The sequence below is a fragment of the Galeopterus variegatus genome, unplaced genomic scaffold (assembly GCF_000696425.1).
Source record: "Galeopterus variegatus unplaced genomic scaffold, G_variegatus-3.0.2 Scaffold107, whole genome shotgun sequence".
NCBI classification, from domain to species: Eukaryota; Metazoa; Chordata; class Mammalia; order Dermoptera; family Cynocephalidae; genus Galeopterus; species Galeopterus variegatus.
The window spans coordinates 1,000,108-1,066,448 of record NW_007726218.1 but is presented as its reverse complement, the minus strand read 5'-3'; the positions used below and the strand labels follow the sequence as shown (position 1 = coordinate 1,066,448).

At 45.9% G+C, this 66,341-nt stretch overlaps 9 protein-coding genes across 12 annotated transcripts in view; 5 read left to right on the top strand and 4 right to left on the bottom strand.

Moving 5' to 3' along the window:
* Window positions 1-8,705: 8,705 nt before the first annotated feature.
* On the bottom strand, window positions 8,706-10,520 carry CD14 (CD14 molecule). Its single transcript, XM_008585864.1, has 2 exons — window positions 10,449-10,520; window positions 8,706-10,361 (listed from the first exon to the last, which is right to left on the bottom strand). The coding sequence occupies exons 1-2, from the start codon at window positions 10,449-10,451 to the stop codon at window positions 9,237-9,239; spliced, it is 1,128 nt and encodes a 375-aa protein (XP_008584086.1). The 5' UTR covers window positions 10,452-10,520; the 3' UTR covers window positions 8,706-9,236.
* A 4,277-nt stretch (window positions 10,521-14,797) lies between these two features.
* On the top strand, window positions 14,798-20,280 carry TMCO6 (transmembrane and coiled-coil domains 6). 3 transcript variants are annotated; one of them, XM_008585828.1, is made up of 11 exons: window positions 14,798-15,043; window positions 16,838-16,953; window positions 17,039-17,222; window positions 17,469-17,573; window positions 17,743-17,828; window positions 17,953-18,168; window positions 18,359-18,470; window positions 18,586-18,772; window positions 18,917-19,011; window positions 19,397-19,564; window positions 19,824-20,280. In XM_008585828.1, exons 1-11 carry the CDS (start codon window positions 14,840-14,842, stop codon window positions 19,932-19,934), a joined length of 1,584 nt encoding a protein of 527 aa, XP_008584050.1. In that variant the 5' UTR covers window positions 14,798-14,839; the 3' UTR covers window positions 19,935-20,280. The 3 variants fall into 3 exon arrangements, with proteins under 3 accessions (XP_008584050.1, XP_008584064.1, XP_008584058.1); XM_008585842.1 differs by having other exon boundaries at window positions 14,799-15,043; window positions 18,052-18,168; XM_008585836.1 differs by having other exon boundaries at window positions 14,799-15,043; window positions 18,052-18,168; window positions 19,397-19,911.
* A 71-nt stretch (window positions 20,281-20,351) lies between these two features.
* Window positions 20,352-22,645, bottom strand: NDUFA2 (NADH dehydrogenase (ubiquinone) 1 alpha subcomplex, 2, 8kDa). Its single transcript, XM_008585851.1, has 3 exons — window positions 22,481-22,645; window positions 22,255-22,361; window positions 20,352-20,553 (listed from the first exon to the last, which is right to left on the bottom strand). The coding sequence occupies exons 1-3, from the start codon at window positions 22,579-22,581 to the stop codon at window positions 20,462-20,464; spliced, it is 300 nt and encodes a 99-aa protein (XP_008584073.1). The 5' UTR covers window positions 22,582-22,645; the 3' UTR covers window positions 20,352-20,461.
* A 167-nt stretch (window positions 22,646-22,812) lies between these two features.
* Window positions 22,813-33,965, top strand: IK (IK cytokine, down-regulator of HLA II). Its single transcript, XM_008585819.1, has 20 exons — window positions 22,813-22,929; window positions 23,343-23,409; window positions 25,154-25,246; window positions 25,761-25,820; window positions 26,750-26,917; window positions 27,083-27,197; window positions 27,655-27,725; window positions 28,000-28,046; window positions 28,880-29,043; window positions 29,940-30,048; window positions 30,391-30,430; window positions 30,574-30,799; window positions 31,036-31,054; window positions 31,533-31,611; window positions 31,899-31,979; window positions 32,222-32,279; window positions 33,083-33,171; window positions 33,371-33,479; window positions 33,661-33,695; window positions 33,784-33,965. Exons 1-20 carry the CDS (start codon window positions 22,914-22,916, stop codon window positions 33,809-33,811), a joined length of 1,674 nt encoding a protein of 557 aa, XP_008584041.1. The 5' UTR covers window positions 22,813-22,913; the 3' UTR covers window positions 33,812-33,965.
* Window positions 33,966-35,955: 1,990 nt separating this feature from the next.
* Window positions 35,956-40,774, top strand: WDR55 (WD repeat domain 55). Its single transcript, XM_008585799.1, has 7 exons — window positions 35,956-36,177; window positions 38,976-39,076; window positions 39,162-39,249; window positions 39,358-39,537; window positions 39,637-39,736; window positions 39,830-39,999; window positions 40,080-40,774. Exons 1-7 carry the CDS (start codon window positions 35,987-35,989, stop codon window positions 40,399-40,401), a joined length of 1,152 nt encoding a protein of 383 aa, XP_008584021.1. The 5' UTR covers window positions 35,956-35,986; the 3' UTR covers window positions 40,402-40,774.
* On the bottom strand, window positions 40,621-43,354 carry DND1 (DND microRNA-mediated repression inhibitor 1). Its single transcript, XM_008585807.1, has 4 exons — window positions 43,286-43,354; window positions 43,044-43,161; window positions 42,201-42,662; window positions 40,621-41,557 (listed from the first exon to the last, which is right to left on the bottom strand). The coding sequence occupies exons 1-4, from the start codon at window positions 43,307-43,309 to the stop codon at window positions 41,100-41,102; spliced, it is 1,062 nt and encodes a 353-aa protein (XP_008584029.1). The 5' UTR covers window positions 43,310-43,354; the 3' UTR covers window positions 40,621-41,099.
* Window positions 43,355-43,683: 329 nt separating this feature from the next.
* HARS (histidyl-tRNA synthetase) lies at window positions 43,684-56,457 on the bottom strand. The gene is made up of 13 exons (XM_008585774.1): window positions 55,945-56,457; window positions 55,618-55,707; window positions 51,632-51,751; window positions 49,499-49,594; window positions 48,476-48,601; window positions 47,713-47,820; window positions 47,464-47,562; window positions 47,136-47,229; window positions 46,867-46,994; window positions 46,531-46,773; window positions 44,819-44,935; window positions 44,478-44,624; window positions 43,684-44,077 (listed from the first exon to the last, which is right to left on the bottom strand). The coding sequence occupies exons 1-13, from the start codon at window positions 56,032-56,034 to the stop codon at window positions 44,006-44,008; spliced, it is 1,530 nt and encodes a 509-aa protein (XP_008583996.1). The 5' UTR covers window positions 56,035-56,457; the 3' UTR covers window positions 43,684-44,005.
* Window positions 56,165-63,084, top strand: HARS2 (histidyl-tRNA synthetase 2, mitochondrial). 2 transcript variants are annotated; one of them, XM_008585783.1, is made up of 13 exons: window positions 56,165-56,486; window positions 57,730-57,804; window positions 58,075-58,194; window positions 58,323-58,418; window positions 59,220-59,345; window positions 59,455-59,562; window positions 59,871-59,969; window positions 60,287-60,380; window positions 60,710-60,837; window positions 60,945-61,190; window positions 61,358-61,474; window positions 61,708-61,854; window positions 62,279-63,084. In XM_008585783.1, the coding sequence occupies exons 1-13, from the start codon at window positions 56,379-56,381 to the stop codon at window positions 62,336-62,338; spliced, it is 1,524 nt and encodes a 507-aa protein (XP_008584005.1). In that variant the 5' UTR covers window positions 56,165-56,378; the 3' UTR covers window positions 62,339-63,084. The 2 variants fall into 2 exon arrangements, with proteins under 2 accessions (XP_008584005.1, XP_008584011.1); XM_008585789.1 differs by lacking the exon at window positions 59,871-59,969 and having other exon boundaries at window positions 56,372-56,486.
* An 808-nt stretch (window positions 63,085-63,892) lies between these two features.
* Window positions 63,893-66,341, top strand: part of ZMAT2 (zinc finger, matrin-type 2) — a 5,684-nt gene continuing 3,235 nt past the window's right edge. Inside the window, exons 1-3 of the mRNA XM_008585764.1 lie at window positions 63,893-63,947; window positions 64,288-64,381; window positions 65,453-65,576. Of these exons, the coding sequence (XP_008583986.1) occupies window positions 63,930-63,947; window positions 64,288-64,381; window positions 65,453-65,576 (236 nt within the window). The 5' untranslated portion in view covers window positions 63,893-63,929. The remainder of the gene's footprint in view (window positions 63,948-64,287; window positions 64,382-65,452; window positions 65,577-66,341) is intronic.

The following is a 66,341-nucleotide window of genomic DNA, read 5'->3' as shown; positions in this document are numbered from 1 at the left end:
TCTGGTGGTGGCGACAGTGACCCAGGGGCCTCACATTGCTAGATGGTGGAAGCAGAGAGAACAGAGAGAGAAAGACAGACTATCCTCTTCTTTTAAAGCCCTTGGAACCACACCCGGACCACCATCTTTAATCCACTCACTATTGCATGGTCCTACAATCCAATCACCTCTTCAAGGCTCCACATTTCAATTACCATAACAGGATTTCCCACCCTCAATGGTCCACTGGCAGCTAAGTTTCTAATGCATAGAACTTGGGGGACACAATTAAAGTTTCAGTGAGTTTTGGGGGGGACATAATTCAATCCACTACACCCAGAAAATAACAAGTGTTTGATATCGGAACCCTTGTGCACTGCTGGTGGGAATGTGAAATGGACAGCTGCTATTAAAAAATTTTATGGACAAAAGATCCAGAAGAGCCAACACAATATTAAAAGAGAAAAAGAAAGTTGGAGGACTGACACTACCTGATTTCGAGATGCTTTAAAGCTACAGTAAACAAGACAGTACAGTATTGCTGAAAAATAGAGAAATAGGTCAATGGAACAGAATAGAGAACCTAGAAATAGACCCACATAAATATAGTCAACTGATCTTTTGCAAAGGATCAAAGGCAATGGACTGGAGAACAGATAGTCTTTTGAACAAACAGTGCTGGAAAAACTCATATCCACATGCAAAAAAATGAATCTAGACACAGACTTTATACTCTTCATAAAAATTAACCCAAAATGGATCATATGCCTAAATGTAAAACTCAAAACTACAAAACTCCTAGAAGACAACATAGGAGAAAATCTGGATGACCTAGGGTTTGGCAATGAATTTTTAGATATGACACCAAAGGCACAATCCATGAAAGAAAGAATCGATAAGCTGAACTTCATAAAAATAAAAAATTTCTGCTCTGTAAAAGACACTGTCAAGAGAACGAAAAAGACAAACCACAGACTGGGAGAAAATTTTGTAAAAGACATATTTGATAAAGGTCCGTTACTCAAAATATACAAAGAACTCTTAAAACTCAACAATAAGGAAAAAAAACTTGATTTGATTAAAAAATAGGCCAAAGACCTTAACAGACACCTTATCAAAGAAGATATACAGATAGTAAATAAGCATATAAAAGATGCTTCACATCATATGTCACCAGGGAAATGCAAATTAAAACAACAATGTAATACTGCTATACACCTATTAGAATGATCAAAATCCAGAGCACTAACACCAAATACTAGTGAGGATGTGGAGCAACAGAGAAGGAAATGTAAGGACCGGCCTGTGGCTCACTTGGGAGAGTGTGGTGCTGACAAGACCAAATCAATTGTAGGACATAACACACGAAAGGTGCATGCAACCCACGTGCACCCACACACACACATAACTAACCCTGATTAAATCCGCAAACTCCCCCTCCACCCTTCCCCAATCTTAATAGATAGACCATAGGTGTTTACTTCCTCCTGCCAAACCCCCCAAACAAGAGATACATCCGTCCATCAGCTGGAGATACCCACAACAGCACCCCACGGCGGAGACCCTACCAAAACTAGAACTTAATAGCCAAAACAGAGCCGTACACAACACCCATACAACACCTCAGCCCAACAGACGTCAACCAAAACAAGCTCCTCAATTTAATTATAAACTCATCTAGAAGCGGGTTTCAGCCCAACCCTCAAGTAAAGCAACTTAATTTTTGCCAAAATTTTGCCAAAATTTAGGCTTAGTGGGCTGAAACCCAACCCTTTTTCTTATCAGTATTTTCAACCCCCCTCCCAATACTCACATAGCACCCAAATTCAAAAATTTAATGCCCAGCCGAAAATTAGTAGAGTTGATATAGCTTAAACTACCAAAGCAACGTACTGAAAATACCAAGATGAGTCCCCAAAACTCCATAAACACCTAGGTTTGGGCCTAGCCTTTTTATTAGGTACTAGCGAAGTTACACATGCAAGCATCTGCACCCCAGTGAAAATACCCTCTAAGTCACCAACAACCAAAAGGACTAGACATCAAGCAGGCCAACCAGGCAGCTCACAATGCCTCACCTAGCCACATCCCCACGGGATACAGCAGTGATAAAAATTTAGCAATGCACAAAAGTTTGACTAAGTTATGCTAATCTAGGATTGGTAAATTTCTTGCCAGCCACCATGGTCATATGATTAATTCAAACAAATAAAGCTTGGTATAAAGTGAGCGTAAGGGTACAAACAACAAATAAAGTTAAACCACATCCAAACTGTAAAAAGCCATAGCCAAGGACAAAATAAACCATGAAAGTAACTTTACAATGGCCTGAACACATGACAGCTTGTACCCAAACTGGGGTTAGACACCCCACTATGCTCAGCCATAAACCCAGGTGGATAGCCAAACAAAGCCGCTTGCCAGAGTACTACCAGCAACAGCCCAAAGTTCAAAGGACTTGGCGGTGCTTCACATCCCTCTAGAGGAGTCTGTTTTATAATCAATAAACCCCGATATGCCTCACCATCTCTTGCCAACTCAGCCTGTATACCGCCATCTTCAGCAAACCCTTCAAGGCACAAAAAGTAAGCACAAGAATCCACATAAAAATGTTAGGTCAAGGTGCAGCCCACGAGATGGGAGAAATGGACTACATTTTCTAACTCAAAACAACCCACCCATGGCAGCCTCCATGAAAACTGGAGACCAAAGGAGGATTTAGCAGTAAACCAAGAATAGAGAGCTTGACTGAAAAAGGCCATGATGCACGCACACACCATCCGTCACCCTCCTCGAATACCACAGCAGGCGAAATCTTTACCAAAGCTGCTACCAACAGACCTAGAGGAGACAAGTCGTAACAAGGTAAGTGTACTAGAAAGTGTACTTGGACACACCAAAGAGTAGCTTAACCCAAAGATTTCACACTACGCCCAGAAGATTTCACACTAACTGACCACTTTGAACCAGCCCTAGCCCAGACAACCCAAACATGAAAAAAGAACTCAAGTCTAAACCAAACCATTTAAACACTTTTAAAAGTATAGGAGATAGAAATTATCCACAGGCACTACAGAGAACAGTACTGTAAGGGAAAGATGAAGGAACAACCTTCAGTACCAAATAGCAAAGCTTCCCCCTTGAACCTTTCGCATAATGGATTAACTAGAATAATCTCGACAAAGAGAACTTTAGACAAAAACCCTGAAACCAGACGAGTTACTCATGGGCAGTAACAAGGACAAACTCATCTATGTAGCAAAATAGTGAGAAGACCTATGAGCAGAGGTGAAAAGCCAACTGAGCCTGGTGATAGCTGGTTGTCCAGTGCAGAATTTCAGTTCAACTTTAAATTTACCCAAAGAACTCACTACTCCAAATGTAAGTTTAAATGCTAGTCTAAAGAGGTACAGCCCTTTAGACATGGGACTCAACCCCCCCGTAGAGAGTAAACTGCCAACCATCCATTCTTGGCCTGAAAGCAGCCACCAATTAAGAAAGCGTTCAAGCTCAACAACCACAGAGACTTAATTCCTACCACCTGCACCAAACTCCTAGCACCCAACTGGACCAATCTACATTTATATAGAAGAAATACTGTTAATATGAGTAACAAGAACTCTGTTCTCCCTGCATAAGCCTATATCAGACCGGATGCCCACTGATAGTTAACAATACAATAAAAACTGTCCAACCAAAATCCACTTATATCTTCAATTGTTAACCCAACACAGGCATGCACAAAGGAAAGATTAAAAGAAGCAAAAGGAACTCGGCAACTATAAGCCCCGCCTGTTTACCAAAAACATTACCTCTAGCATTACAAGTATTAGAGGCACTGCTTGCCCGGTGACACAGTTCAATGGCTATAGTATACTGACTGTGCAAAGGCAGCATAATCATTTGTTCCTTAATTAGGGACTTGTATGAAAGGCCACACGAGGGTTTTACTGTCTCCTGCTTCCAATCAGTGAAATTGACCTCCCTGTGAAGAGGTGAGGATACAAAAATAAGATGAGAAGACCCTATGGAGCTTTAATTAACTAGCTCAAGCAAAACAATATAAACCTAACCCAGGCATTAACAACAAAGCCCTATGAGCCAGAAATTTTGGTTGGGGTGACCTCAGAGTAAAAGAAAACCTTCGAATGACTATGGCCTAGACCAACCAGTCAAAGCCACACAATCACCAATTGACCCAAAACGACTTGATCAACGGAACAAGTTACCCTAGGGATAACAACGCAACTCTATTCTAGAGTCCCTATCGACAATAGAGTTTATGACGTCGATGTTGGATCAGTACATCCCAATGGTGCAGCTGCTATTAAAGATTCGTTTGTTCAACGATTGAAGTCCTATGTGATCTGAGTTCAGACTGGAGCAATCCAGGTCAGTTTCTATCTATTACTGCATTTCTGATTCCACTTATGTGAGGTACCTACAGTAGTCAGATTCACAGAGACACAAAATGAAATGGTAGTTGCCAGGTGCTGGAGACAGAGGGAAAGAGAAATTATTGCTTGAGGGGCCGGCCCAGTGGTGCACTGCTACAGTGCGCCGCTTGGGAGTGCGGTGGCGCTCCCGCCGAGGGTTCGGATCCCACATACAGACCGGCCGCTCACTGGCTGAGCGAGGTGCGGGTGCAACACCGAGGGTTGCGATCCCGTTGCTGGTCCCGGTCCGGTACGGGCGCGACACTGAGGGTTGCGATCCATTGCCAGTTACGAAAAAAGACAAAAAGGAAAAAAAAAAAAAAGAAATTATTGCTTGATGGGTATAGATTACAGTTTTATAAGATGACAAATATTCTGGAGATGGATGGTGGTGATGGTTGCATAACAATACGAATGTGCTTAATATGACTGACCTGTACACTTAAAAATGGTTAAGATAGTAAATTTTATGTTATGTATAATTTACCAAAATTAAAAATTAAAACAAGCAAAAAATGCAAACAAATCTCTTGATCCCACTTATTACCCTATTTTTTGCTCCATTTTAAAGGAAAGCTCCTTTAACGAGGTATCCATACTTGCTTGCTACAATTCCTCTCCTCCCATTCTCTTCAAACACTCCAATTAGACTTTTGTCCTCACCACTTCATCTAAATTGTCCTTCTCATGGGCACTCCTGGCTTTCACATTGTCAATCCCCAGTCCATTCTCATTTTTCCTCTTCACCTATCAGCAGCCTTTTACCAAACACATCACTCCCTCCCTTGGAATCAATTTCTTCACTTGGCTTCCAGACATTTCTGTCTTCTCTCTCTTTCACAGGCCATTCCTTATTAGTCTCCTTTGCTGATTCCTCCCCATTTTTATGACCTCTAATGTACTGTCTCAGAGCTCAGTCCTTGACATTTAAAAAAATATATCTAGAAAATGAAGTAGCCCTACCTACATGCTCACGTTTATTCCTCCTGCCTCTTTTCTGGGTTAGGACAAGTGGGAGTGGAGATCTTAGGGGCTGGAAGTGGAATCCTTCACTGGCTGTGATGTTGATATTTTCAAGCTGCTGCTGTGTCTGCTGCTAAGGGAACTGTCTATGAAAGAATGATGTGCAAGAAATGTGAAAAGAAATTGGTAGTGTTATTCCAGATATATGGAAAACTGGTGCAAGGAATCCCACAGAAAGTGGTGGAAGAAAATTGAATGATAATAAAGCTCTGACTTCCAAAAAAACAAAATTTGGTCCATGTAGAAAGAATAAGTTCTTCACTTGCAGACTTTGTTTAGGTTCTGTGCACCAGGTCTCTGTTTAAATACAGCAGTCTCCCTTTATCCTTGGGGCATATGTTCCAAGATCCCTAGTGGTTGCCTCATACGGAACCCAATTACCATCAATTGGAACATGTTTCCGTTCATGTCTTCCACCCACAAATTTAATGCCTTTACCATCTTAACTTCGCACTTATCACGTACTGTGGCCCAAACTTTTGCAGTTTGAGGTGCAACAGGAAGTAGCATGAGTTTCTTTTTCCTTCTTCACAATTTCATGGATAGAAGATTTGTTCTTACTGTAGATCTTAGCAACTTCAGCATATGATTTTTATTCTTATTAAGTCAAGAACGTTCACCTTTATACTTAAAGGAAGCACTTTATGTCTTTACTGTGGCCTATTCAAATCACCAGCATCACTGCTTTTGCACTTTGGAGCTATTATTAAGTAAAATAAGGGCTACGTGAACACAGCACTGTGATACAATGACAGTTAATCTGACAACAAAGATGGCTAGTGATTAATGGGTGGGTAGCAAACACAGCGTGGATGTGCTGGACAAAGGAATGATTCACATCCTGGGTGGGCCAGAGCCGGATGGCATGAGATTTCATCACAGTGCTCAGGAGGGTGTGCAATTTAAGACTTATGAATTGTTCATTTATGGGATTTTCATTTAATATTTTCAGACTGGGGTCTGAAACTGTGGGTAATTGAAACCACGGAAAGGAAAACTGCGGATAAGGGGGGACTACTGTATTCCTTATCAGAGAAGCCCTCCTTGACAATGCTATATAACATGTGTGAGCTTAGCAATATTCAAGGCATAACATCTGTGACTCCATCTTGGGCTGCTGACTCCATGTTGAACTGCTGAAGAACTTTGATACCCACAGAGTAACTATGAAAACCAAGTTCCTTCCCAAACATCTGCATTCCCAACAATGCACAGTTCAAGAAAACTAATCCTAATATTTAAGGATACTATAGCTTTCCCCTGCATACTGACACAAATGCCCCATTTTACTCATGATTAAAGACATCTTTTTAACCAATGAAATACTCTGACAATTTATGTAATCTAAATAAATTTTCTGTAAATGTAAGCCTCCTTTCCCCTCCTGAGTGGTACAGTCTCTGTTTGCTACATGGGCTACAATTCCTATTCCTGATTCAATGCTTCATTTGCCTCTGACCTGTTAATTTTCTCTTTTTTTGTGTGTTAACATGTACCAATCCTCAACACTATCTGCCCTCTTTCTCTGTTTCATTTGTCTTCATAGCATTTATCACAATCCGAAATATGATATCACCACCACTATCTTAGTCAGCTCAGGCTACCATAACAAAATACCCTAGACTGGGTTGCTTAAACAATAGAAATTTATTTTCTCACAGTTCTGGATGCTAGAAGTCCAAGGTCAAGGTGCTAGCATGGTTGGTTTCTGGTGGGCTCTTTTCCTGGCTGTCTTCTCACTATGTCTTCACATGGCCTTTCCTTCATGCATGTTCAGGGACTGGGAGAGAGCATGTGTGAACTCGCTGGTGTCTCTTCTTATAAGAACATTTGAATCAGGGCCCTGCCCTTATGACCTAATTTAGCTTTAATTATTTCCTTAGTGGGCCCATCTCCAAATACTGCCACACTGGGGGTTGGGACTTCGACATATGATTTTTTTTTCTTTTGTCCTGGCATTTAACATCAGAACAACATATGAATTTTGAGGGGACAAAAACATTCAGTCCATAAAACCCACCATCCAACTGGAATCTGAACTCCATATGAGCAGGAACTTCTGCTTTACTCCTGCTATATTCCCGGGGTTTAGTACAGTGCCTGACACATAATAGGCACTTGAATGAATGAATGTTTCCAGCTTTCATCACCATGATCTCCAGCTCTACCTAGCCACTTACAGTTCCCAGGTCTGGCCATCTGTTTTCAGGTGTCTGAGCTTTTGAACATGCTGACCATTTTTGCTTTGGGATGTTCTTCCTGAGGAAGTGATATTCATATCTCAAGGCCCAGATTAAAAGTTTCATCTTTTGCAAAGCATTCCTAGAACAACCTCTCCTTTTATAAGATGATTCCTCCCTCTCACTGAATCACAACTGTCTTGTATGTGTCTGCCTCCCTTACTGGATTCAGAATTCTCTGAGGGCATGGATGTTTCTGATGTATGTTTGTATGCCAGCCTTTACTATAGGGTCTGAGCTGGAACAGGGGCCCTGCAGCTGTTTGATGAAGTGTGACCAGAGCTATTCAAATGTAAGAAATTGCCTTGATGTGATTAATTCTTTGATACTAGAAATCTTCCAACTGGTTGATGGCAGGCCCCTTGGGGACACTCCAGTGGTTGTCCAGCTAATTTAGCTGTCTTCTGCCATTCTTGAAGTCTGGTTCTGGTGACCTCTGTAACACTCCCATCAATGTTAATCTCCATTCCCCACTCCTATCTGTGTGGCTCTGGACACTGGCCAGAGGCAGGTAGGAGTGCTGGTCTTATATGCCTCCTCCACCCCTCTCCCTGTCCCCTTTTAGGCAGGTGTCTAGCTCTTTGATGGATGTGGCTGCCTTCTCATCGTAATGAAAAAAGGACACAGAAGGAACAGAGGAATACCACTTGATGGCTGATGTCCTGGCCCTCTGAGTTAATGTGGTTTAGACAGCACATCCTGTTCATTCCAAAGTTGTGAAGGGTCTGAGACTTATCCTATTTGCAAATCAAAGAGTCAGCCTGAAACAGTTATCCACATATGGACTAGCAGAACACAAGATCTCTCGTTCAGCGACATACTGTATCTTGCATTAGTTCCCCATGCCCCAATTCCCCATTATGTGGTGGAGTGACACAGTGAAAGTCAATGTACCTGTGGGTGCAAAGTGGTTTTACACCATAGTAGAGGAACCCTGAAATTATGAAACTCAGAGCTTATGTAGGACAGAAGGCACCTCTGCGCCTCCTCCCTCAGGGGTGGGAGAGAGGGAAAGAGAGAGGACAAGCAAATGGCTTTGGGTTTTATTACATTTGAAAGGGAATGGCTGGATCTTGGAAAGTGCATGGAAGAGGAAACATTCTGTATCTTCCAACGTATGTTTACCATTCAAACATCCTTTAACCCAGATGCCATTAATCTGCTCAGAAATCCCTGCCTGCACAGACACTCATTTTTTCTCCCATGACAGCCCTAGCTAGGCGACATTTCCCTGTCCCTTCTGCACCTGCAGTTTTTTTCTTGAGGAGGGCAAGTATAGTTTCTCGGGAGTTAAGATGAAGAAAGTCCAAGTTCGAGTATGATGGATTCCCCATCCAGCACTGTGCCCAGTACATAGCAGATACTCAATAAAGGTCTGTTGAGTGAATGACAAGGACCAGTTGTTAAAAGAAAAACTTTTTTCTTTTTCATTTTCCGTTGTTTAAAATTTTAATAAAAGTGTGGCAGAGAGTTGGTTGGTCAAGAAGTCCTGAATGTCCTGACCTGAGTACCCCGAAGCCGGGGCGATTTGAGCCCATTCGCTCTTCTTCCCTGGGCCTTAGGGAAAGCCTCGGACCCTCTGGAGCAGCGCCAGGGTTCCTGACATCCCCACTGCCAGGGGCGAACGCGCACAGGCTGGGACCACGCCGGAGTTCATGGGGTCCTCTTGGAATCTGGAGGCTCCAGCGACCAAGAAGGGATTCCCGTCCAGTGTCAGGTTACCCACCTTGGGCAGCTCGTCTGGCCGCGGCGCCCTATTCAGCCTGTTGCCACTGAGATCGAGCATTCGGAGCTCCGCCGGTAGTCCTTTAGGCACCTGCTCTAGTCCAGCGAACGACAGACTGAGGGAGTTTAGCGCTCGCGGCCAGACGCACCCGGAAGCGCCGGCGTGTGCAGTGGTGCGCAGCGAGTTGTGGCTGAGGTCTAGGCTCTGGGGCTGCACACCCGCCGCCGCCAGCGCAGCGCACACGCCGTTGGGCGTCTCCATCCCCGCATTGCGTAGCGCTAGATCCTGCAGGGCAGGGAACTTGTGTGGACAGAGAGCCGCGATCAGTCCGCGCTCGCCCAGTCCGGGGTTGTCAGACAGGTCGAGGGTAGTGAGTGCCGGGAAGGCGCGGACCTGTTCGCAGGAAAAGGCAAGCGAATGTGCTTGGGCAATGTTCAGTACCTTGAGGCCCGGCTTGAGCCACTGCTGCAGCTCGGCGAGCCAGGCACCCCCTGTCGCCCACGACACGTTGCGGAGGCGCAAGGTGGATAGCGCAAGCCCCGTGGCTTCCAGAGGCGGCGGTGGAACGGTGCCGGTTATCTCTAGGTCCTCGAGGGTCAGTTCCTTGAGGCGGGAGTACCCCAGCACACGTAGGAGGCCGACCAGGAGCAGAGCGGGAACTTGTGCACCTCCCACCGTGAGCCGCCGCAAGCGCAGAGCCTTGGCCATGTCAGCAAACTGCCTCGGGTCGGCGTTGACATTATCGTGTTTTAGAAATTGCTCTAGTCTGCGGCCGCCGCCGTGGATCTCCACCTCGATGGCAGCCATGCACTGCAAGGCGCTGGACCAGTTGGGCTGCGGACCCGAGAAGTTGCAGACGCAGCGTATATCGTCATCGCCCAGCTCGCAGGGCTCTGGCGTGGCCGCGGAGACAAGCATCAGTGGCAGTAGCAGTAGCAACAAGCAGGGTGCACGCTCCTGCGGAGAGAGCAGAGATCAGGGAGGCCCCAGCCCGTTTCTGGGGTTCCCCAGTGGCTTCCGTTCGCCCCAAGACTGTACACTCACCATGGTCGACAAGTCCTTAGACCTTCTGGAAGGGCTGTGGCTTCTTTTCTGTACAGCAGCACCCGCCGGCTTCCAGACTGCAGGAGCGTTTCTGTCCTAACTCTTGGCGACCTCTAAGAGTTTATGTAACCCTGGGATGTCCCTCTGTTCCCTCCTTTGTGAACGCTGGACACCTCCCCAACTCTTCCTCCTAACCGCCCGCCTTACTTCCTTTCTGGGAAGTGTTGCAACGAAGGGAGAGGGACAGCAACAGGAAGGGTCCTGGAGGGCATCTAGGGCCCTCTGTCCCAGGCAGTGTCCTGATGACTCACCCACCCCAGGGCAGTGCCTGATGACTCAGGTGCCCTAGGCTTGTCTGGTGGGTACGGGGAAAGGACGATCCTCCGTGACTTAGGCCAGTATTGTACCCTGTCCACCCCCCCACCCCCGTCCTATTTATATTCTAGCGACTCAGCTTGATTAGTTTTCTTCAACTTTTCCTTAGTCTTGGTTACTGTTAACATCCTGCCTCCCAAATCCAAGCCCCTGACTATCCTCAGATATTTAACTGGATGTTTTGGGGAATGGATTGCAAACCTCATCTATTGACTCCAAGGGGGGAAAATTAGGTTCAAGAGAAGAAATTTGGTCTGAAGAACAACTCCCCTTCCTTTTATTTTTTTCTTACTTATTCCTTTAAGTAATAACTTTCTTAAACGTAGAGGTGTTTAACAGAGACACATTGGCCAAGTTGCTCGATCACTTACAGTTTCCATTTCCTGTCCTGAAATTGGAAACAAAGATATTCCAACATAATTTTCCCACTTGCACCTTGCTCTCCCCTCAATACAATTCCTGTGTCCTAGGAAGGAAGGGTTGGACTTATGTCGAATGAGAATATATTAATAACTTAGCTGTGTTGCCAAGAAAGAAAGCAAGTGTCCCAGAGGGTGAGGGTAGGGGCTATCCATTTATAACAGCCCTCCGCGATCCGGTCCAGTCTCTGGTTGACAGGGACTTCCTTTTTTCATGCAAACTGGCAGTGACCAACGCAGTGAGGAACCCGACGTCCTGCTGTCTGTTGGGCCTGACACCCCGCCCCCGCCGCCCCTCCCCATGCTACGACAACATTGTTTGCATTAAAATTTTGTACATCTGCCCCTGGAAATATTATGTACAGAGTCCTTAGAAGTACGTGCAATATTGAAACAATCAAAAATAAAAATTAAAAAAAATTAAAAAGAATGTTGGAGGAATCACACTACCTAATTTTGAGACTTATTATACAGCTATGGTAATCATGACAGTGTGACATTGGTGGAATTCCACATGGATCAATGGAAGAGAAGAGAATCCAGAAATGGAGCCGCATAAGTATGTCCAAATGAATTTTTTTTTTCCTTTTTGTCTTTTTTACTGACCGGTAACGGGATCGCAACCCTCAGTGTTGCACCCGCACCGCGCTCAGCTAGTGAGCAGGAACTGGTCTCCACATGGGATCCGAACCCTTGGCGGGAGCGCCGCAGCGCTCCCAAGCGGCGCACTCTCCAGTGCACCACCGGGCCGGCCCATGAAAAACTTTTAAATTCCCACTTCTCCTTTAATTGAAGAGCGACTGTACATATGCCCCCAACCCAAACAAGGAGGCCTCATCAGACCACATTGTCCCTCTGTGTCTCTTGAACTCACTCTAATTTCAGAAGCGATGTCCCACGGCCAGGCAGGTCACTGTGACATCCCTGAGGACCAAGATGTAATTATGTATAGTCTGGTTTTAAATACACTGACCCTGAAGTCAGACAGCCAGGCTTGGAATCCAGCTCTGTCACTGAGGTTGTGAGACTTGGGTAAGTGTCTGGGCTCCCCCTGTTCAAAATGGAGATAGTAGTAGTACCTGTCTGTGAGTAAAGTCCCTAGCACAGAGCCACATCTATTGAGGGTAGCCTTGATTGTTATTCTTCTTCTTCAGAGTCTCTGTATTCAGAGGACTCAGGCCGCTGAAGTCTGGCTCCTCAGCAAACCCTGCCACCTTAGGGGAGCCACTCTGAGTGGGGTGGTCTAAGCTGAAAGGGGCAATTGGTTCTTCAAAGATCCCCAACTCATGCCTTGATTCGACAAATATCTATCATTTGTCTACCAAGTGCCAGGGTTGGTGGGAAGCCCCGGGATGCAGATATGACAAAGACACAGTCCCTTACATACTTCCAGTAGTTACACTCTAGTAGGTGGGGGAAGGAAACACAGACTCAGAACTGCAGTCCACAGCGAAGAAGATGCTTACAGAGGAAAAACTAAGGGCTTGTGGGGGTCTGCAGAAAGGAACAGCCATCTCTGTAGAAGACAGGACATGGGGTTGTTCTTACAGGTTTTAACAGTGTTGTCAGGTAGGTAGGTACAGAAAGTCAGTGTGGGCAGCTGTAACTGTCTGAGCAGACACTCTGGGCAGAACATAGTTTCTATCTATGAACTTGTCTCATCTTCCCACCATAAATAAGATGTAGGTTTCAGAAGCCAATCTGCTGCATAAGGAAGAGGTTAAGACCTAGCCAGAGCACGGTGTACGGCATGTGCTCAGCAAATGGCTGTCCAGGGGCTCGATGGACATTGGGCCTGGAGAGATGTGGAGGACAGGATGATGGTCTGTAGAAATTTAACTGTCTGTTTTGTGGAAGAGAATGCAAACATCATTGATTGACTCAAGGGGTAGAATTAAATTAGAGGGAAGAAAGTTGATTTGAAGAACAATCTCTTTCCTGGATTTGTCCTTACTAGTACCCTTATGTAGGGCTAGGGTCTGGATCTCACAGACCCGTCCTGCCCCTTCACAAACCCTTCACACGCAGGTCTATGAGCTAGGTAACCAGCAAAAAGGTCCTTGGAGCCTTGGTTGAAGAAGGAATAGTCTTCATTCAGCTCACACAACACTATGAGCTAAGCAGTCCACAGAGAAACTCAGAAACTCAACTGCTACTGGCAAAGTCCAAAGAAAAACTGAGTAGCTGCCCACAGAGTAAACATGTTCTATTTTTAGACGTGAGCTCTAAGGCCAGCTCTGCTTCACAAACTGAAGAACACACAAAAGCAATTAACTAAAAAGATACATGGGTGCACATGCGCACTAACTCCACTCACACACAACTTGTTTACTAGCAATATCTATAGAGCCTGACGAAATTATCCTATTTTCCCCACACCTTGCCTAAGTAATAGCTTTGTAAAAATTAGAGCCCTCCCATAAAGATTAAGTGCCATCAGGACTCTACTCTCTTGGAGCTGTGAAGGGGGCATGGGAGGAGACGTCAAACAATTACACTATAACTTAATGGCAGTTGTGAAAAGGTTTATGAAGTACATGGTGCTATGCACTCACATAATAGGGGAACTGGTCCAGTGGTTCTGGGCGGGTGACATTGGAATTGAGATCTTGAGGATGGTGTTAAGGGAAGCGCGCTGGCAGAGGGCAGAGATAGAGCTCCAGGCAGAAGAAACAGCTTGAGCAAAAGCCTGGGGGAGGAAAAGAACAGGGCTGGTTTAGGGAACAAAGATAAGATCCCAGAAGAGATAAGTAAGGGGAGGCGCTATTGCAGCCAAGACTGGAGAGATATACAGGGATAGACCATGTAAGGCTTAGTTTGCCACAAGTCGGATGTTGAGGGTGAGGAGCTCGGTATTTTATTCATCAGTGTTGCCCCAGTAGTGGTAGAGTAGAGGCACTCAACATTTGGTGAAAGAATTATTTTATCCTAAAAATAATGGGAACTCTCTTTTATGAAGAGCAGTGAAATAATATTTTCCTCACTTTCCTCATCAATAAACGTGGTGAACATTCAATGACGCTTCAACCATTTAGGCAATACTCATCAGTGGGAGCCACGTCATTGGTGAAATGGCATGGGGCTCTTCCCAGAGCTCGGGGTTGTTTTGAATGGTTGTCTAGAGTGTGTTGAGGGTGAGGAAGTTACGTTCACTGAGTGGATGGTGTCACTGCTGGCCTGGGGCGGCCAGGGTCGGGGAGGAGTTACTTTCCTAGAATTAGGAAGGAGAGAACCCAATCGGAGGGAAAGTGGGGGCTGCTGAGCCGCTGCTTTACGCCCGGGACTAGTCCCGCTCCGCCTCTAGCTTCCGCTCCGCCCCGCCCCCTCACCTTGGCTCCGCCCCGCCCCTGCCCTTCACCGCGCCCCGCCCCCTCGTGCGTCACACTCCTTTCGGGCCTGCGCACTCCGTGCCACCTTCCAACCGTTGAGCGGCTTCGTGGCGGAGGAGCACCTTGAGCGTTTCCTCCAGCTCTAACATGTGGAGGCTACGGCAGGGCCGCCTTAGGCCGTCCGTCTGTGGGGTGGAGGAGCTACGGCGCCGCCGGCGGGAGCGGGAGGCAGGTGTGGGCGGATGAGGGAGCAAGGGAGAATAGGGTTATGGCGGTCGGAGACAGTATGAAGAGACACGGGCTCGGACCTGCTGGTTCTGGGTGCCCTTGCCACACTCAGCCGGCTCTTCTGCCCCCAGCACTGCGGAAGGCGCGAAGGGAGCAGCAGCTGGTCAGCAAGAGGCTTCTGAGAGACGACGCCCAGGAGGAAGCCAGAGGGGGATGTGTGGCGGAGATCCTCGGGGAAGCCGAGGTGAGGGGGCAGGGCGGGGTGCGCGGTGTAGTCCACGCTTGCCGACGCCACGCTCCCGCGAGTATTCCTGGCCCGCCCCAAGTCTGAACGCGGTCCACTCTACACCTCCATCCATCCAGTGGGTCAAGCCGGAAATAGGGAAATCATCCTCCCCGACTCTGTGCTTCATCCCCACATCAATCCATCAACAAGTCCTTGCTGTTTTTACCTCCTAAAGACTCCCGAGTCTTTACATGCCCCGCCATCTCAACTGCCACCACCAACTCTTCTCTGGATGCTACAGCAGCCTCCTAAAAGTTTGTTCTGTATCTACACTTGCCGTCCTCAGTGCGTCTTTTAAAAACCAGGGACTAAAATTCTTTCTGTGACTTGGAAGGCCCAGCATGGTCTAGCCTCTGCCTACCTCCAACCTCATCAGCTTACTCATCCCAGCCACTGTGCCCTTTTCAGTTCCTGGAACAAGGACTTTGCAGTCGCTACATCTAAAATGGGTCACTTTTGGTGTTCTGTCTTGGCAGCCTGTTAGTTTCTTGCCGAATATTAGTCATTATCTAATTGCTTGTTTATTATCGTTTCTCCAACTAGACTTTAAATCAACAAGAACCTAAACCCTGTCTTATTTGTCATCATTGAAAACCCAGATGCCTGCACAGTAGCTGGCATATAGTAGATGATCAGTATTTATTGACTGAGTGAATGAAAGGATTTGTTCACTCAGCAAGCTTTGGATATCCTGTGTTTGTATTTTCTATGTTTACATGTATAGTTTACAACGCACTTAGGCTTAGGTTATACTATTTGTTCATCTTGTGTTTGCTTCATGACAGGACACTGTGCTAGGCAGTGAGATACACAAAGATGAAAAGATAAGAGTCCCTTTAAGTGCTCACAGCCCAGTGAAGGAAACAGATGTGCCTGTGGCCATCTGACATAACAGAAGGAAAAATGAGGCACAAGAGAAATTCCTAAGTTGGCCAAAGGAAGCCAAAAAGAGCTGACTTCTCAGAGGCAATAAAGAGCAAAAATCTGAGGAGAGTAGGAATCTGGAGAAGGTATTCCAGGCAGAAGGAATAGCATGTGCCAAAGCATGGAAGCATTAAAAAACAACTGTTATGCTAGGTGTTGTTGGAATGTAGGTTGCATGGGGTGAATGGCTGGAAGGGTAGGTTTTGCCAGGCTGAGAGGTTTAAATGCTATCCTTGAGATAAACCTGTAAGAGGGCAGGGTAGATACGGTTATTCTCATTTTTTATGTGAGGAAACTTAGGTTCGGATCCCATGTGAAGTAAGTGGCAGGGCTGGTATTAGGCTGGTATTAGTTTTTTTTTTTTTTAAGTTAAGTAATTATTACTATTTTTACATTCTAAGATGTTGTGGAGCAGTTGGCAGGAAGGGGAAAGGGGTGGGGATAGGGTGGGAGGAAGAGGAAGGGGGGCGTGGTCGAGTCTGGGTCGTTCTAGCAGGAGAGCCCAGGGGGCTTCAGTGGCGGCTGGGTCGTGGCTGGGCTCAATGGAGACTTTGGGGGGGCGTGGCTGAGGCCCTGGGTCGGGGCCCCACCCTGGGAGCTGGAGCGTTTCCGATGGCTCTGTTGTCACTGGGCTGGATGCAGACTAGAACTTAGTTTTGATTTTCTCTGTTAACTCCACTGCAAGGTTGATGCTTATTAGCTGTATTAGTGTGAATGATAATTTTGGGGGATAGGGTGATATTGGAGGGCTCACAGGTGAAGTGGGCAAAGTGGGACTCTGGACTTGCTTCTTGTCAACTATGTGTTCTTCCCCATTCTGGGTCCCAGGTCCAGCAGTTCCTGCAGCTAGCCCAGCGGGGGACAGAGGAAAAGGAGAGAGAGAAGGCTCTGGTTAGCCTTCGTCGAGGCTTGCAGCACCCTGAAACGCAGCAAACTTTCATCCGGTCAGTGTGGGTTGTGTGAGTAGGTGGCTGGGCTTTTGAGGGAGGGACCACAGGCTGAGCAGGCCTTTGGTGCTCATTTGTGTAGGCTGGAGGGCAGCATGCGGACCCTGGTCGGGCTTCTGACCAGCAACCAGGCCCTGCTGCAGCTTGAGGCGGCTCGGTGCCTTCATGAGCTGTCTCATTCTGAGCAGTCTGCGGTGGCTGAGGCCTGCTTGCCAGCCACTTCCTATCTCCTCACCTACCTCTCCGGTCACAGCTCAGACTTCATAGTAAGCCCTGTCCCTTCCTATCTTGTTCTTGGCTTAGATTAAAAAACTCTGCTTTTGGGTCCAGTTTGAGCTGGCAAGTAGGGGGAAGAAGAAAACCTGTTTTCCCGTGATGCCCACAGCTTTGCATACCCCTATCATCTCCCACCCTCTTGTGAGCCTCAAGGACTGGGGCACTCCATCCTCCCCATTCACCCCTGGCCTGGTGTGAGATGGGCCAAGCCCAGTGCTTTTGTTGCCTGCTCTCAGGAGCTGTGTCTATATACATTGGGTAACCTGATCGTGGAGAGTGAGGCTGTGAGAAGGCAGCTCCTGCCACAGGGCATTGTTCCAGCCTTGGCTGCCTGCATCCTGGTGAGTGCCTCCTTTCTCCCTCCCTGGGCAATCTTCCCCTAGTTTCTTTCCACATGTCCCACCTCCTTTGGTTAGGTAGCTACAGCCCTGTGCCAAGGGGCTGAAAGTCTCAGGAAACCTTATGACCCAGCTTCCAGAGTCTGATCATTATTACAATGTTTACTTTTAGTCACCCCATGTGGCTGTGTTGGAAGCCCTTGGATATGCCTTGTCCCAACTTCTGCAGGCTAAAGAGGCTCCAGAGAAGATCGTTCCGTAAGTAAAATTGTGTCTGTAGATGTGCAGACAGAGGTGACGCACTCAGTAGTATAGCCCCTGATACCTGATCAAGTCTGATTTCCAAAGCTGTTGCACATTTTAACTCCATGTGTCTGGCTAGGAAGGGCTTTGGTTTGGATAGAGTCCCACCTATCAGGGTGTGGGAAGAGACACTGGCATCTTTGAAGATTCCTACTCACAGCCCGGCTTCTGCTGGCAGTTCCATCCTGGGCTCCACTCTCCCCCAGCACATGCTGCGATTGTTGCAACCTGGCCCGAAGCTGAACCTTGGGGTTGCTGTGGAGTTTGCCTGGTGTCTTCACTACATCACCTGCAGGTAACACAGGCCAGTTGGGAAAGTGCCCTGGGGCTCCCTTCCATGACACTTAGGTCTTTGAACTTCAGTTTGTGGAATTGTTTTAGAGGTTTCATTTCTCCATGACCCTCTCTTAGAGCCCAGGAGACATAGGCTGCTTTTCAGCTTAAAGGTAGGATTGATTGGATAGTGACTGCATCCTGTTGCCCAGCCAGGTGAACAATGCCCTGCTTATCACCCATGGGGGTCTGTCCACTCTGGGGCTGCTGCTGTTGGACTTGGCTGGGGCTGTCCAGAGAACTGAGGATGCAGGACTGGAGCTGGTGGGTGAAGAGGACAGGTTAAACTCTTGGGAGATTTTTCTTCATACTCTGGCCTTCCTCTGGTGTGTAGGTAACACCTTCCTCCTTACAAGTGACCCCCAATTTGTCTTTGCAGCTGGCATGCCCTGTGCTTCGGTGTCTAAGCAACCTGCTAACGGAGCCAGCAGAAGAGGCTGTGGGAGGGCCATTGCAGCTGGGAGATGAGCGTATTGTGGCAGCCTTATTTATCCTTCTGCAGTTCTTCCTCCAAAAACAGCCTGGCCTGCTTCCTGAGGGCCTCTGGTTCCTCAACAACCTCACTGGTATGCACCATAATCTACCCAGGCCTGGATCTTTAGATACTGGGGATATTTTCTCATGGCCTACACTGAGGTGGATAGGATGAGGGGGAGAGGAGCACAGAGGTTCAGGCCTCAGTTTAAGATACTTCATATTTTCTCTTCCAGCAAACAGTCCTAGTTTCTGTACTTCTTTGCTGTCCCTGGATCTGATTGAGCCTCTCTTGCAGCTGTTGCCAGTATCTAATGTAGTGAGCGTAATGGTATGTATTGGGGTCACTTGAGTCCAAGACCTAGTGGTCTAAGTGTAAACAGGGAAGCCGTCCTGAGCCCTTAGAAAACCCTTAACTGAGAGCGGCAGGTGGTGTGTGGCTTCAGGGCCAGACCAGTCTAGGTGTTGAGTCCCTAAACTGTGGATTACTAGTTACTATTACTATCCTCGGGCAAATCAACAAACCACCTTAGACTTCAGTATCACTTATAATTGGGGATAATCCTACCTCACAGGGCAGTTGTGGGGATTATAGAACATGCATGTAAAGAGCTTAGCGCAGTGTCTGAGCATGTAGTTAGCACTCTGTGTTTTAGTTATCACTATGATTTTTGGCTTTCATCTTTTGTGGAGACCGTATATATGTCTATCTGCAGGTGCTCACGGTTCTATGCAACATTGCAGAGAAGGGTCCTGCTTACTGCCAGCGGATGTGGCCAGGTCACCTGCTCCCCTCCTTGCTGAACACACTGGCTTTCTCTGACACTGAAGTAGTAGGCCAGAGTTTGGAGCTGCTGCAGTTGCTGTTCCTTTATCAGCCAGAGGTAGTGGGTTCCTGGCCTTGGTCCCCAATCCACCCTGTTCTGAAACCTCCAGTCTCATTATGGCCCTCTTCCCTTTCAGTCCTAACTATAGTTGCTTCTCTAGGTTTGGCTAGCCTGTGTAGACTCCAGGTCAGAACCTTTATTGTCTTGTTGGGAATGCACCTCTTCCAAGAAGTGGGCTGACCCATGAGGCTGTGGGAATTGAGTCTTAAGGCCCAGAGGGACCCAGGTGTTAAATCTTTTTCTTCCCTGCCCCCAGGCCACTCAGGCCTTCCTGCAGCAATCAGGGCTGCAGGCCCTGGAAAGGCACCAGAAGGAGGCACAGCTCCAGGATCGTGTGCATGCTCTCCGGCAGACAGCTCTTCAATGACCTGGCTTCTTAACATTATTAATTCCCCTCCTCCCATCACCTTGCCTCCCACCCCCCACAGCCTCTTTGGCCATTTTCTCTTACGAGACGGTGGAGCCTTTGGGGGTTTAGAACCATAATGAAGTCCCATGCTCTCTGCTTCCACACCTAAGCCTAATCCAAGACCTTTGGACCCCAGCTCCTCTTTCACCCAGCACTGTTCAGGCAGGAGGACCAAAGGGAACTCAGTGTTTGGGCTAGCTATTCTGGGGCCCTGGAATCTTCCCCCGTTCCTCCTTTTTTTTTTTTTTGCTTTAGCAGGTGGTAGTTTTCGATGAGACAGAATAAATTTTATTTTTATATTAAACTCCTTTGCCTCAGTGATTGCACACTAAAGGACAGAGGATAGAATGAAGATAAGAATATCCTGAGACAGCATTTGACAGTACAAGCTTTATAAGGAATGGGAGAATACATTTTTCCACATTGTACTCAGTCCAGCAGAGCCCAGGCTCTGGAGCTGTTGTTCTTAATCCTCAGTGGAGGCTTCAGGCTTTGCCACTTAGCACATTCTCCAAGGCTCTGGTTACCTGATCAGTACTGAAGTTGTTCAAAGAGACACTCTTCTCTTGGCCAAATGCTGAGGAGAGAAGGAGGTGACTAAGTATCTGCTCTGCAGTGTGGGAGCTACTAAAATGTAAAAGGTCTTTGTCTTTATCTTACAGTCTTGTTAGGATGGGAAAGGTAGTAAAGAGATATGACCAAGTGGATTTGGTATGCCCCAAATTAATCCAGTGGGTCTCAAACATATCTAAGAAGCACATCTGGAATTCTAGTTGGCTGATTCTGGGTGGCCCCAATGAGAAGGTGTTGTAGGGAGGCTTTACGGGGTACTATAGGCATTTATTATTAACCACCTTGGGCAGTATATTGCATGGACCTAGCCTTGGCTGGGTGCCCATTCTCTGGGCTCCCATAGTCCAACTAACATAATACTTAGCTAGCACAATACACCAAAGTTACTCGTGTCTGTTTCCCACCTCTAGTCTACTGGCTTTTGGAAAGAGAACCTTTTTTCCTCCTGCAAACAATTATTAGTGCATGGCACATTACAGATGTCCACTGTTTGAACAAATCTTTTTTAGGTGTGATTCTTTCCCCCACCTCCAGACATTCCTTGGGCATGGTATAAAAAGTCATGATTAAAATTCCACTATTCAAGGGCTGGCCCCGTGCTCACTCGGGAGAATGCGGTGCTGGTAGCGCCAAGGCCGCGGGTTCGGATCCTATATAGGGATGGTTGGTGCGCTCACGGGCTGAGTGTGGTGCAGACCACACCGTGCTGAGGGGTGCGATCCCCTTACCAGTCAAAAAAAAAAAAAAAAAAATTCCACTATTCAGTATGTATAAATACTTATTGACAAGAAATTTTCAGATTGTGATATGATAAAAATGGGCTAGAGGCAATGTTACTTAACTGGTCTGGGAATGCTTTTTTGAGTCGATAATGTACTGTATAAATTTATTTTACAGGATACTCAAATAATAACCTGAATAATAACAAGAAGTGAGCCATGGGGCCGGCCCGGTGGCGTACTGCTACAGTGCGCCGCTTGGGAGTGCGGTGGCGCTCCCGCCGAGGGTTCGGATCCCACATACAGACCGGTTCCCGCTCACTGGCTGAGCGAGGTGCGGGTGCGACACCGAGGGTTGCGATCCCGTTGCCGGACACGAAAAAAGACAAAAAGAAAAAAAAAAAAAAAAGTGAGCCATGAAAGTCTGGGAGAAGTGCATTCTAGGAAAGGGGAACAGATGTAAAGACTCAATCCTATTATGTCCTAGGTGCATAACTCTAGTTATGCTCCATAAAATTTTGATTGAGTTTTCTAATCTCTACAATGAAAAAAGGATCCTCTCTCATGATTAACGGAGATTAAATGATATTTAGGCAAGAAAGTACTCGGTAAAGAGTCTAGTATTAAGTGCTCAACATTATTGAGATTCTCACATGCTACCTGGAATGGCACTGGCTACACTTAGTTTGACCTACACCGACAGGAATTGACTAGCATCTCTTCTTTCCTATCTGAAACCCATTCTGAACTACAAAAACGACAGCTCCTGGTCCCCACGCAGGACCTGGCCAGCCTCCACGTAGATGTTGCCCGGGATACAGAACATCATATAACCTTGTGAATATAAATTTCTTCATTGGCAATAAGGTCAACAACAAGGCCAAGTTCTAGTCTCTCCACAGGCTTTTGCGTGATTTCGGGCGGCTCCTTCTCTTGAACCCTCGTTCCCCCACAGAGGTCTCAGACCCCTGGCGTCCCGCGCTCACCGTAGCGGGCCCACAATTTGGGCTGCACATCAGAGCATTCGCGGATTAGGATGGGAAGATCGGGGTTCGCCTTCTTCAGCTCCACATAGCGTTTCTCGATGAAGTCCCTGCGGGGTCGGAGAAAGCGCCGCGCGTGCTGTGGGCGCGAGTTTCCCCAAACACCGGGGAGGTCGAGGTCGTGACCCCGGCGTCCCGAAGCCCACCCGTGTCACCACGCCTCGCCTACCTGACGCCCTGGCTGCTGGGAGAGCGCTGGCATAAATGGATGCGAATCTCACGCAGGCCCAGCTTTGCTCCGACCCCTCGACTCGCTGCGGCTACCGCCATCTTCGCTAGCACTGAAGCCCCCAATTCCAAGTATTCGGGCCAAGTTCTCCAGTTGGACCAATAGCGGACACGCCGGCCTCCGCCATGACTGACGTAAGGGGGCGGGGAAAAGTTTAGCCAATGACATTAAAGAATTGTAGGGTAATTGGGCGGTCTTCCTCTAATTTCTCCGCGCACAGGCTAGGACAGACGGGAGAGGTAGGAAGCGGAAAGGCTCGGTACGCAAAGCACTGTGGGTTGATTTCTGAGGTGCACTGTGGGAAAAGGATTGTTTGTCGCCGCAGTGTTGTTGGAGCCTCGGTCCCTGCTGGCGTTCAAAGACAGCGGACAAAATGCCGGAGCGAGATAGTAAGCCTCGGGCCATCTGCGCTTTCTTCTGCGTGGGACTCGGGGCATTTGGCGTGTTACTTTAGCTTTTGAGTTTAAGCGGTGTGTGTGTGAGTGTGAGAGAGAGAGAGACACGACTGGAGCCCGCAGAAGCCGTTCTGCCCCAAATGAGGCCGGACAGCTCCAGACTCTTACCAATCCTCGTTCCTGCCCCAGTGACGTCGTGCGGCTTTTGTCCATGGATTCTCCCGTCCCTTTAGTTAATACTGAATTGCGCTTGTTCATCTTTCACTTAATATTTTAGATGTGATGTTCGGGCAGGTTTAGGGGCCCTCTGTGCACCCACAGCTCCTTGTATTTTCCCGTTTCAGCACTTATCACATTGTACTGTCACTGCCGCTCTTGACTAAATTAATGCCAATTCTTTTTGTTAGGTGAGCCGTTCTCCAACCCTTTGGCCCCAGATGGCCACGATGTGGATGATCCTCACTCCTTCCACCAGTGAGTATTTTATCGTAGGACCATGGAAATGAGCTGGGAATGAGTAGAGTGGTGATGTTGATGGTGAAAAAATTCTGAATGTCGCTGGCCGGTTAGCTCAGTTGGTTAGAGCGTGGTACTGATAACACCAAGTTCTAGGGCTTGATCCCTGTACTGGCCAGCAAAAAAAAAAAATAATAATAATAATCTGAATGTTATGTCAGCAAGGATGGTCAAAAAATCGTACCACTTGGCCCCGTATCTCTGTGAACCTTAATTGGATCAGGCCAATTGCATAACAGTGTTACAGGGGAAATTCTGGCAGGGAAGGTGCTAGTTTTTTTTACTATGTTGTTTAATTACACACTATATAGGAATTAATTCTTCCTGTAGAAAATTAAAACATCAGAAATAAGGGTAAAGCCATCTTTGATAACATTCCCAATTTCAGTCTCTTTCTTAGAGGTAACCACTTTTATCTTTTTTATGTGTATCTTTTTCTCTTTTTTAAGAGAAAAATGTATGTATATGTATTTATATACATACATGCATGTCTGAGGAAAATATTGCTTTGTAAGTTAAAATATTAAGTTAAATGGCGTTATTCTGTATATACCATGTATACCATTTCGTAACTTGCTTTTCTCTTTTTTTTTTAATCCCACTCAATATCTTAGAGATTATTTTCATGGCAGTGATGAGGACACCCTCCTTGACTAAACTTTAGTCAGGTTCATCCAAGAGTTCTGTTTTTGAGTAGGCCTTGTCCTTGGTCTGCTGAGCTCAGTTTTAGCAAAGAATCAAGCCCCCATCCCCCACAAGTTTCTCTTAGTAAGCTTCTCTAAATCTCCACTTGTCTCTGTTGTATTTGGAGTTAAATTCAGTCTCTCTCCCTTGTTACAATGTTTTAGCAAAGAATCAAGCCCCCATCCCCCACAAGTTTCTCTTAGTAAGCTTCTCTAAATCCCCACTTGTCTCTGTTGTATTTGGAGTTAAATTCAGTCTCTCTCCCTTGTTACAATAGTCTTGGCTCCTATTGCAGTACTCTTCAATAAAGTCTTCCTTGGGAGGAAGAGGAACTTAATTAGTTATCATGGGTGGGGGAAGGGGAGCTTGATTGATTATGAAGAGTGGGGGGATTCTTTATAAACTGATTTAGCAGGATTCTTTTTTAAAACTGGGTCAGCAGACCAAGAAAGAGCCCTAGTCAGAAGAGGGCTCAAAAGAGTCTGACTATAGTTTGGTCAAGGAGGGAGTCTTTTGTCAGTGTACCAATTAAAGTTATCTCTTGTACTCTCAGTGCTATCTGTTCCACATTTGGGAAACACTTTATTCTCAGGTTAATGGACATTGAGGTTGTTCAACCTTTTTATAATTTTCAAGGCTATAATTGAACTTCTTTTACAGGCCTTCTTATATGCAAATGCCAGTAATTGGAAAGGCTAAATATAGATAAATGGAGTTGCTGGATCATGGGGTATATGCGCTTCAATTTTAAGAAATACTGCCAAATTGCCCTCCAAAATGTTTATACTCATTTACATTCCCATCAGCAGTATATGAGAGTATTCTCTTTCTGAATTATCACTCATACTCAATTTATCAATTTTTTTGGTAGTTAACACTCTGATGCATTAAAAGTGGCGTGTCTTTGTTTTCATTTGTATTTTTCTGATTTCTAGTAAAGTTAACTGTGTGTTTTTACATGTTCCTTTTCCATTTCTTATTGGGTACTAATTTTTGAAATCTTTACCTTTTCTTCTAGATCAAAACTTACTAATGAAGACTTCAGGAAACTTCTCATGACCCCAAGGGCTGCACCTACTTCTGCTCCACCCTCTAAGTCACGTCACCATGAGTAAGTCTTCTGGTGATCCAACCTGTCTACCATCTTCCTTGCTCCTACTTATCCCTTTTTATCAGATTGTCTTAGGAGCTGGAAGGCTAGTCCTTTATGAATCCTATGGTTCTGATTTTCTCCCTGTTGAGATTGAAGTTCCAGTGTTTACAGGTATGCCCTAATATCTCATTGTTTCTCAGAGTATGTTTCATGGACTATTGCATTAGAGTCCTTGATGGTGCAGATAGACAGATATCTGGGCCTATTCCAGCCCCACCGACTGAGACTCTCTGGGGCAGATACTTGGGGATATATAATTTTAATAGTCCCTCAGGTATTTGTTGTGTTTTCTGAAGTTTGAGAACCACTCACCTACAAATATCGACATGGATTTCTGCTTGATTGAAACTGTTGCTTTGGCCAGTTTTATAGGCCTTTCTTTAGTCCTCAAGGCTACTTTTTGGGGTTTCTGGGGCTGTGTCAATATTTTACTATCAGTGAATTTCTTTCTTTCCTTTTTTTTTTTTTTTAGGATGCCAAGGGAGTACAATGAGGATGAAGACCCAGCTGCACGAAGGAGGAAAAAGAAAAGGTGAAGGAATTGGTGGCAAAACCAAGCCCCCAACAAAAAAAAATAAAAAAAGAAAATGTGAAGGAAGGGTGGAGGGGTGTTAGGTGTTAAGGTGGATAGTGTTTGAGGAGAAAGGAGTAGGGGATAGTTATGAAGCTGGATACTGAGGTTTCTTTTGTTGTTTTGAGGTTCTCTGCTTACTTTTTTTTTCAATTTTATTTATATTTGTTTTTGTTGGGTACATTTTCTGCTTTTCTTAGTGGAGAGGAGTGGTAGAGTGGCAGTACAGGGCTTTGGAGTCAGCCTGTATTTTAATTTTGTCTTCACCAATTGCTACCTGGATAACCTTGGGCATTTTGCTTAACTTCCCTAATCTGTGGACAGAATGAAGGTAGTGATAATAGCTTTTATCAGGTTGTTATGAGGATCTGCTGTCAGAGTGCATTTAAGCACATAGCACTAGTGCCTGGCATTTTGTTACCACCCGATAAATCTTGACTGCCATCAACATCATTATTATTATTTATATGGTACTAAACTTTCTGTACCTGGTACTTTGCTTTCCCTCTTTTCTGGGGTGGACCAGCAAGGAATGAGTTATTTTCAGCTGAAATTAGAAGATAAAAATTCAGAGGATTTTCTGATTGCTGTGTGGAAAAGTCTCCTGTACCTATAAAGAATCATTAGAGTTGGGTGACATTAAATTAGAGTTCTGAAGTGACAGATAGAGTGTCCCAAGGTGGCATTGGAACAGTATGTCTGTGAACTGAAATAAGCTGTAGCTCTGATTTTGAGGACTATCAGGAGGTGGCCGGCAGTTCTATCAGAACATATATGAGCTTTCACCATACAGAACAGGATGAAGATGTAGGGAAACAGGCAGCAATGGTTCTGTTGACCCTAAGGTAGCAGCTGGTGGGCCTTACATGTTTGCCTTTCTGTTGTCCCAGTTATTATGCCAAGCTACGCCAACAAGAAATTGAGAGAGAGAGAGAGCTGGCAGAGAAGTACCGGGACCGTGCCAAGGAACGGAGAGATGGCGTGAACAAAGATTATGAGGAAACTGAGCTGATCAGCACCACAGCTAACTACAGGGCGGTGGGCCCCACTGCTGAGGCGTGAGTACCGAGGGGACCAGGGTGTGGTTCCCTCAGCATCCAGAGACAGTCATGGTATGAACTCTTCCTCATACTTTCCCTGCTCTGGAGCCCACACTAAGCCATTTCAAGAGGCATTTGTCACCCACAAAAGACTGTTCTTATGTGGCATCTTTCATTATATAGGGACAAATCAGCTGCAGAGAAGAGAAGACAGTTGATCCAGGAGTCCAAATTCTTGGGTGGTGACATGGAACACACCCATTTGGTGAAAGGCCTGGATTTTGCTCTCCTTCAAAAGGTGAGTCCTGATGGGCAGGTGGGGAGTACTAGAGTGTTGAATGCATTTGTACAGGCCTTGAAGGGTGAGGAGGGAGACGCCTGATAGTTTAGACCACCTAGAATAAGGGCTGAGGGTGACGCCCCTCTGTAGGAATAATTGCTAGTCATCCTTCAGGTATCAGTCTAAATTTTATTTCCTTGGGGAAGCCATCCCTGATCAGCCAGGTTTGACTAAGTTTCCTACCCTTCATTTCCTATTTCCTGCACCTTTGCATAGGCCTTCTATTTCACTTATAGCAGATATTGCACTTTGTCGAAATTATTTTCTGTCTCTCCTGTTGTAAGCTGTATTAGAGGACAGTATCTGTCTTGTTTAATATCGTGTTCTTAGTTCCTGGCACAGTGTGGTATAGTAGACATTCAGTAAATATATGTAAAGTGAATGAATGTCTAAATCCTACTTGCTTTCCTGTTAGGTACGAGCTGAGATTGCCAGCAAAGAGAAAGAGGAGGAAGAACTGATGGAAAAGCCCCAGAAGGAGACCAAGTAAGTAAATATTAGGGAAGGCTTGAGAGTTCAGAAAGGTTGACTTAAAGTAGAAACATACAGGCCAGCCCGTGGCTCACTTGGGAGAGTGTGGTGCTGATAACACCAAGGCCAAGGGTTTGGATCCCTATATAGGGATGGCCGGTTAGCTCACTTGGGAGAGCGTGGTGCTGACAACACCAAGTCAAGGGTTAAGATCCCCTTATCGGTCATCTTTAAGAAAAAAAGTAGAAACATATATTTAGCAAAAAAAATTGTTATTTTGTCTTTTCAGGAAAGATGAGGATCCGGAAAATAAAATCGAATTTAAAACACGTCTGGGTGAGTACAGAGTTTCTATAATAATGCCTGTCCATTCTAGGTGAATTGTAGGGAATTTAATCCTCTGGGCAGGATATGCTTACCTTTTCCTCCAACCTCCTTTCCTCTTTCTTGCCCAGCTAATTCTCATAAAACCAGCTAATTCTCATAAAATAATCTAATAGAACTCAGACATGGACTTAGTTATTTCATGTGTTATTTATGTCTCCTCAGTTAGATTGGATGCTCTTTCCAGGTTGGGGCTTATGCTTTAGAATGCAGGTAGTATGCTTAGTGATTAAAAGCTCAGAATTTGGAGTCAGATGAAACCACACTGATTTTAGACAACTGGTTTTTCTTCCTTTTGTTTATCTGTAAAAATTGGGTTAATGTTTACCTCATGGGATAATTTAGGTATGAAAAAAATAAAATATACAAAATGCCTATCATATTGAGCATGAAGTACAGCTGTTTTTTCCAGCATCATCAATATTACCTTAAACCTCATCCTTCTTCCTCATAGGGCTTAATACAATATGGGCACATAGTGCCCTTGAGAAGGCAATGTGGAAGAGTGGATAGGAACCAGGCTCTGGAGTTAGACTCCCTGGGTCCCATTCTTTGCTGTGTTACTTGATAGCTGTATAACTTTAGGTAAATCATTTAATTGTCAGCCTTAGTATTTCCATCAGTAAAAAGAGGATAATAATGCGTACCTCATAGGGCTGTCGTGAAGACTGAATGAAGCAAAATATGTATAGCACTGGGCATGATGGCTGGCAAGCACTTCATAAATGGCAGCTGTTACTATAGAAAGTTCTCATTGGCTACTTGTGCTCTTCCACTTTTTGTAGGCCGCAATGTTTACCGTATGCTTTTCAAGAGCAAAGCATATGACCGGAATGAGTTGTTCCTGCCAGGCCGCATGGCCTATGTGGTAGACCTGGATGACGAGTATGCTGACACAGATATCCCCACCACTCTTATCCGCAGCAAGGCTGATTGCCCCACCATGGAGGTTAGTGACTGAGTCCTGAGAGCCCATCACATGGGCCTCGAACCTGGGAATCAGCCTTGCCTCTCTCCTATCCATTGTCTATCATATCACCAAGTCCTATTCACTTTTTACCTCCTAAATCTCAACTGAATCCGTTCTCCATTTCCACCAATAATATTCTTGTCTAAGTCATAATATCTTGCTGGAACTGTTAAAAGAGGCTTCTAACTGGTTTCTCTACTTCCACTCTGGTTTCCTTCTGATATGTTATTTCTTTTTATTGAGATGTTATTCATGTGCCATATAATTCATCCTTCTTTTCTGTTTGTTTTTGTTTTTTTGGTAGCTGGCCAGTATGGGGTAATTCACCCTTTTTAAGTGTACAGTTCAGTGGTTTTTTAGTGTATTCACAGAGTTGTATATAACCTTTACCACAATCAATTTTAGAACATTTTCATCACCCCAAAAGGAAATTAGCCTTCACTGTGCCCCTGCATATCTCTTCATCCCATTATGGTTTTAACACATGGCCAGGTTGATCTTTTTAAAACATAAATTTCTGACTCATTATAGTTCAGAAGCTTTCAGTGGTTTCTTGTTGTTTCTAGGATAGAGAGCAAAATCTTTACCGTGGCCTGTGAGCCCCTGTAATATCTGGCTTTCTAGCCTCTTTTCACCATGCCTCCTTGTTTGTTCTCCAGCCATCCTTGCTTCCTTGAATGTTGTAGATTGTAGATTTGCTTTTCACCCAGGGCCTTTGTGCATGTTGTTTCATCTGTATGGAATGTCCTTCCACAACATCTCTTTCCCTGTCTACTTAGTTAATTGTAACTCCTTCAGTTTGTTAAGTGAATGAATGAATAAATGAAGAGATTTCTGCTTGATGGGATAACATTCTTGCTTCTTGGGGTTTTCAGGCCCAGACTACACTGACCACAAATGACATTGTCATCAGCAAGCTCACCCAGATTCTTTCATACCTAAGGCAGGGTACCCGCAACAAGAAGCTCAAGAAGAAGGATAAAGGTACCTGGGGGGTTAGGGAGAGAAACCTTATTCCTGGAGGGGCATTTGGGGATGGAACCAAGGTCTTCTGGAGCCTTCTGTTTCCAGGACATTGGGAGGCTCCTAGGGAACAGAGAAAAATGGGAGCAATGGAGCATTGGTAAGGAGATGATTATGTCCAGGTTCTATCTGCTTGACCCACCCAGAGCAGTGGTCAGGTTTGAAGCATGAGGAGGGAGAATGGGTAACTTTTGTTCCATGTTTTAAACAGATGTTTAAAAGGTTATTGGGAATTGGAGAGGATAGTGAGGCTGTGTGGGAATTAACAAAGGAGTGTATTCCTTATTCCTCTTTACATTTCAGGAAAGCTGGAAGAGAAGAAACCTCCTGAGGCTGACATGAAGTATGTATTCTAGTCCCTGGCATCTGATTAGAGGGAGGGGGCTCTGCATTTCTTGTCTTTGGCATTTTGGGGAGGCCTTGGTGGAGGAAAGGACAGGAGGAGTGGAGGTGTGTGTAGGCAGCTAGCGATCTCTGTTTTCCTAGCATTTTTGAAGACATTGGGGATTATGTCCCTTCCACCACCAAGACACCCCGGGACAAGGAGCGGGAGAGGTATCGGGAAAGGGAGCGTGACCGAGAGAGAGACAGAGATCGTGACCGAGAGCGGGAGCGAGAACGAGATCGGGAGCGTGAGCGAGAGCGGGACCGAGAGAGAGAGGAGGAAAAGAAGAGGCACAGCTACTTTGAGAAGCCGAAAGTGGATGATGAGGTGAGATGTGGGCCCTTCATACCAAATGGAGGAGCTGCCCCTCTCTGCCTGCCCAGCCAGGTACAGGACCCTCCTATTTTATAGGCGTCTCATGGCTCTGCAGCAGCATCTAACCCAGGATAGGAACCATCCTGGAAATTGGGGCAAGGTGGGGTGAGGAATTGATTCATACTTCTGGGAGGGATGAGTAGGAATTCCTCATGGTGACACTCATCTCAGTTTTTGTTTTCTTTCAGCCCACGGATGTTGACAAAGGTGGGTTGCAGCCACAGCATCTTACATTGGCTCTAGCAGTCCTTCTTTCCCCTGGGTTGAGAGTCTGACCTAGAGTGCAGAGCCAGCCAAGGTGGCATTGGGATGCTTCCTGGTTCTGAGTCTTCATAAGCATCAGGTCTTGCTTTATGGAATAGACAGAGGATGAGTGAGTCTGGAGTTCCCTCCACCTTCCTGGGCAATGGCAAGGCATATTTGCTCTTAGATATAATTCTTCCAGGTCTGGGGTTCTGAGGAGGTGAGGCAGAGGTTGAGAGTGTAATGTTCTGGGTACCTTACTCACATTTCAACCAGAGTAGCTCATGATTAGTTGGAGTTTGGTTAAAATTTTGTTAGGTAAAAGAGCTCTGTTGTCTGAAAAAATGTTTCTGTGAAAGCTACAGGTTGGAAATATGTTGTGGAGAGGAAGTTTTGAGAGCCTCAGTTCAAAAATCTGAGCAGAGTTCTCTTTTTCCCCTAGGACCTGGGTCTGCCAAGGAGTTGATCAAGTCCATCAATGAAAAGTTTGCTGGGTCTGCCAGCTGGGAAGGCACTGAATCATATCCTTTATTTTAATATGTTCCTGGGTTCCAGAGAACTGTTCTCTTTTCATTCCAACTCCACCTGCCTTCCTGCTCCCTCATACCCCTCCATCTGCTCCTTCCCTTTTGTGTTGAGTTTTTTGACAGGTGTGAAATGCTTTGGTCCTTCCCCAGAGGATCCACTGAAGCTCACAGCCCTTTCCTTAAAATTTTCATGTTGGAGCTTCTATTCCTTGGCCCCTCCTGCCTGAAGCTTTTCTGTGATAGGAGAAATTCTATCTAGTGTTTTCTTTAACATAGCATATGCTAAAGAAGCCAGAAGACAAAAAGCAGCTGGGAGATTTCTTTGGCATGTCCAACAGTTATGCAGAGTGCTACCCAGCTACGTAAGTAAGACCCTGTTAAGGGAGGCTGGGATGGTTGGAGAACAATTTAGGGGCTGAGGTGGAAATTTGATTTGCTGGAACCCAGGAGTACGTCTTACTTAAATGAATTATTCTATTGGACTCTGATTTGGGAGGTCTGGGGTGGTCATTCCCAGGCAGATAGTCTCTTAGGTGAGTTGGTTTCCGGATGAAGCATAAGGATCTGGGTCTGCAGCATTTGTTTAACTGTTGCTTCTCTTTAGGATGGATGACATGGCTGTGGATAGTGACGAGGAGGTGGATTATAGCAAAATGGACCAGGTGTGTAGTTAGAAGGATGGTGGGGGCCTTTGGGCTGTTACTCTTTAGCACATATCTTCTTTGCCACTTCCAGAAATTCTGTCTCTCATTTACTGGGCCCTACCCTCCTTCAGCAGCAGCAATAGAAGCAGCAGCATTGTGGGTCACAAGCAGCTTAACTGTTTTGCATAAAATCACATGAAAGAGAGCCAAAAATCTATTTCTTATTTCCTACAACAAAGTGCCAGGCTTTGATTCCCATCCTAGGCAGTAAGCAAGTATTAACGCATAAGCAGAAAGGACAGAAGGAATTGCTAGTCTTTAGAAAATAAATGAATTTTATTCTAGCCGGGATTGAACTTTTTCTCTACATCTTAAAGTTAAAAAACAAAACAAACCACCACTAACACCATTGATGGTGAAGAAATCTCATCTACATTTCCCTTATTGTCTGTGTACTGCAGTGGTTAAGAGCATGGTTTAATCTTGGAGCCTTGTTTAATCCTGCCATGGCCATTTATTAGTTTTATGATCTTGCCAAGTTTTTTTTTTTACTGCTTATGCCTCAGTTTCCTCATCAGGATAATGGAGAGAAATATAGTTCCTCTTCATGGACTTTCTGTAAAAATTAAATAAGATGTGTCTGCTGTTCAGAATAATGCCTGGCACAGTAAGTATGTAGTAAGCATTTATTATTTATTAGGGTAGGATTTATGAATGGTGAAACCTGGGATTGTGGGAGAGTCTGGTTTTACTCAAGGGCTGAAATTCCATTTTCACTGACATCTCTTCCTTCCCCACCCCCCCCTTCTGTCCTGTAATAGGGTAATAAGAAGGGCCCCTTAGGTCGCTGGGACTTTGATACCCAGGAGGAATACAGCGAGTATATGAACAACAAAGAGGCTTTGCCCAAGTGAGTTGGTATTGAATGTGGGCAGGGAGTAAAGAGGGGTATGGAGATTTTGTGGACTAGCTCACACCAGGTTAGAGGGTGTGGTCTGGCTGAGATATTCTTAAAGAGGTCTCTGCCCACAGGGTCTTCTGGGAAAACCCTGCTACTGCTATGCAAGGTTCTGTTGCCATCTTCCCCCAATTGTCTTTTTTGTCCTCAGGGCTGCATTCCAGTATGGTATCAAGATGTCTGAAGGGCGGAAAACTAGGCGCTTCAAGGAAACCAATGACAAGGCAGAGCTTGATCGCCAGTGGAAGAAAATTAGTGCAGTAAGTCGGACTGCCCCTTGGATGGGAGGTTTCAGTTGGGAGTTAGACATGGGCCCACAGATCCAGGAATAGGCATGAAGTTGGAGAGCCACAGAAGTGAGAGAGAGGTCAGCCTTGGGCCTCAGGTGAGCCTAGACTGGCAGTGTGACTGCGGTATAGACAATCACTGTTCTTTTTGCAGATCATTGAGAAGAGGAAGAAGATGGAAGCTGATGGGTGAGCAGCAGCATTCTTCCTCTGCGGGACTGGTGGGAATTGCTTAATGTATTGATCTTATGCTGACCCATTTCTCCTTCCATTGCAGGGTTGAAGTGAAGAGACCAAAGTACTAATCTCTAGTTCCAACTGGAGAATCTCCACAAAGATGTGCTCCCCACTGCTTTCTTTCTACAGTTCCCAAAAAGGTTGCAAGATGGGTTTTTTTTGTGAATGTATATACAATTTTATTGTATAATCATTTGGTTCCATTAAAATTGATTAACCTGCTGTCTTATCTTTTCTACATTGAGCATCCCCCCCTAGGGTCTCAGGAACGCCAAAAAGGCTAATTCCACTGGTTGTATAAAATCACGTGCAGAAAGTCATATTAGTTCTTTCCTGAGCTGTGGTTCTAGATTCTTAGTAAGAATGTTTACTAGCTAGTGTGCCCAGTGGAGAAGGGAATAATGACTGTCACTGATAGGCAGGAAGAATGTAAGGATTATTGGTCTTAAATGTGACTCAGTCAGGCCCATCTGGGGGCCTAGTCCCAGGAAAGAGATTCCCTGAGGATTAAGGTCAGCCTGCTGGGCTGTCAATCTGATCCCAGGGCTGCGCAGGATTGGGCTCTGGGTGAAGGCATCTGATGAAAATCACTTGTGCGAACAAAAACCTTTTATGAGTTTTTTCCCTCCTAGGAGATGTAGTAATGCTGAGTACAGATCACTGCATTGTTGGCTGAAGGGATAACCTTGGGGAAGTGCCTTTGGTACCCCCAACAGGTGCAGCCTGGCCCTGCAGATACAGAAATCACTATCCTAGGCCAGAAGGGTTTGGTATTCTTCAACGCCCTGGAAAGCCAAGGCCAGGGTGAGCCTGTCTCTGACTTTCAAATCACTCCATCCCCCATCCATTTCTGCCTCTCTTCTCATTGTCAGCCCTTTGGTCTGGTGCTCATCATTAGAGATCACTACTTTCTGGCTAGATACAAAGCTGCTATGCCTACCCTAAGTCCATGACTGATCCAAGGACAGCTAGAAAGTCACCTTGGCCATTCCCTTGTATTTGATCATTTCTATCTTGATAGGACAGAGCTTTTTGAGGAAACCAGCTTTGTGCATGGCACTTAAGGGGCTGAAATTGGGCCCTGCCTGCAACAGCAGCTAGGGTGGCTAGTTTCAGACAAATGATGCGCTGGTCCCACGGTTGTAGGCGGCAGTCTCAATTGGGGAAAAGGTCACAGAGATGTCTCAGAGGAAAATACCTGGAGGATCACTAAGAGCAAGACCTGGGCATTGACTACCAGTTTAAAATTGTTTCTGCAAGACCACCAACCCCCATGGAAGTGACCAAGGCCGCCTGGTTGGCCACATAGTGACAAGAACTCAACACCACACAGCAAATTTCCCAGTCACTCAGCAAGCGGGATACAGAGCCTCTCTAACCTCACTTTTTTCACCTCTTTAGGGATGTTGGGCATCAGCATATGAGATATCTTAGAAAGCTTAGTACTACAGAGATGTGAGCAGGTTCTCTTCAGCCACAGGAGCACCTACTCCTCATCTGCTGCGCCATGAAGAGCCCTCCCATCTTTGTGGAGTCTGGTAACAGCGATGTCCAGAACGTCAGCTGTGGTGCCACTTTTCCTGTTTGGCAATTTCTTGGTAGATCTGAGCACAGCCGGTCCAGCCCGCTGAGGGTTTGGAGCCAAACTGTAGGAACGGGCGCAGGGCGCTGTTCGTTTGGCCACGAAGACTTTGGGCGTAGACAGCAGCGGCTTGAGTGTGTGCGCAGGCTGCCCGCTGTCCGTGACGCGTATGTCATCTCGCGGCGTGAGCTTTTGCTGCTTCCCGACTGCTCTGGCTGTCGCTTGCCATAATCTTGGGTTTTACCAAGCCACGAACGACTGGCGTCCCTCTCTCCTATCCCGAGGTCATTAAGTCCTCCTGGTTGTAGGAGGGAACACCAAACTGTCAGTATGGGTCAGGATGAGGGGAAAGGACTTTACACAGTTCCCAACTTCACGTGAAGTGACTACGGAGGGAGGGGATTGACAGTCGCACTGTCAAGCTAGCTCAAGCACTGGGCACAGGTGGACAAGGAAGCGGTGGACCGCGGAGTCGCAACCTCCCGGGTCCTCTCCAGCCGCAACCGCGGTGGCCCGCCCATCTCTTCTGGGAGACGGAGAATGCCGACGACATTTCCGGTCCCGCCCCGCGACGCGGAAGCTGCGTGCTGGGCCACTCCGGCGTGTGACTCGTTCCCGGGCTGCCGGCCCTTCAGCAGCTCGCCTCACAATCCTCCCTGGCATGGACCGCAAGTGTGAGGAGAGGCCCGCAGAGGATGGGAGTGACGAGGAGGACCCTGACCCCATGGCAGCCCCGGCGCGGATCCGGGACACCCCCGAAGACATCTTGCTGGAAGCGCCGGCCTGTGGGCTGGCGCTCCATCCGGCCCGCGACATCCTGGCAGCAGGGGACGTGGACGGGGACGTGTTCGTGTGAGTGCGGGGCAGGGCCGGAGGCGTGGTGAGAGTGGGGGCGTAGGAGCTCCTAGTCTGGAATCTCCCCAGGGATGGAGCTGGGACGAGGAAGGAGGAGAGAAGGTTGCAGGGAGACGAATTTTGCAAGACTCGCTGTTCGTCCAATAACATTAGGCTTTAAACAAGTCACCACACAAATCTGTTGAACAAACTGAAAGAAGTTGAACGAACTGAAAGAAAGGAGGACAAAGTAGCTGGCATTGTCGTGACGGAGCCCAGCGACATTAGAAGACAAGAAGGGGTCTAAGGCCCCGTTATTTCCTACTGAATTATTATATTGAACCTGAAACAGTCTCAACGGGCCTATTGCTTTTGCTTCTTGCCCCTTTAATCGATCTTTCAAAAACACGAATCCAACCAGTCCCTTCATTGATTAAAACCCTCCAATGGCCTACTTTTAGAATTTAGTAAAATCTCCTTAATCCGGCTTTTAAGTCCTTACCATCTGGCCCTTGCCTGTTCTTCCTTTTGCTTTCTGTGCTCACTCATCCTTATCTTTTAAATGTATCTTGAAGCCTCAATTCCTTTGCACACCCTATTCCTTCTTCCTTGAAAACTCTTTCTCCCTCACTTTTACCTACTATCCTGAGTTCTCAGCATCTCTTCCCTCTTCCTCCATGCCCCAGATTAAATTAGGTTACCTGGTGGATACTGCCATGGCTCTAGGAAGCATGGCACTTTTCCTTCATAAACTTCACTGGTATAATGATTTGTAAACACACATCCGTTTGTGTAATTATTCGAATGCTTGCCTCCTCCATTAAAGAAATGTTTTTCAGATTTTTTACCTTGCTCCGCTCCACAGTAAAAATACCTCTTATGTTATTTGTGATGCACTCTGATAATTTCTGGTTTATTTTATTCTATCATTCCCATATGCATATACACAGTGCAGATTGCAACTTTCTAATAGATTATGACTGGAATTTGAAGAACACTGTTCTGGAGTGTAATCTGTAGTCTGTTTTATTCCCTGGTTTATCTCCTTCCTCTAGTCCAGGGTAGGTGCCCAATACATGTTTGATTTTGAAAAAATAATGGAGGCTGGAAGCATTGCAAAGCCACTAAAGGTTTTAACCAGGAGAATTGTGCTATCAGATTTACTTGATAACTTTAAAATTTAATCCCTCATTAACTGTAATGGCCTTAGGCAAGTTAACTTCTGCATTTTCATCTTTTTTTTGGGGGGGGGAGGGCTGCTGGTGGGTAAAGGGATCTGAACCCCTGACTTTGGTGTTATTCATTTTCATCTTTGAAAATGGGAATAATAATACCTACCCTGCAGGGGGGACAGTGTTTAGTACAGTGCCTGAGCAGTTAAACAAATATAGGTTACTTTCTATACTGTCCATATTTACAGTGCCAGACACTTGGGAGTCACCTAGACCTCCACTTTTCTGTACACCTCCAAACCCCCATTGCTTTGGTTTGTTATCAGTTTCTTTTTCAGTCTCAGAAAAGGTTCTGGAGGGCACCCCTGGGGTCTCCCCATTCCCCTTCCACAGCCACTGCCTTCTGGTGGGCCTCTGACTTCTTATTGCTTTGGTTTGTTATCAGTTTCTTTTTCAGTCTCAGAAAAGGTTCTGGAGGGCACCCCTTGGGTCTCCCCATTCCCCTTCCACAGCCACTGCCTTCTGGTGGGCCTCTGACTTCTTCTATGACCATTCCAGAGAGGTTCCTTTTCCCAGAAGATTAAATTGAGACTTGTGCTTGGCCTACATAGTCTCAAGCCCAGTCCAGCCCATCTTTCCAGATTCAGCAATGCCCCTCTCTTGCCACTTGAACCCTCCTCATTCCTTGTCTCTGCTCTAGAAGGGACATCAATGTCTGCCTCCAGTATCTCTACCCCTTGTTCTCCGCCAAGTGAGCTCTTACTTATTCCTTATGATCCAACTCACATGTCATCACTTTAGTTTTCCAGGGCTCTCTTCTTCCTTCCTAAGTATTCAATCTGTGAATATTAAACAACTTTTTCATGCTAGGCACTGAGAAAGCAATGAGTAGACCCAGTTCTGCCCGCCTGCAACTCACTGACAGTTAAGCATTTATTCATTCAGCCCTTTTTGAGGATTTTCTCTGAGGTAGGCATTGGGGATATTCTCCAGACTGGTACTTGCCTCAAAGCTGAGTTTACATGGCTGGTTGGTTAGCTCACTTGGTTAGAGCATGGTGCTGATAACACCAAGGTCCAGGGTTCTATCCCTGTACTGGCTAGCAGCAAAAAAAAAAAGCCGAGTTTACAGGCTGGTCCCTCTGCACCACCTCCATTTTGATCCTACCTCTTTTTCAGCATGTGGTCACAATGTGCTGTAATTAATTGTGGCTTTCTCTAGCTTCTGCAGATCTGGAGGGCAAGAGCCCCTGCCTTGGTGATTTTTTACATTCCCAACTTCTGGGGCTGATCTAATGTCATTGATTTAACAGATATTTCTGTGCCTCTGCAGTGGTCCAGACCCAATTTTTCCCTAGTCTGGGGCTTTCAAGGATGGTGAAGAGGGGCAGGATGGAGTGAGGTCACAAAAGTTCTGAGCAAATGTACCTTGAATTAATGTATATTGAATGAAAATAAGCCGTAACATTTGAAGTACACTGAAAGTGGAGAAATGGGATGGTAAAATCTTTGGGGTTAGAGGTGTGCCAAGTGTAAGCAGGAACTCCTAGGTAGGTGAGAAGTTTGGTCTTATCTAGGTGGTCTCTGCACTCCATGCATCCGAGGTGGTGTCTGGAGTTATTCACTCTCCTCCCTCTCTCCCCAGTTTTTCCTACTCTTGCCAGGAAGGAGAAACCAAGGAGCTCTGGTCCTCAGGTCACCACCTCAAGTCCTGCCGAGCTGTGGTCTTCTCTGAAGATGGGCAGAGTGAGTACTGGGGAAGGCAGCCAGCAATGTGGTGGTGGAAAAGGAGCAGTGAGTAGCACCATGACCTGAGCACCTTTTCCTCCAGAACTTGTTACTGTCTCCAAGGACAAAGCCATCCACTTTCTAGATGTGGAGCAGGGCCGACTGGAAAGACGTATTTCCAAGGCTCATGGGTAAGGGGAGCCAGTTGTGTGTATGTGCACGGAGGTGAGGGGTAAGGACTGGGGCTACTGGGACAACAAAGATACTCCAAAAAGTAATCAATGCGTGTGTGTCTCCAGTGCCCCCATCAACAGTGTGCTGCTGGTGGATGAGAATGTTCTGGCCACTGGGGATGACACAGGTGGTGTCCGGCTCTGGGATCAGCGGAAGGAGGGCCCCTTAATGGATATGCGTCAGCATGAGGAGTACATCGCCGACATGGCTCTGGACCCAGCCAAGAAGCTGCTGCTGACAGCCAGGTAGAATCTCAGAGTTGCCTCCCTTCCCCACCCCTCCCTGTGTGAAATATCTTCCTCTAAGTTAGCTTCCAGCTAAGCCTGCTGTTCTCATTTCTACAGTGGGGATGGCTGCCTTGGCGTCTTCAACATCAAGCGACGCCGGTTTGAGCTACTTTCAGAGCCTCAGTCTGGGGACCTGACCACTGTCACCCTCATGAAAGTACAGCTGAGTATAGTGGCATGGCGGGGTGTGTGTGCTAAAGGCTTGGTCTAGGTGGCCTCAAAGATATGGTTTGCCTTCCCTTCCCGGCAGTGTGGGAAGAAGGTGGCCTGTGGCTCCAGTGAAGCTACCATCTACCTCTTCAACTGGAATGGCTTTGGGGCCACAAGTGACCGCTTTGCCCTGAGAGCTGAATCCATTGACTGCATGGTTCCAGTCACTGAGAGTCTGCTGTGCACTGGCTCCACTGATGGAGTCATCAGGTGAGGGAAGTCAAGACAGCCCTCATAGGAAGGGGAGGCCCAGCTAGCCAGTACTCCAACACTGTTCTTTCACTGTCCAGGGCTGTGAACATCCTGCCAAACCGTGTGGTGGGCAGTGTGGGCCAGCATGCTGGGCAGCCAGTGGAAGAGCTGGCCCTCTCCCACTGTGGCCGCTTCCTGGCCAGTAGTGGCCATGACCAGCGCCTCAAGTTTTGGGAAATGGCCCAGCTGCGAGCTGTGGTGGTGGATGATTACCGACGGCGCAAGAAGAAGGGACGACCACTGCGGGCCCTGAGCAGCAAAGCGTGGAGCAATGATGACTTCTTCTCAGGACTGAGGGAGGAGGGTGAGGACTCCACAGCTCGGGAGGAAGAGGAGGAGAATGAGGATGACAGTGACTGAAGGGATGAGCTGAGTCAGGACAGCTCCTCACCAGGCATGAGTCTTGCTTCCTGGGATGGATCACCAGAGAGAATATGAATTTATAATACTCTATTGTGCAGCTTAAGAAGATGCAGACAAGCCCAGGACTCCAGGCACTGATGAGAGCACCTGTAGTGGCTGCTCACTCTACCAGTGTAAGACAAACCCTAAGTTGGCGCAGGACAGCACAGACATGTGTACACCAACCAGGGGTTTAATATAAATACAACCAGCATAGAAAAACTCAAAACTATACATAAACCAAAACCAGATGCCAAGAAGTGGGGATAAAGGCAGAATTTCTGACCCTTTGGTTCAGCTGACCCTCCAAATAAAATCCAACCAAAAGAAATCAAGAAAATAACCACGATTCATACTAAGCTGTGGGAGGAAGGGGGGTGAGGGGACAAAGGTAGGTATGGGTGTCACCATGGGGCAGGTCTGACCCAGGGCTGGGAGGGGGAGGGCAAGGTCCTTCACCACAACATAAGCCAAACCTGAGCTGCCCCAGGTGCTAGGAGGCCCTGCCCAAGCAGGGGGGCTGTGTCAGACATGCAGCAGGACTCCTGCCCCTCCCCCAATGGGATCAGATAGTGGCCACCCAGGCCTGCTGGGCTGGAGACTGACACAGGCTCTGCCTACTTGTTTATTAGGCTGCCTGTGGAGAGAGAGTGGGGTCACTGCTTAACGAAGGTACCTGCCTCAGCCCCAGCAGACCACAAGAAGCTGGCCCCAGACTCACTCAGTGCCTCCAGCAGCTGTGCGGACACCGCATCCTTGGCTACCTCATGCCCATCCTGCCCATCTGGGGCCAGCACAACCCAGATAAGGCCGCTGAAAGGCACTGGATGACCAGGGATCACCACCTGATACCAGAAGTGGTGCCAGCCAGCAGGTCCTGTGCCCAAACACTTGGTGAGGAACACTGGGCTGCCAAGCTTCATTTGTTGGCACAGCAGCTGGAGGGCAGCCCGAGCCCCTTGTGACCCTAGCCTGTCCCTAGCCCAGGCCAATTGGCTGCCCTGCGGCTGTAGGCACCGCAGTGAGGGACCCACAAGGTTCTGGCGGAGTCGCTGCTTCAGGTCTGGCTTGAGCCACTCCACGGCCACCTGCTCTCCACAGAGGCGTGACTGCCCTGCAGGAAAAAGAGATAAGAGCAGGTCTAAGCCCTGGGCCCAAGCCTCCAAGACTCTGATCCCTTTGTAGTTACACAGGCCTGTTTAATTTATAGCCTCCCATTTCACGGTGGTGTGACCTTGGGTAAGAGAAGACTACGAAGCCTAGATAAGGCTTCATTGTCTTTATTTGTAAAGGGGGGGTAATAACTGCTACCTTCATAAGTTTCCTTGTAGAGTACTGGTCATTGCAGGCTTTGTCAACTTCATAACCATCACAATAGCTGATCTTTACTGTGAATACCTGCTAAGAATCATGAAATGTGCTAAATGCCCTAAACCCATTATGTTACTTCTCACAGCTGTCTTGAGAAAGCAGGTTCTATGGTAGATAACAGATAGGCTCAGTTGGACTTCCTTGGCCAAGTCAGTTTCTCTTATAACATTCTCATCTCTATTTTTCATTGGAATGTTGAGGATTAAGGCAGGAAATAATGCACGCTAAGAGTTAAGTTTAGGTAAGTGGCTCTCAGCTCAAATAGTGTAAGGTCGGAAACTCAGGCATGCTTGGTCCTAAGATTTTGTGACTTTAACGCCTATGTAAAGTGCCTGGCAGAACCTGTTTGGCCCCAACCAGCAGCCCCCCCGCAGCTTCCACCCTACCTTCCACCAGGGCCTTTTTGGCCATGGCTGCGGCGCGGTGCGAGCTGAACTTGAGCAGCGCGATCTGCGCGGGCACCGGCCCGGGGCTGGGCAGCAGCAGCGCCTCCTGCAGGTCAGGGCCCAGAGGCTGCAGCGCGAGCAACAGCGCACGGCGGCTCACGTCCGGCGGCAACCCATCCACGCTCAGCTCGCTCTTCTCGGTGCTGCGGCACACGAGCAGCGGGCAGGAGGGCCGCAGCGGGTGGTTGTGCAGCGTGGCGATGGCGGCCTGCGCGCCGCGCCGCGAGCTGTAGCGGGCGTAGGCGAAGCCGCGGTTTAGGCCGCTGAAGGTCATCATCAGGCGGAACTCGTAGAGGCGGCCCACGCGCTGGAATAGTGGGATCAGCTGGTGCTCGTAGACGTCCTGGGGCAGCCGCCCGATAAACACCTCCGACCCCGCTGGCGGCGGACTGCCTACCCAGCCTGGTGGATAGGGTAAGGAGGGGAAGCGTCATCCACCCCGATGGTTCCGAGTTTGGGGCCCAAGGAACTCAACGCGGGAGAGCACCCTGTGAGCAAACGTCTGTGAAATGGTTACAGCACCCGCACCTCGGGACATTGGATATCTAGGTGACTGAACTAACAACGGGGCTGGCAGAGTCAGTAGGGGAACCTTAAGACTAGCTCCATTCCTCGATGGGGCGGGTGGATGGGAACCACAGACAGATTTCCTGCTTGGGGGTGTAAATCCGGGTAGTTCGATGTTTCTGACTGTGGCGCCGGGGGCAGGCCCCTCCCCCCAAGGGAGGTTTGCGAGGCCGTCAAGGATGGAGTAGGCAGGCGTGGGGACTGGGGCTACCGTACCTGGGGGTGGCCCGCCATACTTCCTCTGCCCGTTCACCTGTACCAGGCGGATGCCTGTCTCCCTGACCCACGCCTCCAACGCCGCCTTGTTCTCTGGATTCACCTTCTCACACCATAGCTGAGAGGGAAAAGGCAGGTTGGAATGGCGGATCACCGAGCCCTCCCCAACCTCTCCTGTGGTGTTGTAGTCCATGTAGCAGCCCCCCGCCGCTCGGGTGGGGGCCAAAAAGCCAGCCACTTACCTCACACTCCCGCTTAGACTGCATGGCTCTCCCGCTGGCTGCCTGCACCCCCTTTATAACTTCCTCCCTATCCGCAGTCTGGAAACTTCCCTACCCCTCCACCCCGCAAGCTCTCGTTGGCTCTGAGCACGACCCCGCCCCCCGAGGGGGTGGAGCTATCCACCGCACGTGCGCCGCGCGGCGTCGGACTCTCAGGTGAAAACTACAAGTAGTCTAGCAGCGAGTCGCCTGGCAGCTTCCCGAGTGGCTCATGAACTTCAGGGAGGTTCCTCACCATGAGGAAGGGTCCGTGGGGCATACTGTAAGTCTTTCTCACTTTTCCATCCCTAAAATGGTCTGAATGGGAGGCTCAGGCTCTGACAGGAAGGCAGGACTAGGCATTAGTGACACAGGCAGGCTCCAGTGGTTGAGGCATTTTATTGGACCTTTGGCGATTGGTTTTGGGGAGGCATCTGTTCCATCTGGGGTCCGGTCCCTGTAGCCCAGAGGCACAGACGAGACTAAGCTCCTAGGGCCTCCTATGGGAAATAGAGTAGTACCTGGCCATTTTTGCCAGTGAACCAATAACAATCATCATAATAAAAGTCTCTGTTCTGACTACTTTTCAGGTCGGCCTGCTGAAACAGGAAGGCACAACGCTGTTGAAGTACATATGCAGAGTTCTCTGTCTTAGCCTCAAATAGTGCCAGTCCCACTTTCTTTCCTGACAGTTTGCTCAGTTCAGCAGATGCAGAGAGGCTGGCTTGTTCTCCTTTTGATTTCCTCCACAAGGTCTTCTCTTTGGACGTCCACCTGGCCAGGATGGAGGAAGAAGATGGTATGAGCAGCTTCTACTCCATTGCTCCCTGAGTACCTACTCCTTCCTCTAGTCATCAGGCTTGGCTCAGATGGCAGCAGGAACTCAATCATACTCCTCAGGATAGACAGTGCCTCTTAGGGAAGCCAGAAAGATGTAGGGTATATGTGGGGATGGAGATCTTACCCTACCACGACCACAGTAACCCTTATAGCTTGTGCTCGCTTCTGCAGCACATATACTAAAAAAACCTTTATGGTTAACACATAAGCCCTATGTCCTTTACAAGTTGGTACTAATATGAATGCCAGGGGTTTGCTCAGGTCTTAAATGGGCATGGGCTTGCCTACATGGCATATATTCCTTGTCCCTTAGCCTTCCTGCATGCCCCCTCACCTCTTCCCTGCTAGCCACTGAACGGAGCTTGATGACACCGTCCTTGAGCTCCTGCTCGCCGATGATGGCCACCAGTGGGATGCCTGCCTCCTCACAGTACTGCAACTGGTTCAGTAACTTTGGGTTCTTCTTGTAGAGCAGCTCGGCCTGCAGGGGACCAGGGCAGAAGATGAAGGCTGGCTTCTCCTGTCCTCAGGGACAACCTCCTGGGAGCCCAAGCTGGCTCTTTATTCTTAGTTCCACCCCAAAAAATTATGGCAGGAGTCACTATGGGTGAGCTTTTATTTAGTTTGTGCCCAGAACTCCCAAGTTAGCTGCCACCTGGGGTGTGCCTCCTGTACCTTAATCCCAGCATCCCACAGCTCTGAGACAAGCTTCAGTCTCTCCTCCAGCAGCTTCTTCTGTGCAGATGCCACAAGCACCTGTGTTTCTGTGGTTCTTATCTTTTCTTCCAAAGCCTGGGGAAGACGCAGATAGGAGTCAGAGAGCTGGGCTAACAATTTCAAGGAACAAACAGAGCAAGCTCTAGTCAGGATTTTTAGAGACCAGGCCCAACTCAGTGAGCTCCACCAGGGCAGGGGCCCAGTCTTCCCATCTAGCAACAGGGCATAAGGTAGCTCTTAGAATATACCGTATAAGAAATGTACACATGACTTGCCAGAATAAGTAATCTAGGGCAAGGGCAAAGGTAGTTTATTTACAGTAACTTCAGGTTCATCACCATCTAAGGGGCCATGAGAACATCCACACAGAAGTAGTACAGATTAAGCATCCCTAATCCAAAAATCTGAAATCCAAAATGCTCCAAAATCTGAAGCTTTTTGGGTGCCGACATGATGATGAACCAATATGTATTCTGAAAATATTCCAAAATCTGAAAAATGAAATCTGAAATGCTACTGGTCCCAAGCATTTCAGATAAGGGATACTCAATCTGTACTATGAGCCCACCCCTGGCAATCAAATCACCTCTGGCAGTTCTAGTCCTTACTTATTATCTGTTCATGAGACTATGCCTTTCATACTTCAGATACAGGGCACAACCCAGAGTATGTGTGGATTAGGGGTGTGGATCGGGGTTAGTGAGAATGCTACTGCTGCCCCTCGTGTTTTTCTGAAAAACTATTCAAAAAAAAATTTTTTTTGGCGGCTGGCTGGGATAGGGATCTTGAACCCTTGACCTTGGTGTTATAACACCATGCTCTAACCAACTGAGCTAACCGGCCAGCCCTGAAAAACTATTTTCATAGTTCTTACAACATAAGATACCTATTGGAACAATGACTTCAACTGGGAAGCATGGATGGTTTCCACCCTAGAGAAAAGGGATAGGAGCAGTGGGAAGGTTGCCAGAGCATTCCCCAGAGGATGAAATGCAACCACCCATTTAAGAGCAGCAGAAACAAAGGAGGGCTTACGGCCATGAGGAACTTCCTTGGTGTTACTCTAGGTGCTAGGGTCAAGGCAGCCAGCCATCTGAGTGATCCCAGGGCCTTGGACACATGCTTCTCACTTAGAGACAATATTACAGGGTGGTTAGGAGCAAGAGTTTGGAGTTAGATTGCCTGCATTCAAATTTTTGAATCTGCCACTTCCATGTTTCATGACCTTGAGCAAATTATTTGATCTATAATGCTCTAGTGCCCTCATCTGAAAAATGCAAATAATAAAAGTATCTACTCTCAGAGAGCTGTTGCAAGAGATATATTAGATAATGCATGAAAGCACCAAGCATAGTGCCTGGCATATGGCAGTAAAATGTTAAGTATTCTATATCATGAGGAAGATCTGGGTTTTGGATACACAAGCCTAGATTTCTGACAGCCCGAGGGGAAAGTAGGGACCCAGAGCAGAGATTTAGTGCAAAAGACAGATCAAAGATCCATAAAACTGGCCTATAATGTTGGGTCAGAATCTGTGAAGGACAACGATCTCTTCTCCGTTTCACTGAGGTGCTCCTTGCCCAAAGCAGCTCTTGCTCCCTTGGATATCAAAGATAGCTTGGGTACCACCACCTGCCCAGACTGCCTTCTACCCACCCCCTAGGACCTACCTCCAGTCTCTGCTCCACTATGGAGAAGATCCGCTCTACCCCAATACTGAGCCCCACACATGGCACCTTGCGCCCTTTGGGGTCAAACATGCCCACCAGCCCATCATAGCGCCCTCCAGCGGCCACACTGCCCACACCCAGGGGCTCTTCCCCGGCCTGGGCAGGGGTCTGTAGCAGCACTGCTTCATAGATCACTCCAGTATAGTAGTCCAGCCCTCGAGCAAGGCTCAGGTCAAAGGAGATCTGTGGAGACAAGGGCATGTTCAGCACCAGATTAGGATCAGGGACCTGAAGCCCCAGAGCTCAGCCAGGGCTCTCATCCCCAACTTGACTCACCTTGTCATCAATGCCAAACAGGGTCAGGTACTCAAATAGCAGCTTCAGGTCTCCTAGCCCCTCCAAGGCCAGCTTATTTTGGGAAAGTTTAGGGTCTTGGAGCAGCTGTTCCACCAGGGACACCCCACCTGGGGAGACAGATTTGTGAGTGAGACCAGGAGAAAAAAGGAGGGGGTCCACTTACACACACACACACACACACAGTTTTAACTTTCTGAATGGTTGAAAAGTTGGGATGGCTGCTGGGGAGGCTGGGATCTGCTCCTTACCATGCTGCTGGACGTAGTCCCCAATGTGGTCAGCCACCTCGGGTGCAAGGCCTTTCTCTCTCACCATCTCACTCTTCACTTCCTCCCAGGACACCTGGGCAGACAGACACCAGTCAGGGAACCCTGGGCAGCTTCAGCACAACACAGCAAGTGTGAACTCTCCTTGGGGAGCAGTTTTGGAGCAGTAGCTGCCTTTCAACCTACATCCTGGAGCTAATCTTCCTCTGGTGGGTATAGAGGCAGGCACCTCGCTCTCCTAATCTTGTTTTCCATTGCTCAAGGCAGGGTGGGATCTCGGAAAAGAAGAGTCAGGTGACTGGGTCGTTACCTTGTCTAGTTTGTCCACTGAGGAGCAGATGGTACGGAACTTGCTATCAGGAACACCACAGATGGCAAACATTCCATCTAGAATTCGCCGATCATTTACCTGTGGGGACCCAAGGCATAGTGAGGAGGGATTCTCTTTCTTTTACATGACTCTCCTTGGTCACTTAGGGTACTGGTTTCTCTGCATAAAGACCTTCTCCTGTGAGAGGCCAGGCCAACGTTTGCCTTCCCAACCCCATTCAGCTTTTACCTTGACCAGGAAGTCACCTATCTGAAGTGAACTCAGGATCTCGCACATGATCTTCAGGCACTCTGCATCAGGGATCATGGGATCAAATTGCCCAGCAATGTCAAAATCCTGCAGGCAGAAGGATAGCCAGAGGTTCTTAGGGGTCCAACCTTCTTAAGAGGGGACTCCTGGGATCTCTGCTCTCTCTGTGAAGGCCTGTTTGCACAGAAGCACAGATCTTCTCCTTCATTCTCTATGTCTGGTCATCAGCTCAGACCCCAGCATTCTTGGGCCTCTCACTAGTCCTGGTTTTCTTTCCATCTATTAGGCTATTCCTTCATTACTTACTTCATCATCTTCTTCCTTAATTCCTCCTATTGATGTGAGGCAATTATATGGCCTTAGCCATTTTCTCTATTCATCCAGAAGCCCTGCCTCAATCTGGATGATTTGGTATCTCAAATCTAATCTCCTCATCCTCTTCTGTGATCCTATCACTGGTTTAATATGAAGAGCACTGAGCAAGGGTTCTAGTCCAGACTTTGCCTTTCTTATCCCTGTGATCTCTTCATCTGCTATCAAGTTTACCCATATGTAAAATGGGGAGATTAATCCCTCTCCTCTCCTCCGCATAAGGCCATTGTGAAATCTGATACAACAGAAACCTTAAACTGTTATCTGGGATATCCAGTTTGCTCAGGACACCATTAGTACTCGACAGATTCTTCTGGCTGGGTGGAGTATTTGAGTTACCCATCCAGCCACTCGGTTTCCTAACACTTACACACTGGTAGAATTCCCGATATCGGCCACGGGTCATGGCTGGGTTATCCCGCCGGTACACCTTTGCTATGTGGTAGCGTTTAATGTTGGTCAGTTTATTCATTGCCAAATATCGAGCAAAAGGAACCTGATGACAAAGAGTTAAGGAGAAAGCCCTTCCTGTCACTGTCTGGAAGTTGATTATCACCACCAACAGAAGCTGGCATCTAAACCCACCCTGTGTGCGTAAAACCACCGCCCATAAAATTTACAGTATTTCTAAACATCAGAATGAATTAAATGTGCTACCAAAAGGGGCAGCCAGGGCCGGCCCGGTGGCGTACTGCTATAGTGCGCCGCTTGGGAAGTGCGGTGGCGCTGCCGCCGAGGGTTCGGATCCCACATACAGACCGGCTGCTCACTGGCTGAGCGAGGGGCAGGACCAACACCGAGGGTTGCGATCCCGTGGCCGGTCCCAGTCCGGTACAGGTGCGACACTGAGGGTTGCGATCCATTGCCGGTCACGAAAAAAGACAAAAAGGAAAAAAAACAAAAAACAAAAGGGGCAGCTGAAGTCTCAAAAAGATTAAAGCTCAATTCTCTTTGGTAGTTTCTTTTCTAAACTATGCTGGGCATGGTAGGGGGCTGGACAGATTGGCCAAGGAACAGAAAAAGGGCCTCATGTGGTATCTCTAAGAAGATGATTCTCTGCGTAGCGTGGAGATAAAGGAAATGTGAAGTTGGTCAATTAAGGAGAACTTTGTCCACTGGACAGGTTAGGGGAGAGATATTCTGGAGCCATGGGATTGTTGTAGAGATGGAACTGGGCTGAGGTGTCACTTAGGATTCAGAAGATTTCTGAGGCTGTGCTCTGTTAAGCCAAAGTCCCACTCCTGGTTTAGAGAAGTTAAGTTCCCTAATTGCCAAAGGCCTCATAGTTGATCTACTTAAGTATGCCTGTCCCTAAACCTGAGGGTAAAAATAGTCCCAGCCCAGTGAGGGCCAATCCATCCAAAGTCTCAAGAGCCCAAGTTTAGAAAGATACAGTGAGGTCATAGCGAAGGGACAGCAACTCTCCGCCCTGGTCCTTCAGGTCATAGATAAGCTTAGAGTCTTCCCCATACTTTCCAGTCAGTGTTTCCTGGAGAAAACATAAAGATATGTGGTCACAACAATAAATCTAATAACTTAAAAGGAAGTTTTGAAAACAAAAACCCACCACTCTAACATGACTGATTTCAACTTGTTTACATTTCCCTCTGCTCTTTATCCTAATGTTTATGTATTTGATGTTGTTATAATTAAAAGGAAATATCAATTTTGTGTTGATTTTCTGCTTATCACATTTTCATTTTGTGACAGAGCTGAAGTATTATTTTTAAGAGATGTATAATATTCTAGTGAGAAGCTCTGTATTGACTTCCTTCCTAATGTTATATTGCTAGATGTTTAAGTTATTCCAATTAAAAAAAAATTTCTGTATCATTCCAATAAGAATATTTGGGTACATAGCTTTTTCTTTTTTTGAATATTTTTCTCGAGGATAAACTCCTAGCAGTGGGTTATTAGACCAGAGTTTTGAACAATGTCAAAAGCCAAAACTGAGAATGTCTTAAGGCTTTCATAGCCATCCTTGCCCTGTGATGTCTTTAACAGGTGATAACATATTTCACTTACCAGACTGGCAAAGATTAAAAAGCCTGAAAATTTCCAGTGTGTAGAATCAGAAAACTCTCATACACTGGTTGGTATTATGGGCTGAATTGTGTCCCCCCTCCCCCCAATCCATACATTGAAGTCCTAACCCCTTGTAACCTCAGAATGTGACTATACTTGGAGATATGGTTTTTGAAGAGGTAATTAAACTAAAATGAGTTCAACTGGATGGGCCCTAATCCAATATAACTGGTGTCCTTATAAGAAGAGAAAATTTGGACACAGAAAGAAGATGATGTAAAGACAACAGGAGAAGATGGTCATCTACAAGTCATGGAGAGAGGCCTAGAACAGATGCTTCCCTCGTGGCCCTCAGAAGGAACTGCCCCTGTCAATACCTTATCTCAGACTTCTAGCCCCGAGAACTATGAGAAAATAAACTTCTGTTGTTAGGCCACCCAGTCTATGGTACTTCGTTATGGCAAGCTTAGCAAAACTAACACAGCTGGTAAAAATATAAATGGGTACAATCTTCTGACCCAGCAGTTCTATTTACATGAATTTACCCTGCAGATAAAAGCCCACCATTAGTAGACATCGTTCTAAGCATTGAGTATACATCAATGAACAAGACAAAGGCAGTCCATGCCCACAAGGATCTTCTACAATAATGAGAAGAAACAGGTACTACATTAATGCAAAAAAACAAATTAACAGATAATTTTAGATAATCATAGCTACTTTAAGGGAGATAAAATGGAGATGTGATAGAAGGACAAGGGCTACTTTACACAAGGTAGCTGGAGAGGATTATTTGAGGAATGACATTTTTAGCTGAGATCCAAAATTAAAATCTGCAGTCTCTAATTTAATCTAAAATGCAAAGAGCTGGGGAAAAGGGAGTTCAGGAAAATAGAAGAGCAGGAACAAAATCTGTGATGTAGAAACATATTTAATATGTTCCAGGAATAAAAAGATGAACAGAATAACAGTGAGTAAGAGGAATAGCATGGGATGAGGTGAGAAAGGCAGTGGCCTGATCATCTAGAGCTTTGTAGACCTGAATAAAGAGTTTGGATTGTATTATAAGTGCAATGGGAATCACTGGGGTTTAAGCAGGGAGTGATGCAATTTGGTTTTTAATAGCAAAGAACTAGAACAACCTCAATGTCCATTAGTAGAAGACTAGTTGCATATTTATACTTTATATACACATGGTTTGCACATATCTAGAAAATATCTCAAGTACAGGTGCCATGCAATTCAATGTAGACAGGATCCAGAACAACTTCCACTCCTAAGGGGTCTCGTTTGGAAGCTGCCGGACACAATCAAGATAAATAAAAGGCAGAGCCTCTCCCTCCAAGCCAATCCTGTCCCCCTTCTCATTAGAGAAAATACTGGTCTGTGTCCACAATATGACTGGGGCCTTTGGGCCCTCACTCTCTTGTCAACCTCTTTGCTATTCATATACCCACTCTTCCACCATGCAAATGTGTGTTACTCCTTACCCATCCCTCACCTTTAGTTCAAACACAGGTGTATCAATTACTTCTGCACCATGGCGCTTAAAGCAACGGATGATTACATCAAACACCTTCTCCCGAACTGCCATCTGCCGGGGACTGTAGTCTCTTGTGCCCTTGGAGTCAAAATCAGCCAAAGAATCAGGGATGAGATTTAAAATCAAAGTACAATAAATTCTGGAAATATAAAAGGATGATCTCAACAATGAGAAAAGCAAATCCTGCCCCAAACTTAGATTTTCCTACAGGCCACTGAGTTGTAAAACGCGTACAAACAACTCCCTATTCTCATACCCTTTGCTATCAGCCTTTCTAAATTCCATTCCATTTTTAGCTTGGTTCTATTTTCTAGAATTCTGAAGCAATTCTTCTAAAAACTCTTTCTGGGAAAACAACATTTCCCTGCTGAATTAAAGAACACCTACCTGATGACAGGCACATAACCAACTCAAACCAGCTCAACTATTTGAATTCCAAATTTTACAAACAACTTTTCTCTTCCAATATAATTTTACTTTTAAATCCTTATTAGTACTATTTGTTCTCTAATTTCTTTCTGGTAACAGCCCTATGATGTAGGCTGGGCAGATACATTTTATAGATGAATTACAACATGTTGATAAATTAATTCATTACTTAAGGCCATTCAGCTAGTTTGTGGCAATTGGGACTAGAATTCTGTTCTCCTTCCAGGTCAGAGCTTCTAGTCTGGGCTTTTACACCCTACTCCAAAGTAGCAGTTGGTCTCAGGACCTCTTTCCACTCTTACTATGTATTAAGGACCCCAAAATGGATTATACCTATCAATACATACTGTATTAGAAACTAAAACTGCAAAAAATTAAAATATTTACTAATTTATTTAACAAATAATAATAAATCCATTACATGTTAACACAAATATTTTAGGAAAATGTAACTAATCTCCAAAACAAAAAACCTTAGGAGAGTGGCATTGATTTACATCTTTGCAAATCTTTAATGTCTGGCTTAATAGAAGATAGCATTTTGTATTCAATTTGTTGTGATATGTTGTGCTGAAGTATATGAATAAAATCTAAACCTACACAAATATATAGTTGTGAAAGGAAGAGTATTTTAATATGCTTTTCAGCTAACTGTATATTCTTTGATAATACACCAAATCGAACAAGTAGTAATTCTTAAAGATTGGTTGCAATGTGTAATCTGAAAGCCATCAATGAACTTTTCATCCTGTTGATTAAAATCCTTTAGTCTCTCACTTATGTAAGGTACATAGAATAGTCAAATTCATAGAGACAGAAAGTAGGATAGTAGTCACCAGGGCTAGCGGGAGGGTAGAGTGAGGAGTTATTGTACAGAATTTCAGTTTGGGATGATGAAAAAGTTCTGGGGATGGACAGTATGATGGCTATACAACAGGATGAATGTATTTCATGCTCCTGAACTGTACACTTAAAAATCATTAAAATGGTAAATTTTGTTAATATATATTTTACCACAATAAAAAAAAATCCATTACTGTATCTTGTACTTTGAAAGGATCTTTTACCCATGTGTGATTTTATAACTTCAAACAGTGATCATTTTGAAAATAATCATTGATAACAGTTATACAGATCTTCCAAATGTCAACACACTTCATTATACAGTATCAGAAAACTGTATTTGTCAGTATCACCACAGATCTCATCAGGGAAGTCTTTAAGTGTTGGGAAGCTGTGAAGCTCATGGTAGAAGATACAAGATTTCTAAAATTCTAATTTTCACTTGAAAACACTTGAATTTTATCACTGGCAACAAGTACTATCAGATGTTTTCCTTGAGGTGACAAGACCCACTTTGTTCATTTTTGAGAAAATGTCTGCCAAATATTCAAGTCTGAAAAACCATAATTTGTCTTTCAGTTCTTTCAAATTAAAAAGGTGTTCTGTGAGAAAAGTAGCTATTCAGCTCAACTCTACAATGGCATAAGCATTTTCTCTACCTCGGAATGCAGCAGAAGTGCTTTATGTGTACTTTCTTTTTCATCATAGCGAATATTAAAAAAGAGTGTACGCAAGGGTTGAGACTCAGTAAAATCAATGATTTTTACTGTTTTATCAAGGATATTAAGTGAAACCGATTATTATTATTATTATTTTTTTTTTTTTACTGTGAGTGCATGGTAGTATAGAACATACTGGCTATTAGTACAGTTCAGTGCCACTGTCTTGATTCGAGCTAAGGCGCCAGCAATTCTAATCACCAGTGCTTTTGCACCCTCAGTGCAAATGTTAACACAGTGAAAAAGGCAAATAAGGTCTTAGTATTATTACAAAAATGATTTTGACCAGCAAGACCCATTGAAAGAATCTTGTACCTACCATACTGCGTTTTCTGATAATATGAATCACATGTGAAAAAATGTGTTTCAACAAACTAAAGTGGATATTAACTCTTCAACATAAGCTTATTTTCTTTTAACACTATGTTATGGAAATTTTCTTTATTTTTATTTTTTAAAGATGACTGGCAAGGGGATCTTAACTCTTGACTTGGTGTAGTCAGCACCACGCTCTCTCAAATGAGCTAACCAGCCATCCCTATATAGGGATCCAAATCTATGGCCTTGGTGTTATCAACATCACACTCTCCCAAGAGAGCCATGGGCCAGCCCATGTTATGGAAATTTTCAAAGACACAATATAGAGAACAGTATTATAGATCACCACGTATCCATTACCCCACATCAACAACCATTAATGTTTGCTATTCTTATTTCATTGAAACCTTGACATTTTATCTGCAGTATTTTAAAATAAATCCCAGATATCATATCATTTAATCCATAAATACTTCAGTATGATTCTCTAACACATAAAGAGTTTTTAAAAGTCCCTTATATAAAATGGCATAGTATTTGCATATAACCTACACATATCCTCCCATATACTTTAAATCATCTCTAGATTACTTATAATACCAAATACTATGTAAATACTACGTAAATAGTTATTACACTGTATTTTATATTTGTATTATTTATTATTGTTGTATTTTTTTTTTCCTGAATATTTTCGAACCTCGGTTGGTTGAATCTGTGGATACAGAACACGCTGATATGGAGAGCCAGCTCTACCTATTCGTTTCCAGGCACCCAGTCTCAGCTTCTTAGGGTAAATAAACCACATGAATAACTAATACAAGTCGGTTCACTAACAGGAATATGTATGTAGTGCCAAGGGAACCCAGATGAAGGGCCAAGTAGTTTTGTTTATAAAACTTACAGAAAGTGTGGCATTTAACCTGAAATCCTGGAGGATGAGCTAAGAATCTCCAATCTCATTCCACTCTACTCTCTCTCTCCATTTGGTTCTAGCCATGTATGTCTTTTTCTAGTTCCTGGAAACTACCAAAGTTCTTTCCTGCTTCAGGGTTTCTTTCCATACTCCGCCTGGACCTATCTTTCTCACACCTTTTCCCCAGCTATCTCCCACTCACCCACTAGGTCAGTTAATATATTACTTCTATATCTTTCTCACTTCTGAGAAAGTGAGGCTTTCTCAGACTCCCCAGTTCTCCTGAGCATCCTTGTTAATTTATTTATATCGCTTATCACAATTTGTAATTACATATTCTTGTGTGGGATTATTTGTCCTAAGTCTGTCTCCTTCAGTGGAACAGCTCCATGAGGGCAGGCCATATTGTCCACCATGGTATACTCAGTGCTTGGTACAGTGCTAGGGCCATAGTAAGTACTCAATATTTACTGAATGAAAGGAGTAGCAGCAGTAGGCTTACTGCCCTGAGCACTAAGCTGGCCTAGTTTCTGCCAACACTTTACCATCCCAGAATGACTCAGGTAGACTCCAATCCAGCCCAGCGCCCAGAGTAACTGTCACGTCCTCTGCAGCATTCCAGAACCGCCTCAATGACCTGGTTCGAGGAAGCACACATATGCGCCCTTGCGAGTGGAATTAGGGACCTTCTCAGAGGCTCCTTAAAGAAATACTATTACCTTGGGGGTTTTAAGCACAAACTTCTGTTTGCTTTCATCAGGGCCCAGCTGTGCTTTCAATTTCAGGAGTTTTGCCACCTCCTCCTCGATCTGTGGAGAGAAAGAAGGCGCTGGGCTATCTATCAGTCACTTTTTCTTCCTCCCCCGCCATTCATTCAATATCACTCCCTCATCAGGTTCTGGGGCAGATCTCTCTGTCCAGGCCTAGCTTTGCTTCTCTCCGGACTCAACCCGGCTACCTCCCCACCCAGCCCATCTTCCTCTCCACCAGCCCTTTATGTCCTCTCTGGCTTTCCCTTGGCTCCTCCCCTGCCGCCTAGGTCGCACCTGCTCTGCGCTAGCCTTCTGCTGTTTGAGGCCCCGCACACGCTCTCCCTGAAGTCGCACCAGCTCCTCCAGCGCAGCACGCTCAGCCATCCCGGCTGCCAACTGGAGATGAGAACTGTCTGAAGGTGCCTTAGCGTCCTCAGCCCCAGCTCGGAATACTTCCGGCTATCGAGTCGCTGGCCCGCATGCCTAGAGAGTCTCCTCTGGGCACAAACGCCACTTCCGGTCCCTACCGGAAGTGTCAAACCCGGCTGCTAAGGGAGCTTGGCAGGACCGGAGCATAGCCTACAGGACTTCTGAGGTGTATAAACGCTCAGTACTTTCGTGGGGCTCGGGCTTTGCCTGCACGGCTCCTTGCATCCTTCTTGGGGTCGGGCCTGCCTCGTTCCCAGGCCTTTGGCACCTATCACGGAAAGCCGGCGTCCTGCCGCACAATGCCCCAGCTCGGACTTCTGCCCAGGAGGACCTGGGCTGCGCTGCTCAGCCAACTCCTGCGACCTCCCCGCGCTGCGTGCACTGGGGCGGTCAGTTGTCATAGCCAGGTGAGCCAGACTGAGATAACTCCGGTCTGTCGGGGCAGGGCCTCTAGGTCTCAAAGCATGGACTCGTGGTCTGTAGTATTATAGTAGTATTACAGTCTGTTTTCATTTGAGTTCCCCCTATATACCGGCACTGAACTAAGCGTCTTGAATCCTTTGTCTTAAAATCCTTAGAGCAATCTTGGGGTTTTAATTTCCATTTTACAGTTGAGAAAAAGGAGACTGCAAGGTTCAAGGACTTCTGTGGATACAAAGTAAGGCAGTATTTTAATACAGATCCACACTCTTTTATCTGAAACTCTTGGAGTCAAATACAGTAATATTTCTTAAGCAAAATATATGAATATTCCCACTGAATGAGATGACTAAAGACCATAAGTAGACTAAAGGCCATGAGTTCACATTAGGATTTACCTCAAAGTGAATCTCAAAAAACATTTTCAGTTTTCAGAGATTTTTGGATTTTCGAATAGCAGATGAGTGATTGTGGACTTAAACTTGGACTTCTCTTGGGGGAAAGAATCGCCATAGTATGCCATAATCACACATCTATTTCTGGAAGGGTATACAGCCTGCTGGTAATAAAGTCAATGATTCTGTTTTGCCCTGTTTCAGAAAGATCCTAATATCCTCTTATAGCAGGGCTTAGATCTTTCTATTAATTTTCAGCATCCTACCAGTCTGGGTTTATTAGTTTGATAATGAAATCCATTCCTTTTTTTTTTTTGGTGGCTGGCTGATCCGGGGATCTGTCCATTCCTTTTTATTACAGAGGCTTGCATGTGTGGGGGCTGATTTTCTCCTGTCTTCAAGTTACAGTTTTCCTGTCTCCAAGTGTGATAACCAGTGCTACCTTATTAAAAATTCTTATTTTCACCATTTGAGTAGGAATTGAGAACTAGAGAAGATCATACTAGTCTTTACCCTTAGATGGTTGGTAGTGGTGGCTTGTTCTGTGTCTTCATTGTTCTCAGGTGCTTAAACATTTTTAGATATTTAAAAATTCCAAATACGGTGAAAAAGCTTGTGTGGTGAACACCTGACATCATATATATTACATGTACAATTGTAGATACAACATGGGTTCTTGAGGTGAGGGGCTGAGACTGCAGTAGGTAAAATGATGCTCAGGCTTCCTTTGTTCAAAATCAAGGGTCTTTGCAGGTTGGTGGTCCACAAGGTCAAAGATGCCACAGGTCTGGCCAGTGTCCAGAGGAGCTACATATCACATTTCTTCTTTTGCCAGGTTGCGGAGGCAGTGTTAACATCCCAAATGAAATCACATCCAGAGAAACCAAATTTTATTATCAAGACCCCAAAGGTAATGCTCTTTGCCCACTGTTCCATTAGAGTGCCTTGGAGGACTGATCTCTGCTTTTCTTGACTCTCTGACCCCTTTTAATGTCCTCTTAAACTAAATTAAAAAACAAAACCAAAACTTTTCTACTGTTGAGATACTGGGTGAGGCTCAGTTGTCTGAACTCAAGAAATTTCAGCTCCAGACCTTAGATTATAGGTGTAGTTTAACGCTCTGTTTTAAATGGGCTTGTTTTTTGTTTTTGTTTTCACTGTGGCTGTTTTTGGTTTCCAGGGCACTAGGGATCTTAGTCCCCAGCAGATGGTTGTGAGGGAGAAAATTCTTGATGTGGTTGTCAGCTGCTTTAAACGTCATGGAGCAAAGACGTTGGATACCCCAGCATTTGAACTAACGGTAGGGGAAGAAGAAAGAGTGTCCTAGAACTCCCATTTCTTCACCTGCCTTTAGTGTTCCAGAGGGCTTCTTGTCTTTGTTCTGGAGTCATTCTTTGACCTGTGGCTCTTTCTGTTTTACCACTACAGGAAATGCTTGCTGAGAAGTATGGAGAGGAGTCTGGGCTCATCTATGATCTGAAGGATCAAGGTGGAGAGCTGTTGTCTCTTCGCTATGACCTTACTGTATCCTTCTTAGTACTGGAGCCTAACCTGTCTCTTTCCAAATTCAGAGGGCTTTTTCTGACAAAAGGGAGGAGAGTGACTCTGGGACCCTATGAGTCCACTGGCAGCAGCCTTTACTTCCAGTTTTTCCTAGAAGGCAATTCTGCCAGCAGAGCGTAGTCTGGAGCCCTGTCATTTTAATGTGTATCAGAATTCCTTGGGGAAGCTTGCAGAAACACAGATTCCTGGCCCTAGCCCCAGAAATTCTTAATTCTGTAGCTGGAGTGGAGTTCAACAATCTGCATTTTAAACAGGTATCCTAGGTAAGTAAGATGCATGTGGCCCTTGTCCTACAGTATCAGAAACAATGGCTTAGAAGTTGTAAGCAAATCTAGGTTCTGAAGCTTGACTATTTTGAGAGGGTTGGGAATTAACCTGAGTGGGAGAGAATGGCCCATACCTGAAGTTCTTGGGCATTTCTTTCTCTGCTTCCTTTGCTTTTTCCTGAAATTTCAGTTTTGCTAGGTGAAATTCCTTCACTTGACACCATTCAATATATATTGAATGGCAAGTACTGCTAGGTCTAGGGGATAGTGGGATACAAGACAGAGAAGGTCCTAGTTCTCATCCTAGTGGATGAGATCCAATTGATAGAGGCCCAGTTCTCCCTAATGTTTAATATTAATATTAATGAATAATCATTACCAATTATTCATTAATATTAAATTAATATTAATGTCTGATAGTAATATTAGGCTTATGCCTAATACCGGGCCTAAGCTTTGGATGCAGTATCCTTCTTTCTTAACCTATTTATGTAAGGTCCCTTTTGCTCGCTATCTGGCCATGAATAAAGTGAAGAAGATGAAACGCTATCATGTTGGAAAGGTGTGGCGGCGGGAGAGCCCAACCATAGTCCAAGGCCGCTATAGGGAGTTCTGCCAGTGTGTAAGTGACCTGATGGGGGGCAGCACAGTTTGATAGTTCTAGGGGCTACAACCTGCGAATTGGCTGATAGGTGGAGGTTTTTTTTCTTGTCTTTTTTTTTTTGCTGTAGGATTTTGACATTGCTGGTCAGTTTGACCCTATGATCCCTGATGCAGAATGTTTGAAGATCATGTGTGAAATTCTAAGTGGGTTGCAGCTGGGGGACTTTCTCATTAAGGTGAGGCCAGGGCTGAGGACTGGGGGAGAAGTCTAGCTTTGGCCTGTTGCTGTTTATACAAATCCCAAAACATAGGTGACTCTAGCCTTTAAGCCTGCAGCTCTAGAACTTCCTTAGCACAGCTATTACATTTCATATGTACATTATATATATACACACACACACACACACACACATACATATGTGAATAGATTTATAATTCCTGTGAGATTTCCTTTCTATCCCTTTTATGAGTCAGGAGAATAGGGACTGCTATTGAGGGAAAGGGCATTGACAGAGCACTTGGGTTGCTTACATTGAGTTCACAGGTTAATGACCGGCGGATTGTGGATGGAATTTTTGCCATTTGTGGTGTTCCTGAAAGCAAGTTCCGTGCCATCTGCTCCTCGATAGACAAACTAGACAAGGTAACAAAGAAGAAATGCTTTAGTAGACCCTATCTGGGTTTCTACCTTGCCCTCAAATCCATACCACTAGAGAAAAATAAGGAGATGGTGGCTGGAAATGATCTATTTATGCGAGGAAGGTAAGGATACATTCTGAAGCAAGATCTAAGTTGTGTTGTACAGGGGGGATTGTGGCTGGATTTCTTAAGCTGCCTCTGACTTGACGCAGTATATTATTAGCTACTTGTGACATACATACTGAATGAAAGCGAGATGTCCTTTTCCAGTTAGAGGAAGAAAGATTTTGGGGCTGGACTAATGTTTGGGTGTTTATGCAGATGTGTTGGAAAGATGTGAGACATGAGATGGTGGCAAAGAAAGGCCTGGCTCCTGAGGTGGCTGATCGAATTGGGGACTATGTCCAATGTCATGGTAAGGGGGTTTTCAGAGCTGTGATAGAACCAGGCTGAGGGTGACGTGTTCAACCTATATCTCTGAAACAGCTCCCTTCCGTAGATGTGCTAAGCTCCACAGCCTGACCTGAATTTAATTTTCCGTTTACTTAGTGTAACCACTTTGTGTCTTCATATGGCAGAGGTAGAGGCAGAGGAGGAGGGTCTGGTCATATGAGACAGGATCATCATCTTTTTTTTTTTTTAAGAAAATGAGGATGACTAACTAGAGCACATTAGGAATAAATTTGGATGAAACACATCTGGATGAACATTACAGACCTTATTTTTCCCTACTGTTCTCCACAGGTGGCGTGTCTCTGGTAGAGCAAATGTTCCAGGATCTCAGACTATCCCAGAACAAGAAGGCCCTAGAGGGCTTGGAGGACCTGAAGCTGCTATTTGAATATCTGACTTTATTAGGAATTGCTGAGAAGGTAAGCTGAGTTGGGAGTGGACCTCCTGTTGAGGTCATCAAGCTCTATTCTGGGGTTGTCAGCATTCTGAGTCTAGTCTGAGATTAACTATAGCCTTATTCCCTCAGGTCTCCTTTGACCTAAGCCTGGCTCGGGGCCTAAACTACTATACAGGAGTGATCTATGAAGCAGTGCTGCTACAGAGCCCAGTTCAGGCTGAAGGAGAGCAGCCTCTGAGCGTGGGCAGTGTGGCTGCTGGTGGACGCTATGACGGGCTGGTGGGCATGTTTGACCCCAAGGGCCACATGGTACCGTGTGTGGGGCTCAGCATTGGAGTAGAGCGAATCTTCTACATTGTAGAGCAGAGGATGAAGGTAGGTCCTAGGTAGGGGTGAGGTGGGACTGGAGGTCTAAAAACACTCCTGTTTCTGGGATGCAGTTGGACAGTTTCTGATGCTTCTTTTTGTCTTCCTTTTTGGAATTGCTGATGCAAAGGACTTTTTTTTTATTAGTTTTACTTTATTCTCTCTCAATTTATTAGTCTTTTGGTGAGAAGGTACGAACCACAGAGACCCAAGTATTTGTGGCCACACCACAGAAGAACTTTCTCCAAGAACGGTTGAAGCTAATTGCAGAGCTTTGGGATGCTGGGATCAAGGTATAGTGGAGCTGATATCTAAGCCATCTGGGTATATGTAGAATTGAGAAGCTAGGCCCATTTCTCCCTGTGCCTAGGGTAGAATGCAAGACCTTTTTTGTCTAGCCACTAAAGTGGCTTCTTAGGGTATGAGGGCTACCCACTTATTTCTTGCTTCCTTGGAAATACATGTTCCTGGGGTTTGTGTGCTATGGTCACTTCTAAGTCCCTTATTCTCTCTTGACCCTTTTCAGACAGAGATGCTATACAAGAACAACCCTAAACTATTAACCCAACTACACTATTGTGAGAACATGGGCATTCCACTGGTGGTCATTATTGGTGAACAAGAACTGAAGGAAGGGGTCATCAAACTCCGTTCAGTGGCCAGCAGAGAGGAGGTGAGTGGGGGCAGGCAGAAATAGAAGGGACTAAGTTTTTCTACCTTTCCAAGAGTCTTTAAAAAAAAATTTTTTTTTGGCTGAGAAATTATCTTCAGGGTTAATAGTGATAGAAATGAATGAAAATCCACCTCAAATAACCATTGCAGCCAGTGAGTGTTGGCTGGGTGGGCAGAAGAAGGAAAAGTGAAATCTGAATGGGTGTTTTGTGAGTAATCAACAAAATAGACATAGATCAGGTGTTTGATTCCCTTTAGTCTTAAGACTATACATTCTCCAAGTCAGCTTGAAGCCCACATTACTCCCTCCTGGTTGTATGAATAATGGGAGCAAATGGAGATAAAATGAATCTGGAAAAACAGTGGCTAAGGAACTAGTACTGTCACTTTCTAGTTTGTCACATGAAGGTTCCCTTATGTTTCAGGTGGCCATTAAACGGGAAAATCTTGTGGCTGAAATTCAGAAGCGACTGTCTGAGTCTTGATCCTTGCCTGATTGCCATCCACTGCTCTTTGGAGAAAAGGTTTCATCTAGGACTGAGTTCCTAATGGACTTCACAACAGCTGGCCAGGATGCGTGACAAGTATTTTCTGCTTCCTCCATCCTTTCTGGGTACAGAACTATAAAAGGCCCTGAGGACTCCAGGGCTAGTGTAAGCAGCTGTTCTGCATGGGTGCAGATGGCTGGTATGTGAAAGAGACATGCTTTAGCTACAGAGGCAAATTTGAAATGCCGCTGAATGCTGCCAAGAGGTGCTGAGATGGTTGCTGTGAGCAAGGCTCTGGGAGAGTCACCTCAGGCTGAAGATTCTGAACCACTGAGATCAGAAGCCACATACTAAGCCTTCCACTATAGCTTTGGAACCAGTTTCTGGGAATTTGTCCACAACTAGCTCTTGGCCTGTCCAGGGAGTTGGGGGGGACAGCAAAGAGGGGCAATGGCTGCTTTCTGCTTTGTTTGAGGACCGAGATGCTATACCAAGGGCATGGCCGTGCCCATATTGTTCTGGCATCTCTCTAGTCCATCCACTATTAGCAGGGTGGGGCTGCCTGTTTAGTCATCTTGAACACTGAATAGGTGACTTGACAAGATGGAGATCTGATCTTTTGAAATTATAGATTCCTATGCTGGAATCACTGCTTCGACTGTTCTATGCCCTGCTATGGAGGCTGTTCTAGAAGTGGTTGTTTAATATGTTAAATAAAATATTAAGTGTAGTAGTTTGGGTAATTTGTTGTCAAGGAATTGTTTTGCATAGGCCATAGAAAATGCTTGAGTGTACACTGGAGAATTCTGTGAGCTAGAAGTAATCTCCCTAGGGTGATGCTTCTGAATTCAGTGACAGTCACACTTACTCCCTCCTTCCCCCCCAATTTGAAGATACAGTCACGTCGCTAAAAATCATCTGCCAGAGTGCTCTCTAGGGTCTAGCACCCATGTCTGGCCTTCTCAAGTCCAATCATGTTGATTAGATTGTGCCCTACAGATTGAATGACTATAACCTTCCCCAGTTGAAGGAAAAATGAGTTAACCAAAGGGTGATAGCATTGTTTCAAGACAAAGAGCGCAACTGCAAAAAGTACTTACTTCCATTCGTGCGTTGACAAAGGACGCAGCCTCGCAAGGTTCAGAGTAGCTTCCGGCCATATCCCTAGTGCGTGCGAGTGAGTGGGGAAACTAGAACCCCTAATAGTGCTTCAGCCTTAAGGAAGGTTTAGAAACTCTTGACAAGTCATGCAAAGTTGACTAGACTAGATCAGAAGGCACTGTTTCCGAACTTCGGTTTCCTAGTTTGTAAGAGACAAGTTGACCAAAATCTACCAGCCCTTCAATGCTCATTTTGAAAGGGCCAGAAACATTTTCAGGCGCCCTTACTTCCGCGTTGCTTCATATTCCCTTTGCGCCTGCGCCATCTCCTTGGAGCAGAGGCGGGGCCAACCTGTTTTATTAGCCCTCCCCAGTCCTTCGCTAGTTTAGAGCACGAGACTCTAAGCTTATTGGAGCGCTATCTTGCCTTACGGCTCCGGGCCGCTTTTTACGGCATTTTCCGGCTTTCCATTCACTTCGTTGTGAAGATGGCGTCGGGCAGTGGGGTAAGTGTTGTGTGTGAGGAGGAGGTTTGAGGGGTGAGGGTGGCTGCTCAGCACTGAATAGACAGACTCCGATACCCGACTGGCTTCCCGACACCTCCTCACGATCCCAGGGACCGGATTCGAGAAATCCCCCGTAAGGCCCTGGCACAGGCTCCTTGGAATCGTGGAGGTCCTGAGGGTTAGGGTCCTGAGGCCACCTCAGCCTTCAGGTTCTGTCCAGAAAGGCTTCGCTTTCGGAAGGTCCTGGGGCCGCCTTGGCGGTGAGGACACGGTTTTCTCAGTTTCTCTAGGGATCAGGATACGATTAGCGTCGGATCTTGAGCGCTTTTTTCCCCCACAGACAAAAAACTTGGACTTTCGCCGGAAGTGGGACAAAGATGAATACGAGAAGCTCGCCGAGAAGAGGCTCACCGAAGAGAGAGAAAAGAAGGATGGTAGGTGCCTGCTGCATCAAGGGCTAAGGGTATCATAGAGGCGATGCAGTGGCTGGAGAGTGGGTGGGGAGTTGAAATGCGCTGCCCTCCTACCCGGTGTAATCTCTGGTAGAGTGTTGCCTGTTTGGTCCTCGGTTCCTATATATATAAAATGAGAGCGAAGAGGTGGACTGTAGTGGTTTGGAGGTGCTCTTCAGCTCTTTTGTCTTCTACTTCCTTGACCTCCCTTTGCTTGGCTCAATTAGTACTTTCCTTGAAGAACAGAGAAGAGTGGACTTCTTAGTAGTGATGAGAAGTTAAGTGGTGTACTTTGCTGCTGTGCAGTACTGCTATCGACGACTCCTCTTTCCCTTGAAATTTCTTAAGGGGGAGGAGAACATTCCTCGCCCAATCAAGACCTTCCTGTATACTCTGAGAAAAGCGGGGATACTCAACAGGAACATGTGATTGTTTCAGCTAGTGCTTAGTGCTGTTTCTCGGTGCTTTGTACAGTGTCAGGGAGTTAGATTCCTTGCTTAGATAGATTCCACTTTACAAGAACAAATGTCTTATTTTTGCATCTGTTTTCAAACTGTGTATTCTTCCGCTTTACTTTCACACCTTGCATACTAACCTTTTTAGTTTTTACATAACATGTATAATAAATAGTGCTTGGCACATAACACTTAGTTCCTAACTGTTGGTCCCCTTTTAAAAATTTGACCCAGCTTTCAGCTGGGTCCTTTCTGTTTTATACTCAGGATATCTGCCTCTTTTGAGAAGGTTGATTCTAGTGAATATTCAGAACTCCTCCCCTCGATTAAGTTAATCAATGAGTAGAAAAGGTACTGCTTTTAGACTTGCTGGCTTTAAGGTGGGGGAAAGCTTTAGAGAGTTAGGGATCGCTTGTCATTTTTTCCTGTATTCAGATTCTCCCTAGCTGCTGCTTGAAGTGCCTGTTGTGTCCCGTCTTTCACGAATCGAAAAAGAAATGGAAGTAGACCTCTGAATTTTGGGTTTCATGCATTTCTTTTCCTTTCTGTTTGAGGAACTGTAATATTGAAGTGACTTCCTTCCACCCTTATGTTTCAGGAAAACCAGTGCAGCCAGTCAAGCGGGAGCTCCTGCGGCACAGGGACTACAAGGTGGACCTGGAATCCAAGCTTGGGAAGACAATTGTCATTACCAAGACCACCCCACAGTCTGAGATGGGAGGGTGAGTGGCTTTTCATTTTTCTCTACAACCAAGAGTGGGTCTAATAATGTTGGTTTTTGGAAGTGTTGAGGAGGGTCCTCAGCCCCAGGATAACAACCTTGTTGCCTGTAGTGCCTCTTGGAGGGGTGACTTTGGACTTCATATTAATAGTGTAACTACTCCTTAATATCTTAAAAGGGATTATTTGTTCTGTCAGAGAAACAAATAAAGGAAGGGACTACTGAGAAGATTTCTAGGTGGGAAATTAGATGGAGCTAGAATGGAGCCTAGGAGTTGTTAATAGTGAAGAAAGGGGGTTGAAGTTCCAGACTGGTTGCAAAGGTTGTAGTTGTTTTGGATTGCCTAGTTATGTAGCTTCTTCCCAGGCCAAAACTATAACCTGTAGGAAGAAGGGTCCCACAAGAACTTGACACCCTGTTGCCCACTACTACTTCTCTGTCCAGTTAGGTTTTCTGACAGGAGGACAACACAGATTGCAATGAGTGACACTTTTCTGAGCTGCTTAGTAAATTCACTGTTGTGACTTCTCTCTGTATTAGTTATCTGTTGCCATGTAAATTAAGATTAACCCAAAGTTTAGCAGGATAAAACAACAAATAGCTTACCATTTCTTCAGGTAAGGAACCCGAGAGTGGCTCATGTAGGTGGTTCTGGCTCAGGGTCTCTCATGAAGCTGTAATCAAGGAATCTGCTGGTCTGCATTTATTCGAGACTTAGGTGGGGCTGGAGGATCTGCTTCCAAGCTCTCTCACATGTATATGGTTT

What these genes read in the sequence shown, in the direction of transcription:
- NDUFA2 (XM_008585851.1), bottom strand. Translation starts at nt 22,581, where the DNA reads ATGGCGGTAGCCGCAGCGAGTCGAGGGGTCGGAGCAAAGCTGGGCCTG. An exon ending in CCCAGCAGCCAGGGCGTCAG is followed by an intron (nt 22,362 to 22,480) that starts GTAGGCGAGGCG and finishes CCGACCCCGCAG; the next exon opens with GGACTTCATCGAGAAACGCT. An exon ending in CAAATTGTGGGCCCGCTACG is followed by an intron (nt 20,554 to 22,254) that starts GTGAGCGCGGGA and finishes TTCTCTCCTCAG; the next exon opens with CATTTGGCCAAGAGAAGAGT.
- HARS2 (XM_008585783.1), top strand. Translation starts at nt 56,379, where the DNA reads ATGCCCCAGCTCGGACTTCTGCCCAGGAGGACCTGGGCTGCGCTGCTC. An exon ending in TTATTATCAAGACCCCAAAG is followed by an intron (nt 57,805 to 58,074) that starts GTAATGCTCTTT and finishes TTTGGTTTCCAG; the next exon opens with GGCACTAGGGATCTTAGTCC. An exon ending in CTCTTCGCTATGACCTTACT is followed by an intron (nt 58,419 to 59,219) that starts GTATCCTTCTTA and finishes TATTTATGTAAG; the next exon opens with GTCCCTTTTGCTCGCTATCT.
- HARS (XM_008585774.1), bottom strand. Translation starts at nt 56,034, where the DNA reads ATGGCTGAGCGTGCTGCGCTGGAGGAGCTGGTGCGACTTCAGGGAGAG. An exon ending in CACCTGTGTTTGAACTAAAG is followed by an intron (nt 49,595 to 51,631) that starts GTGAGGGATGGG and finishes TGTTTTCTCCAG; the next exon opens with GAAACACTGACTGGAAAGTA. An exon ending in TGTTTGGCATTGATGACAAG is followed by an intron (nt 46,774 to 46,866) that starts GTGAGTCAAGTT and finishes TTGTCTCCACAG; the next exon opens with ATCTCCTTTGACCTGAGCCT.
- IK (XM_008585819.1), top strand. An exon ending in GCTCAAGAAGAAGGATAAAG is followed by an intron (nt 30,049 to 30,390) that starts GTACCTGGGGGG and finishes TTTACATTTCAG; the next exon opens with GAAAGCTGGAAGAGAAGAAA. An exon ending in GCAGAGTGCTACCCAGCTAC is followed by an intron (nt 31,980 to 32,221) that starts GTAAGTAAGACC and finishes GCTTCTCTTTAG; the next exon opens with GATGGATGACATGGCTGTGG.
- TMCO6 (XM_008585828.1), top strand. Translation starts at nt 14,840, where the DNA reads ATGGCGGTCGGAGACAGTATGAAGAGACACGGGCTCGGACCTGCTGGT. An exon ending in CCTTGGCTGCCTGCATCCTG is followed by an intron (nt 17,574 to 17,742) that starts GTGAGTGCCTCC and finishes GTTTACTTTTAG; the next exon opens with TCACCCCATGTGGCTGTGTT. An exon ending in GCTCCAGAGAAGATCGTTCC is followed by an intron (nt 17,829 to 17,952) that starts GTAAGTAAAATT and finishes GTGTCTGGCTAG; the next exon opens with GAAGGGCTTTGGTTTGGATA.
- WDR55 (XM_008585799.1), top strand. Translation starts at nt 35,987, where the DNA reads ATGGACCGCAAGTGTGAGGAGAGGCCCGCAGAGGATGGGAGTGACGAG. An exon ending in GTGGACGGGGACGTGTTCGT is followed by an intron (nt 36,178 to 38,975) that starts GTGAGTGCGGGG and finishes CTCTCTCCCCAG; the next exon opens with TTTTTCCTACTCTTGCCAGG. An exon ending in TCCACTGATGGAGTCATCAG is followed by an intron (nt 40,000 to 40,079) that starts GTGAGGGAAGTC and finishes TTCACTGTCCAG; the next exon opens with GGCTGTGAACATCCTGCCAA.
- DND1 (XM_008585807.1), bottom strand. Translation starts at nt 43,309, where the DNA reads ATGCAGTCTAAGCGGGAGTGTGAG. An exon ending in AGTCTAAGCGGGAGTGTGAG is followed by an intron (nt 43,162 to 43,285) that starts GTAAGTGGCTGG and finishes TTTCCCTCTCAG; the next exon opens with CTATGGTGTGAGAAGGTGAA. An exon ending in GTATGGCGGGCCACCCCCAG is followed by an intron (nt 42,663 to 43,043) that starts GTACGGTAGCCC and finishes CCTATCCACCAG; the next exon opens with GCTGGGTAGGCAGTCCGCCG.